This window comes from Centroberyx affinis, unplaced genomic scaffold, assembly GCF_046629955.1.
Source record: "Centroberyx affinis isolate AG114_WGS23_722 - 3 ecotype Tasmania unplaced genomic scaffold, CSIRO-AGI_Caff_v1 ptg000335l_1, whole genome shotgun sequence".
NCBI classification, from domain to species: Eukaryota; Metazoa; Chordata; class Actinopteri; order Beryciformes; family Berycidae; genus Centroberyx; species Centroberyx affinis.
The window spans coordinates 390-53023 of record NW_027279010.1 but is presented as its reverse complement, the minus strand read 5'-3'; the positions used below and the strand labels follow the sequence as shown (position 1 = coordinate 53023).

The 52634-nt window shown below is 45.1% G+C and overlaps 2 protein-coding genes across 2 annotated transcripts; one reads left to right on the top strand and one right to left on the bottom strand.

The window, feature by feature from the left end:
• Positions 1 to 2592: 2592 nt before the first annotated feature.
• Positions 2593 to 4554, top strand: LOC139641061 (RING finger protein 227). The gene is made up of 2 exons (XM_071515295.1): positions 2593 to 3075; positions 3939 to 4554. Exons 1-2 carry the CDS (start codon positions 2634 to 2636, stop codon positions 3995 to 3997), a joined length of 501 nt encoding a protein of 166 aa, XP_071371396.1. The 5' UTR covers positions 2593 to 2633; the 3' UTR covers positions 3998 to 4554.
• Positions 4555 to 15311: 10757 nt separating this feature from the next.
• On the bottom strand, positions 15312 to 49457 carry LOC139641054 (insulin receptor substrate 1-B-like). Its single transcript, XM_071515284.1, is given in 5 exon segments — positions 15312 to 18316; positions 44010 to 45827; positions 45830 to 47198; positions 47613 to 47914; positions 49448 to 49457. Coding segments are annotated over 5 exon segments (3507 nt in total). The 3' UTR covers positions 15312 to 18308.
• Positions 49458 to 52634: the final 3177 nt, after the last annotated feature.

The following is a 52634-nucleotide window of genomic DNA, read 5'->3' as shown; positions in this document are numbered from 1 at the left end:
CCTGGTAACATGCAGGTAACCAGGACACACCAGACACAAAATGATGGACTAGACTCTTTTGATCCCAGCAATTCTTACTGTACTCATATATTATTTTCTCATGCTTCCTTTGCAGTCAGCATGTCAGATAGCAAGTCCAAAATAGCAGGAAACCAAGATGTGGATCAGGATATGACCATTTCTCAGTCTAATTATGAATATCCTTAGAGTTTTCTGTGTTGAAAGTAATATTTCTTTCCCTGGAAATCATTAGTGTTGCATCTCAAGTTCTGGTAGGTGCCAGTTGCAAAAGTATAGCATGAGAGGCCCAAGTGTCAAGGACAGTTAATGTGTGTGTTTCTTCTAAAGTGTTAACATGTGGGTGGTTCACAGATAAACAAAGCCACATGAGTCATAACATATAACAGTAGATGCACTCTGACAAAATGATTTCCTTGTGTGTCCACCTTGTCCTGTCCCTGCTTGCCATTAGACAACTTCCCCATTATTCATTTGGCAGTCTCTTGAATCCGGTATCCACATGTGTGAACATGTTTTTTAGGCTTTACCATTCCTTACACCACGCTACCAATTCAATGAACATAATAACAAACACAGAGTTGGGAAGGTTACTTTGATTATGTTATGCGTTACAGGTGACTGGAATACTCAAAATCGCTAAAGGTAATGTGATTACTTTGAGTTTCATCACTGAATATTGTCGTTGTCGGGTGAAAACCTTGAAACCTCTTATAATTGTCATGTTTTAACTTAAATTGAAGGATTATATGTTCCTGTATAGGCTGAGAAAGTTATATTATGAATGGGTTTATGAAAACCTTTAAAACCCATTGGATACACTCTAAAATGCATGGTGGTCAATCTGAAAACACTGTGGACTGTTTTCACCTGACAACAGCAATATTCAGTTACATACAATCTATTTCAATTCACAGACTGCATTTCACTATATTCAAACAGTATTATCATCATCACTTACATCTGACATTATTGTACGTGTGTAAAATTATGTTAGTGTACATAATCTGACAATTGAAATACCCTTTTCCCCCTCAAAACAGGTTTCTGAGTAATCCAGATTACCGTAATTTCATTACATGTAATTTGTTACAACCCAACTCTGATAACTAGTATTATAATGACTTAAAGTGACATAACAAGTCTCTTGTTAAAATGATAGAAAACACAAATTAGTTTCAAACTCTATCAGAAATTCTCAGTTTGGGATTTTATCTGGTTAAAGAGAAGGCCTTAGCATATGACAGGCAACACTGTTCTGCTTTTTAAACCATTAGGTGTCATTTGGTCCCTAGTTGTTTGGGGAACAACACTCATGTTGATCTTATTTAATCCATGTGAGGAAATGAAGCCAAACTACAAAAGTACCGAACCCTTTCATTGTGGAGGGACTTTTACGCCGGGATTTTCTGTATTTTTACCGGATCTTGCTGTATCACAAGTTATCCTATAAGCAAATATACTGCTATAAATACTGACACACATTTAATGAAACACCAGAGACACAGGCCTGACCTTTCTTAAGATTTAGGTCAGGTTAATAAATTGTCTTTCAAGCGTCACCAGAATGAGTTCATGTCCCATTAAATATTCTCCTGTCTTTGTACTTTGCATTTTCTTTATCACACAGCAGGTTGGAAATTACTTTGGCTGTCACATAACCAAACACTCTTACAGTAAGTACAGCACTGGGGGAGGGAGAATGGGGGAAATTAATCTACAAATAACAACAAGAGACAATAGAACAAACACACACACACACACAGATCTGTTGCTTCTTGGCTGAGACTGAGATCATAGGAGGCGGAAGTCACCATGAAAGGAGCCTGGGCTGGGACATCTGATAGGCAGAGGACTTTGTTTGGGGATTACTATGGAGTCGAAAGTGGTAACGTCACGTCACCGATACGACACACACCCTGCAGAGTGTCAGTAACAAGGGAGGGGAAACCTGCTGAGATTTCTGGGAAAGCCTGGAAGAAGATTAAGATAGATTGTGCTGAGGAAGAAAAAAAAAAGAAAAGCAGAGATTCTAGTAGCTCAAATAAATACTCACCTCAAGATTAAACTTTTTTGGACAAGTCAGCTGAAACCCAGTGACAGATCAATACATTATCTCATTTATTTACCCAACTTCTACCTGGCTGTAACTTTGTCCTGTGTGGCCAGGAGCACGTATTGTGGGACAGTGTGTGTGTTGAATTACAGAGTGGAAGAATGATTCACAAATCAAGTCAACAGTGAGTAAATCCATGTCCTGTTGAGGGGTGAATAGATACACTTGTGCCATATACAGTATGGTGTGTGTGTGTGGGGGGGGGGTCTGTGTGTGTGTGTGTGTGTGTGTGTGTGTGTGTGTGTGTGTCATGGGCCCCTGAGTTTCATTGCATCAGACTTGTTTTTTTTTTGTTTTTTTTTTGGCGCTTAGTCATTCATATGTTTAGCCAAGAACTAGAATACTAGCTAAGTCTTTGGCAAACTGTCAAACTCTGAGTCCCTCCCCCTCCCACGCACTTCCTCGTGCAACGCTGTATAAGCCCGGGCAGCTCACCTCTCCATTCAAACCTCGAGTAAATTACTGGGAACAGCTCACGCCAGACTTATCAGACACCAGCATGTATTCAGAGCTTGAGTGCGGAATTTGTTACCAATCCTACAACGCGGGCCGGCGCTGTCCCAGAGAGCTCCACTGCAAACACAGCTTCTGTGAGAGCTGCCTGCTGGCCCTCTGTCGGCCCCAGGGACCCGAGGCCGGTCCGGGACAGGAGAAATTAATCGTCTGCCCGCTGTGCCGACACATCACATCTATCTCCGGTGAGGGGAAGATGAGAGCGGCCCTCAGGGTTGACGAGTGCGTCCTTGAGCGCCTGGTGGCCGCCGGTGTCCTTGAGGAGGAGGAGGACGAGGGTGAGGACGTTAAAGATTGTGACTGTGAGCGGACGCTGCCCGAGAGCCAGGCCGAGGAGAGCGAGTCGTCCCCGGGTTCTAGAGGTGGGAGGCTCCGCCGGTCGTGGAAGCGAGTTTGGGGGAAAATGAGCCGGCCGAGGGGCGGAGTGCGTAAGTAGGCAGCAGACTGTGGTTCATAAATCGCCGGGTTTACATGTCGTCATGTCTTCTGTGTTGGCAGAGCCATTCATGTGGGTAGAGGGAGTTTTCAACCAAATTGTAGGGAGTTACTAAAAGGAACAGACAGCACAGTGTATAACAAGTGATGTGGTAATAAAAAGTTGGGTAAATCTCCAGTCAGAGACCACATCGACCACCAAACAACAATATGAACAGTAGCTTAGGAGCTATTCGTTTAGGTTTTGATTTTTTTTTTTTTTTACTATTTAGGAAACTATAGCCTACTATAACGTAATTCAAGGGATTACACCAAACAACAATATAGACAACAACAAGACCTAGCCTATACTATCTATGTCAGGGTTTGGTAGGTTACTTTAAAAATGTATTCTATTACAGTTAGGCCTACTAGTTACCTAAAAAAATAAATAAATAAATAAATAAATAATAATAATCGGTGACTCATCGGGGTTTCCCCGATTCAGTGATGTTTCTCTCAGGTCACTGTGCCATATTTGAGGTATAAAAGAAGCCTACAGATATGGAAAAAGTCAGATATTGGAAAGTTTAGGACTTTTTCCACTTTTACAACTTTCCTTTTCACTAGGCTATTTAATAGCCTTCTGAGTTTCTCGCTTTCACTTTAAAAGTTTTCTCAGAAGTAGGCTAAACCTCTACTTTTCCACGTGTGTCTGACATAAGCATAGACTACTTTAGTCTTATAGGTAACATAACAGAATACAGTTAATAGCCTACATGACTACCAACCCAGATGTGAATTTAGATGATAAAGATCACTTTAGCTTTAAAAAGTAAAGTCTTTTTTCTCATGCATCCTTTTTTTCCTTCAACAGACTGTATGACCGATGGTGATCTGAGGGACATCGCCATGATGTCATGCTACATGTTTTGAGGAGTCTGCAGCCTCAGACATCCTGGACAATGTGATGCCTAATTATTCTCAATGGGCCAAACATCTTTCTCAACATGGACTGATGGTGATTTCTTGCTGGCAAGACCGATGGACAAGGAGTGGAATGAACAAGATGATTCATATTAACCTTGTAGCTTTCTGAGTAAAGCTTGTATTCATAGTATTCCCATGATATCACATACATTTCCTACCAATATGATGCTCTACCATATACACAGCTCATTGGCTGTGGCTGTCATTTGATTATAATCACCTGTTATTTGTGATGTAACAGACTACTATGCATAGGTTAGCCCACTAATAGGATGAACCAATATAGGCTAACCATTAGACTCAATGGAAACTAAAAAAAAATAATATATATATACGTATATATTTATATTCCACTGTGCATTATGAATGACTAAAGATGTCTTATTTTTATAGTTGGTGCTAACGCTGAAAGTCTTATTAATGCAATAATAATATTTATTCTTTACATGAATGTATTTATTTTTGAAGAGTTTGTTACATATTTAAGGAAAAATAAATGAGTAAACCACTGCTTCTCGTTTCATCTCACTTTTCAGCTCTATGGAGACCAAGACTACATGCAGCACAACAATATTATGAATAAATAAAATTGGGTGGGGAGTTGGGCCAGTCAACATGTGCACCCTAATAATTAATCTGCACTTGCAGATAACATGGTCAGCATAGCCTGGCCTACTTTAAAACATATAAAATCAAATTCAGAAAACATTTAAAAAATAAAAGATGAAATATTCTGTATGACCCAACTATGATAATAGCTAAGACAGTCTAGGAATAGGAAAACTAACCTACTTTGCCAGCTTGAGGAAGTGATTTAGCTCCTCCAGGTGAACAGAATTGCCCCAATCAGACTCACGGCCAGCAGCAGCAGCAGCAGCAGAGCATCAAGAATTGACAACAGGATTACATCTCTCTTTAATGTTTTCATCTGACAGTCATATTATATACAAACTCAGGGTGGCAGCTGTCAATCATGCCAGGCAGCTTTCTTCTCTGTTCAAGGTAAATATCCAGTCGTTTTGCAGACACTTTGCAGAAATGTTTGACTCTGAAACATAAAAGGGGAAGAAGGTTGGTGATCATTTGATTTGCAACCTTTTGATTTCTGTGAATTGCACCAACTCCTTTGAGATTTTTTCTCTGCAGACTGTTTGTCTGTGTGCTGGTCTGTGCAGCTGCTGCAAGAGGTAAGAGCAAATATATCACAGTATGTGCAAATAACCTAATGCTTATCTTACTGAACCTTTAAAAAAATGTCATGCGGCATGTTTTGGTTGAAGGTGTCAGATGTAGGCTGACCTACTTATGCTACAGCTGACCGTTTAACAATAACATTGGTATTGGTTTATTTGGCATGTGTTTAACAAGGCAAGTCAACTGTATGCTGGTATATTTTGTAAAACTATTTTAGGGAATAAGGATTTTATTTAGAGAGCAGGAGAGATATGACAACAAGGCATGTATCCTACATTTGGAAGTGTACTTACTTGATCTTGTGGCATGGTGACATTGTAATTTCACATTATATTTAACCAGTTAGGGTATGAAATGAGGCTATAATATGAGGTTTACCACTAAATATATTACCATTTCATTAAGCAACACAACTTTAAAGAATTAAACCTGGACTTCAACCAGAAGGATTTACATATTGTTTATATATTGTCTCTACGTCTGCATTTCTTCAGATATCTCTCTACCACACCATGTGAATGAGTTGTCAAGATAAGTTATGACATTAGAAAGATAAAAACATTTATTTTTCTTATTTTGCCCTTGTTTTCACCTTTCAGCCAGTGCCATAACAACCCAGGATGAAAGCAGAGTAAAGCACAATATCTTGAGACCTTTGTATGATCCTTACAGCCATCCTCATCCCTTCACTGCTGGTCTGCTGTCAGTCCAGACTGGACTCAAAACTGGAACTAAAGGTGATATTGAGTCTATCAAAGAACCTCCTGATAGAGACTATTCCTTCACTGACCATCAATCAAACACTGTGCAGTCTACGAAAGGCAGCGTCAGTTACGATCGAGACAGCCAAGATGACAGACGCATTAATTCCCAACCAAGAATCATCAGGATGCAGAGCGGCTACAGCTCACGTGGGGTGAAACCGGCTAGCAGCGTTTACACTGCTTCCTCTCAGCTCAGAGGACAAACCTTTGAGAGGCAGCAAGCCAGAGTGAACCAGCATCTTCTGTCTCACACACAGGCACCAAGCGACCAAAACAGTAAACCTGGTGGATTTGTGATCATTCAAAATGGTGGCGCCTTTGACAGACAGTACAGCACACCCAGTAGGCCTAGCTCATTCCACAAAGCCAGATCTGGAAGTCTTTTTAGCACATTGGCACCGATCATCCGAAAAGCATCTCATACAAAAGACTTTGCTGCTGTCAGTCCTTTTTATCAGAGCTCCAGTGTTTGGTCAGCTGGGAATCCCAGTGACGCTCAAGAATCCGATAACCAAGGCACAGTTCCTAAAAGTAACTTTCCAACAGCGACTGAAAGCAGAAGTGATCATCATTCTGGACATAAAACAGTTTTGCAACCCCCTAATCCTTCTCCCTTTTCATCCCAGAGTGGTAGATATTGGAGTAGCTCACTTCCAAGTTCAGGAATGCATTATGGTGGCTATAAAGAGACGAATGAACTTGCTGTGCCCAGAACGTGGAGTACATCTAGCGGGGCTCAATCAGGCAAATTTCCAGTATTCAAAAGCCAAACTGCCCGTTATGCACCATCCATCAGCAATAGCTTAGTCTCCACCGTTACTAAACACAACATTAGCCCAGAGAAACCGGTGCCATCAATCACAAATTTCTCCCCGGGTTTACACTCAGTGAGTAGCAGTGAGAAACCAACACATAAAAAGGTCCAGTCCTATCTCTTCAAGGACCCTGAAACCTCATTTTTCAAACATGAGACACTTAATAAAGTCCTAGGTAACGGACAAAAAACCTTAAGTGGTGTGAAAACTTTTCCTGCAACGCCAAGTAAGCAAAGCCCCCCTGCCCCAAGAGCTTACAGCAGGCTTTCATCAAGTTTTGAACAATTACAACAATCAAATCAAAAAGATCCAAGCAGTGAAGTGCAACGTCCCTCTAATAATGCCAACCTACTCTATCATAATGTCAAAGTGGTCCAGTACGGTGGTCAGACCTACTCTAATAAAAAGACAGATGGTTTCAGCAAATACCAACCTGTCTTCAGCATATATGGTTCCCCCCTACTCACCACAACACATACTCCCTCTCAACCCTCCTTAAGTCCCTCTTCAGAGAAAGGCAAGGCCATGAAAAGTTTTGTCCCTATAGTGCTTGTGAATTCCCATGCTGTTGATGACAAACCTATAGTAAAAAGCCCAGTCACCACTACTCAACCTGGGGGATCCACGCGTGGTTCCAAACCTGGCAGCATCTACGGCTTCAAAGGGTTTAAATATCATCCTCAGGGGCCGGCTGTAGAGGAAAATAGAGAACCGTCTATTCTCTCCTCCAGAAGCTCTAATGGAAGGATCAACTCTCAGAGATACAGCTTTGATAAAACCATGGACTATGGAATTAAAAGTGCCAATGTATATCCCTCTTTGTTGCCAAAGTATGGTTTTGGGCAGAGTAGAGCCGCCCCCACTACTGCTTCACCTCCTCTAAATGAAACGGATGATTCGGGGCCTCATGTTGTTGGAGATGCCGGTGCGAATGATGCTATTGAACCTGTTTCTGTGAGTTCAGTCTTTTATCACCATAGAGGTTCTTCCCAGGAATACAAATTCAAGAAATCAGGTAATTTCTTTGACTTCTCTGGACTTAAAGTTAAATCTAACACCTCACCCTTTCCTGACGCTCTGTTAGATGATGTCCAAACCACGTCTGATTCCGCACCAAGGGCATTCAAATCAGGATTTAAGGATGTCCAGCCCATACTGACTGAGCATGATGGCAATAAGGACAACGACCCAGATCAGAGACAATTCAGAAGCTACAAAACAACAAATGCTTTCAAAGGGTTCAACACTCAACCTCTTCGCACTGCCATCTCTGAGCAGATAGAGGGTGCCAAAACTTCAGCCATTGGAACTGACAAGTCTGGCATGGTCCAGCAGGGTCCTGAAAGGTTTAGATCCAGCAGCTCACAGGTCTGGCAACCCAAAAGCAGTATAATCCACAGACGGTACAAGCCTTTCTCTTTCAAATCTACGCATGGACAGCATCCAACAAGAAACAATCCAAGTGGACTTATGGGAGAAGCAGATATCTACACGGTTAATGGTAGAAACATCAAGACTGAAGAAATGTTGAGGCCTGATATGATCCGGTCCAGCACACCATTAGAAAATGAAGTCACATTTGATAGATCCTCCAGTTACCATGAGAGTTTTACCACAGGAAATTCAGATCTTGGCCCCGCAAGCTCAAACACTGATCCAGAAGGAGACGCCTCAGAATTGAATGGCTACATTCCTTCAAGTTACAAAATGTTCAGAAGTTCTAGTTTACCCAATGAGACATTCTTCCCTACTCTCTTGTGGGATGAGGGGGTTCAGGGGTCAAAGTTCTCAAACGTCCATCTTGGATCCGATCAGAATCAAACGGCCCCCACTGAAACTGAGCCAACTACCATCAATCCAACATCCACACAGAGCCTAAAGGACCCAAGCAGTAAAAACCTTAAACCAAAGACAGCAGGGAGCATAGAATCAGTCAAGCACCCCAGCTATGAGCTCGACAAATACAAAAAGTATCGTAAAACCTACGCTTTTCTGGGATTTAAGTCACCTCGATACAAAGTTGGAAGTGCACAGAGCAAAATACACTGGAATTATGAGGAACAAAACCCAACTACAGCCTCACCAACTGCCAGAGACTCTTCAGCAGGTCACTTCGAAGTAGAATCCACATCAGTCCCTAAGCCAAGAATGCCCGGCAACACCAAACCATTTCCAATGACGGCTGAACTTCTCAAACAGCAAAATGCCACTAGCAGCATGGTGAAAGGCAAACGTGTGAAGGCCAAAAATGATCAAAATCCTATTAAATCTACTAATAGGACTGAAAATGCACCCATAGTCAGGCTGCCCAAGCACCCTGTCAGGGTTGGAGCTATTAGGTATGCTGATATCCTGGGAAGTGCTTCGTTTAGTGGTGTTGGAGCTACAACTCAGACACCGGATGATGCTCAGTCGGGTTCCTACGCTACAGCTACAACCGAACTAAAAGCAGGGGTGTTAAGTAACGGCCAGACAAGACCTTGGGAGGTTGACACATCTGTGGTTGAAAACGCTCCTGCGACCTCAGCTGTAAACTCTGAAGAGGACGACAGAAGTACAGAAGCACATGCTGAAGGTGAGACAGAGGATTTCAGTAGTGTCGAGGGGAACAAACAGGAGAGTGAAGATGTGGACAGTGAAATGAATACATCTGATGCACTCCTGGAAAAAGAGGGAAGCGGAGGTTTGAATCCATCTGATGTTTTGCCGGCCTTGTCATCCGCTTCCTCAGAAAGCCTCGGAGCGCTTGGTGAAGAACTGTTGGAACTAGATTACCTACGGAAAGCAGCTGGTAACATCTCCTTCAAGTCAATGAAACTGTCCCATTCAGATAGATGACACAAAGTTGTTTTTTTGGGCAGAGTTTTTGTATGCTTGGAGAAACTCTAATAAATGTTGAAAAAAAAGTCCTTGTGATTATGATCTTGGTCAAACAGGGCTTTTAATATGACTTTTCTAGACATTAGTCAAAGGCCTGAATTTTGAGGTATTTACTGTTAATACTTTTTATACAGTACTGTGCAAAAGTCTTAGGCACCTTTTAGATTTTTTTTTATATAATTTTTGTCTTAGATGTTTATTTATTTGTTTTGCATTAATGTGTCAGTAGACTGCTCTTTGTAGTATTCTTTTTATATTTAGAAACTTTTAATTTAATTATTTTTGAAAGCATCTTTGCTTTACAGATTTTTTTTTTTTTTTTTTACATGTGTCTAAGACTTTTACACAGTACTATATTTTTGATTCATCCACTGTTTTAATCTAGTTAGAGTACCAGATGGGTAATGTGTACCTCATCAGAACAATTCACATAGTGTAAGATGACTTGTCCCGAAAGTAAACTGAATTGGGTTTCAAATGCTTTCCTGAGAGTCTCAACTTTCTGACATTCTCACTGTATTCTCCTATGTGGCAAACATGACTCATCTGGAATTGCAAGCAGATTATAAGAAATGCTGAGAATTATTTGCAAATACTACTTAAACTGTGTCTGGTATTATCACATTTTTACTGAGTGACATCTTCCAACTCTGACCTCAGCTGAAATACAGAAAGTCCAAACGATGGCTTTAGCTCCTCTGTGTTTCCAGCTTAGTTTAATATCTTCTCTCCTGGGAGCAATTATGAAACCGAGTATTATGCTCAGTGGGAAAGCTGCAGAGGTCAAACATGGTTTTCTGAGCATAACTTTCGTCTTTGGAAAATATTTTTGCATAATGTCATGCAGAGTATTAGTTGAGAGGAAAGTGAAGGAAGGACATACTTGAAACTCTTTTATTTTTTGTAATAAAATGATGGTTTTCCCATTCCTAGTGTCTCCATTGCCAGACAGTGGCTACTCAATATGCTGACACAGACTTTCCATCCCCTCTACAAGCTTAAAAGGAGGTTTCGGCATGCTGGTCTCCGGGTTGACACGCTATGAAATGGAAAATTTGATCATCTCCTTTGTGAAAAGTTCTTTTCATGATGTTGCCAAGCCATTAATAAGCATACAAAGTGTATTTGAGTAGAACAAGTCATTATGTGGGTTGTGCCCATTGATCTCAACAATTAAGGAATAAAAGGGTTTGTAATGGAAATAAATTTGTTAGCTGGGATCAAAATAATGAGTTTAGCATTATCTTGCCATAATCTTATCTATATTGTCAGCATTTAGTAAATTGGCGTGAGGTTATTGAATTAGCATACCTATAGTATAGTGACCTGATTGTGCATTTACAGTAAGTGCAGATGTTATATATTCCACTAGATGGCATTAGGCATCCATTTCATTACTCCAAGTGTGTTCTAAAGTATATTGTAGTTCTCATGATAGATCTGCTACTACAGAAATATAACACTGATGCAGCAGTGAATCCAAAGCAAGTTGCAGCAGAGAAGAACAACTGCAGAATTATTTTATGTTTGTCTGGAGCTTGTCCCAAGTTTACAGCCGGGTTGCCAGAGTTGCTGTTCAAAAACCCAGTAACCCACAACAAAATGGATGTTGGCGCATGCACCCACATCAAGCAACCCAACAACCAAGCATTCTGTTTCAGGGGCACTGGGTCCATGCTAAGCCCAGATCACAGCTCCCCTCAGGTCCATTCACGACACGCGACCCTTCACCTTTTCCCAGCCGGCCTGCCTCACCAAAATACCAGTTCTCCACTTGTCCTCAATTGCCGTTCCACAGCTAGAAGGGGCCCCAAGGCGAGGGGGGGGGGGGGGGGTCAGCTTGAAGCATCTGCCAATCAAAGTTAAGCACATTGTACATTGGATTAGCGTGCCTCTCCCCACACCCCCTCCTCGCCCCCCCCCAATACCCGTGGAAAGTGGAACCGTCTACTTTCCCATAGAAGTGTCCCTTGGAGTTGAGAGGCGCTACAAGGTGATGTGATGTGTGGTTTATGTTTTCAGGTCCCATGTGCTGGCATGCCTGTCTGACGGGGAACAGTACAAAGCGAAGGTGTTGGCCTGCCGGCTCCTTCAAAGTCCTCTCTGTGGAGTCTTTTGTGTTTTGGAGTGTTTTGTGTATCTGATTCACACACTCGCTCCTTCCAAGTGTGTGTATTTGCTTCTAATATTCCCTCTGAGTGTGTGTGCGTGTGTGTGTGTGTGTGTGTGTTTATCACAGACAGTGCGGTGTTCTCTTGCAAACTGGCCCTCCCCCTCTCCTACTGTGAGGGGAATTCTGTACCATGTGTCTGCGGTTTTCAGGGAGCTTTCAAGGAAAATAAAGCACAGAGGCCTCACAGTCCCCCTCCTCTTCCCCCTCCTCCTCCCCCTCCTCCTCCTCCTCCTTCTCGTTTTCTCACTCCCTCACTCACTCCATGTGGCACTTTTTTACATTTTCAACCTACCCTTCCTCAGACTAGCCCAAAAAAGAGCTAATTTTGCATGCACCCTGTAATAAAGACAAATCCATAATCATGGCAAACATTCTCTCATGAAGCAAAATGGGAGGTGAGAGAGAGCGCGAGGGAGAAAGGGGGAGGGAGGGAAAGACAGAGAAAGGCTTTTTGTTTGGCTAAGTACACTATGTGAAAGAGGGGGTGGTGAGGAAAGAGGGCTGGAAATACATTAGAAAATGGTTGCGTCGGCTGTGGCATTCGTGGATCAAATTACCTTGCATGCCATGCAGCGGATCAACCATTGGATCCACTGAGTTTGATCATGACTGTGTGTGTAAACCAACTTTATTGAGGCTACAGCGATTAACTTTGAGCTCAAAGTTATGTGGAAGGACTGAAAACCAATAGAAAACAGATTTGCGCCACATTATCTTAAAGAAAATGGAGCGGCGGAGAAAGTTGGGAGGATTAGCAGAAGCTGCTTGCAGTGTACCTTCTGTAATCCACTGCGATTCAAAGGGCTTTATTGGCTTGGTTCAGCATAGGGTTACTTACAGGAGCAGTTAGGTTAAAAACAAGCTGTAAGGTTACTCATGTGGCTTATTATGGTTACTTGTGAGGGGAAAAGATGATGTGTGCAAATGTACAGACTTCCCTCACAGATCTCAACCACTTTTCATATCATCACTCAAAACACCACCATATACTTGAAGTGTGAATAACGGGAAGGAAGTCATTTACAGCGTGGAATACATCCACATTCCCACATCTGCTTCGGGAGCCAGAGCTATTTCCGTGTCCTACATACAGCCAGCTTCCTGTGGTCTGCGCCGGGGAGGAAGTCATAAAGACAGGAAGACTTCCCGTATTTTTGCCAACATGCGGCAGCGCGGACTGAACATGCTCCGCAGGGCTGGGCCCGATGATGTAAACACCATAAAAATAATCCTCCCGCCCTTTCACACAGGCCAAGACGTATATTTGACTGGAGAGTTATACAATTCACAAAGCCCTTAAGAGACCTTCTCATTTGATATATATGATAGTCACATAAAGTCACATAAAGGTTCTTATTAGCATGCTTTGAAGGGTCTAAAGTGGATTTGAAAGGAACACATCCCTTGTGTGTTTTGTGTGTTTTTTTATTTCACCTTCATAGATTGATTGAATCTTTTTCCCATTGTGGTATCTTGTGCAATGTGGGTTAAATACCTTTGCTTTTGTGTTTTATCAGTGCAAAATTAAAACTTAACTTCAACTTAGGTCACATACTAGAGAGACAGGTGTGGTCTGGGTCTGGTTTGCCACTGTGCGCTCATGTATGCATGAAGGTGTGTTCAGGGGACTGTGATAGTGTTTGGGTCAGGGCCACATAATGCTTTACCACAGTGGGCACCTTTGTTTCCACACACACACACAGTGAGGAGACGGTGCTCTTGCCCAGGCAGACACAACAGTCCCACCTGTTGGCTTCTGGCCAGCGCATCTCTGTCATTTGAACTCGGTGTCCTCTTGCATTGGCTCCCACCCAGTATCCCCCCCCCCCCCCTCCCTCTGTCTCTCCCATCTTGACCGGAGATGTTGCCACCACAGCAGAGGCAGGCATTGTCACTGCCTGTCGCCACGACAACCAGATGGCAGCTGTGCCCAAACTCATTCACCCGCCTCCACTGCTCCTTCTCTCCTTCTCAAAGAGCAGCGCTGGCATATATCATCTCTACCTTTCCTCCTTCTTCTTCTGTTCTTCCATGGAGCTGTCACATACTTGGCCATAACCAGGGTCAAATGTGGGTTTCCTAATTCTGTGTGGCCACCTGCTCACACTAACCAAGGAATGAAGGTTTAGTCTTAACAGCGAGAGTGTGAAGAGCGAGTGTATAAGAGCCTTGCCCCACCTCAGGGTGAATCTAAATGCTGGAGGGTTTCCTTTTCCAGGTTCACTTTACTCATTCATGAATCCTGGCTTTCGTGAGGAAAAAAACTGCATCATTTTCTTGAGCTCTTCCTTGGGTAATGTATCTCTACTGAAACTACAGGAGACTAACAAATCTGCAGTTGTGCTTCAAATCCCCCTTGGGACGCACTTTAAGGTGTGAGAGAACAAGAGTTAGCTGCATATATATAGAGGTCAGTGTGGGTTTCAGTACCTTCAGGTGTGGGTGTGGGGGCTTCTACTTCTCACCACTACAGGTGCTGACAGGGGCTTTTTTTTGTCCACATCGACCTCATTTTTCACAGTAAGGAAAGTGAGAGAGCGTCTGTATGGCTCTCAGGCAGGTGCAGGCCAGGTCTCTGTGTGTGTGTGTGTGTGTGTGTGTGTGTGTGTGTGTGTGTGTGTTCTCATTCCTATTCATTCCTATGGTGCCTTGGCGCACAATCGCACCCAGGTGGGATTGAGTTACCTGGCCATCTGCAGCGACAGTGAGGAGGACGATACAAGATCCCATACATGATAGCAATATGGACTCAATTCAAAAGAGAGAGACAGAGAGAGAGAGAGAGAGAGAGAGAGAGAGAGAGAGAGAGAGAGGAGAAGCAGCTCAGATTTATCATACCAATAATGCTTATCTAATTAAATTGAACTGTGTGGCGAGGAGGAGTGCAGTGTCAAAGAAATCAGAGAGAGGGAAGAGTGGGGGTTGTGTGTGTGTGTGTGTGTGAGTGTGTGTGAGTGATGGCGGTGGCTTACAGCTCACCCAGCGGGCAGCAGTTGGTCAAATTACCAGTAAGACGAGTGATTAACTCAGCTGGCTACCCGCCACCGTCGAGTGGAAATGATCTTATCAATGGGAGTGGTGAATGTGACAAACACCATTAAAAAGGCTTTGTGGATAACAATCAAGCTGTTTTCTTTTCCACATTACGACATCTGCGCTGTGGTCGCAGCCTGTATGAGCGAGTGTGTGTGCTCAGTGTGTGAAAGACAGAGAGAGAGTGTGAAATGGCAAGAGGCGGCCCATATCTGTCGCGTCTCATGCAGATGGTCACACTTGTCTCAGCCTATAAAACGTAGCGTCTTTTTAACACATCCATCCCCGAGTCCCCATTACGTCACTTAAAAGGAAACTTTGTTCTCCGTCTGGGAAATAAAAGAATAAAAGAAACCACGACTCCTTTTGTTGTTTGACTTTTTTTTTTTTTTTTAGTCGGATGTTTTTTTTTTTTTCTCAAGCAACAAAAGTGAAATTGTCTACATCAACGGCAAATATCACAATATTCCCATTCAGTACCAACCCTTTGGGGGGGCCAGGAGGGAAAGGAGAGATTAAAACAATGTAGAACAGCAGCACTTTCCCGCCTGTTTTATGAACATCTCTAAACTCACTAGCATCACAAATGAATGAAAACATACAGCCACTTAAAAACTCTGGGACCCCCCTTCGCCTGAGCTCTCCCTAAGGAACTTTATTCATGATACACGGCTACGACCATCAAGTCTCAAATCAAAACACAAGAACTTGCCCTTTCTGAACAGGCCAGCCAGTGGAAACGTGACTCTATCCCAGGCTGCAGGTAGTGTGACAAAGTAAAAGCACGGTTCATTCAAAAAGCCAAAAGTTCACGAGATGCTCAGAGCTGGAAGGGGGTTTTAAATGGCAGGATTAAAAAAAAAAAATCTTCTTGTCAGGTTTGAAAGCATCTGAAAACCATCCAAGTCTGTTTGTGCGCTTTCTTCCAAACTACTGGTACCTTCAAGCCTTTGTGGTTTGGCTGAGGACTGCTGAGTCATAATCAAAGACCACTTCCAAAAGATGTTGGAAAATTTGCAACTACTCATCATGTGCTTGCCTGCGAGTCTGCGTGAATGTCTCGGTTTATGTGTCGTATCGCTCAATGAGCCCCGGTTCGAACGGCCGGGCAGGGTGAAGTCCAATCTGTTTTCCACTTCTGCATTAGGAACCATTAGGGGCAATTCAAACCACAGATCCCAATCTGCTCGTAATAAAGCTGCATTGTTATGCTCCAGGCCCCCGACAGTCACATGACCAGGGTGAGAAAGTTCATGAAAGACCAAAGGCAGACAAACACATGAATACACTTTGGGACTGCGTAGATGCGTGGGTGTTATAAGAAATAATGTTTTCTTTTTTCTTTTTTGTGGTGGCCTTTTCATTCTGTTCATGCATTTCTTTTAAACATAATCCATTGGTCAAAGTCAGAGGCAAATTCATGGTAAACTAAAGCAAACGTGAGTCCTCACAATAACCTTTATCTCAAAAGTGTCACATAAGCAGATTGCGAGGCAAGATATGTCACAGTTTTTACCCCGCTGCAAAAAGAAAACATCAGCAAGGTTACATTTTTTAAAACAACAAAACAAAGCGATACGTCCGGACTTGAGAACTGAAGGTTGCTTCATGAGGTGCCGTCGGAGAGGAGAACAGCATAGTTTCTTTTGTTGTGTTTTGGCACTGATGGCCCTGCAGGGTCCTCCGTCACAAGCACAGCAAAACAGTCCGAACCTCCTCCAATTAGGGCCGTGGTTGTCGGTCAAGTCTTCTCATAGATCATTGTCACATCAACAAACATAAACAGATTACTTTAAGAGAACTGTACAGAGACAAAAATAGACACAAAAATAGACTTGATATATTCTGCTAGAACAGCCCTAATAGTGCTAGCTGCTAAGAGGGGGTGGAGAGAACAGACAGACAGACAAATAAGACAGACAGGCACTTAAGTGCTGATGCATAGCGGAGAAGATTAAAGTAAGAGCCAAGCGAGAGACAGAAAGTTGGGATGGAGGAGGAGATAGAAATGGTTAGTTGCCCTGTAACCACAATGACAGTTAACACTAGCCAGGGTGGGACCCAATTCACTTTCAATTCAACCAATGGACTGTGTTTAAAATTCAAAAATGTAAAAACTCTCTTCTTAAAAAGTTTGCTATCCTATCCTATAAAATAACTGAGACAACTGACAGGTGCTATCATTAAGCAGTGGATAGCAGTTTCACTTTACGTTTTGTACTGATTGAATTGAAAAGCGAACCGACCCACCGTCGCTGATAGCAGCACGCTGACCGCCGCAGAGACCGGCGTTGTCAATGCTGGCCTTTGCAAAGCTAGCATTAGCATGGCTATTGATAGGGTCTCTATCCTCTGCTGCATGTACTGTACATTATTTAGCATCCTGAGACGACGGGGATTAAGTGAGACACAACTGTCTGGAGCTAATAGCACTAATGGGATTGCTTGGCTGTATTTCAGGGGTCTCGCCCTGAGCTGTAGTCAGCAGGACGCTGAATTTACCTCCTGGCACGAAGCTAATATGTTAATCTGACATACTGTAGCTGGCCTTAGTTAGCTATCCCCTGCTACAAGTGCCTTTTGTTTCAATGCTTAATACTGGTGGTTTATGGCTATATTAACGGTGCTGTGAATGTAAGATATGAAAAAAGAGTATAAGATAGAAATAGAAAGAGAAAAGCAGAAAGAGGGAAAGGGTAAAAGCAACGTCAGTGAAGCGATGAGCAGGAAGCTAACAGCAGCTATGCTAATGTTATTTCTCACAGTAGACAGTAAGGCCAGCAGATTGCTAGTACCATTATCATCATTATTGTTAGCGACATCTCACACCAGTGCTATCCACTTTATCGGTTTCTTCTGCTGCGTCATTCGTTACTACTTCAAAACAAGCACAAAAAAAACCCAAAGCTTCAGTTAGTCGAGGCTAAGTTGAAGCTCTTTGTAAAATGGCTACAATCTGAAAATGAGGCACTTTTTGAGCAGATATATAATTCTATATATTTTCTTTTATCATACTCTAAATATTCAGCCATCATTGTACTCTTGATGATTTGAGTTTTTCTCTTGGAAAAAAAAAAGAAAAGAAAATCAGTCTCCGGTTGCTTTTCGTACCCTTCGCTGATTGGCTTTCACTCAAGGAATGAGAGCAACTAATAGCTTTTCAAGGATTTCATTTGGCACACATCCCCATTGGTTTCCACAACCAACAAGCTGAAAGCAAAAAAAAAACAAAAAAAAAACAAGAACATTTTCCATCAGTCAAAGTGCTTCAGGGGGCGTGTCCAGTCCAACTCCTCTTGCAATGTGATCGGTGGTCACACAAGGAAGAGGAGGAGCTATGGAGCTCTCTGAGTGGTACCAGATTTTTTCCCAACAGTTACAAGGAGAGGGCAGTGACATCAGCACTCTGGAAAAAAAACAGAGGGAGAGAGAGAGAGAGAGAGAGAGGAAATGGTTCAGTTACATACCCAATAAACAATAACCCAGATATGAGGAAGAAATAAATATTATGACATTTATTTACCGTCTCCCTCGCATATCAGGTTAATTATAATATCTGATGTAGGATATATCAGTGTCTGGTTATCGGCTTGGGAACGCTCTGACCATAAAATGAACAACAGAAATACAGGATACACAGCCAAACGGGGTGGAAAGAGTCGACACACAGATTCAGACAGGAGGAAAGCGATAAAGAGAACAGGGGGGAGGGAGAGGAGAAAGTGAGGACACCTACTGCTGCAGGCATCGAGTCAAACGTATGTGTGTATGTGTGTGAAACAGAGAGAGAGAGAGAGAGCGAGAGAGAGAGAGAATGTATGTGTGTGTGTGTGTGTGTGTGTGAGCAACACAGGGGAACAGAGAGATCCAGAAAACATGTCAGGTTTTTCTGGCAATTTCAGCGCTTCGCATCATATTGCGCAACTGAGTATCATTGGGAAAATGTCATTACTGCAATAATGCAAAATGCTGTGAGTCTCACCAGCTAGCCCAAACACTAATGATGGATCCTGTGCTGTTGCTCAGATCAGGGTCTTATTGAGTGTTTTTGCTGTATATTATCACTTTCTCATGCCTGTAAAAGTCACATCATATGCTATAGGTGTATTTTATGATCAATGAATGAGAGAGGGAATGGAAAGTGCAGAGTTTAGAGTTAGAAATGAAATCAGTGTCATGATGACCATGCATCTATTCTTCCAATGCCCTTCAACAGTTACTGTCTGTAATCTCTAATCTGATGACTTGCAAAAGCCACTGAAGCCGCCGTCAGACAGACAAACAAATGCACAGAGCGAGTACGGCGAGCAGGCTGAGGGAGAGAGTTCCCCCTGTCGCCTTCCCTAAAAATCTCCCAGCCCTGCTTGACTCTCTAATTGTACGGGGGGGTACTCTATATTTACGCCCCTCCCTCTCTCCATTTTTTTCGTCTTCTTCCTGGTGCAGTGTGCTATATTTAGTCCCCCTCAGCACAGACGGTGCCTGCCAGCCGGCCAAGCCATGACGGCCTAAAGCAGAGCAGAGCAGAGCAGAGCAGAGCAACCCCTCGCTCAGCCAGCCAGCCTGAAAACACCAACACAAACAATCAGGCCAACCAACCAAAGAGACTGGAGGAGACAGGCTGGACACGCACTGGTGCACCGCCATGAACACACACACACACACACACACACACATAAACACACACGCACCAAACCAGACAGAGGCACGCACACAAAAGAACACAGGGGAAGATACTATAATTATGCGGATGACATTTGCCTAATGATGATCTTCTCCAAAACACAGGCATGCAGGAAATAAACAGAAACATAAACGATTTGGGTAAGTTCAATGAGGGCATCTACGTCCATTGCCCGATCTTAATACTCTCAATCTCACTCACTCACACACACAAGACCCAGTTATATGCAACCAGACAGGAAACGTTTCCTCTCCTAACCACTCTAATCAGATATCCTTGTTTTTTTCCCCACCAGCTTCTCCATCCCTCGCTCCTTCCCTCTCCCCGGGGCGGCTTGTCTATTGATCTCATTCATTTCCTTGCATCGTTTCTCCATCCGTGACCAAATCGATGTCATAATGACTGTGGGAGCGACTCTGTGTGTGTGTGCTGGTGTGAGTTTCTTCCCCTTTCTCTCCCAAGACTCTTTAACTCAAGAGGTAAGGCGAGGCTATCTGCCTCCGCAGCCGGTGTCTAGCCAATAAACTGTTCTCCAGCCACCCGTGTGTGTGGGTGTGTGTGTATGTGTGTGCGTCTGTGTGTATATGTGTGTAATGGGAGAGTCTGGGTCTATGTGATGTCTCAATCGAGAGCCGCATAAAAGTGAAAACCACCCTGTTCTCTGGTCGTAAATCGAGTGTGTCAGTCTGTCATTTTCGGGCCGCTCGGTTCCAAGGAGACACAAAGCTGCTCTCAGCAACGTGATGTGAGTCACCAAGTCCACTGGTCACTCAGTCAATTAGGGTTAAGTCATTTTTTTATTTTTAAGGAAAGTGGGCAGACCTACCCTGGTCCTATTAGACAGTAACAGTAGATGAAAAAGGAAGAAAACCAAAAAGACAAAGGAGGAGTAAACAATATTAGCAGTGGCCGCTGCTGGAGGCCAGACCTGGGGCTAAAATACACATTCATCCATCTTCAATATGGGAAAAAAATTAATGAGAATCGCTGAAAATTCCCACGGTGCGCATCGCTGTATCTCATCTTCTTAAATGGGTCTCATAGGCCCTAGGGCCGTAAAACCTATTATGCCTCGGACACGTGAATCTGTGCCTTGCGCTCAAGTAAAAAAAACAAAAAAAAACTGGGTGGCCTAGTGGTTCGAGGAATTATTCTTCAACCGTGCGATGCGGGTTCGAGCTCCACGTCGGCAAGCCTCCGCCCTGCTGAAGTGACCCTGACCTCCCCTGCGGAAGAGGGCAAGGAAAAAAAATCAAATTTCCCTACGGAGATCATTAAAGTGTTACGTTATTAGAAAAACATGGACATTCTAAAGAAGTTGCAGTCAAAGGGTTTTTCCCCCACAATGCACCCTCAAATCAGGCTCTTGTGATTATACCGTTCACTACATTAAATCACTTTATCCTTGAAGGGGGCGAGTGGGCAGAGGGAGGTACAACACCGCAACATGAGCCGGGATTCAGCGTCACACAGCTGCAAATACGTGGAATGAGCCCTGGCGGACTGAAGCCAGCAGAATGCCGCCCGTGTCAGACCGGTTCATTTCTTCCAGTGACGCCAGAAGGTCTGTGGGTCATGAAGATATAACATTCTCAATCTGACCACAGAGTGTGCGTCTGTTTTGACAGTGCGATTTGTTAGCAATGAAGTCAGCAAGTCTGTGGATGTGTGCTCGGTTAATAGAACTGCTTTGAGTCTGTCAAGGTTTTGATAAGATGCACTGGACCAGCTTGGTTGGACGGAATTCAAATAATGTTTATAATAGGTCGGAAAACAGATATAGAAAAGACAAACAAACGAAAAAAAACAATGCAGGAAATTGTTTTACGAAAATAGTCTGTGAATGAGGCCCATTATCCTTGAAGACAGACTTATCCTGTATAGGAGATTTCATATTCAATCTCCTTTAGGAGCCAAAATAGCTCAGCTGGGAGACAAGGCTGGTATTTGTCTATAATGATTGTTGATTATTAGCATTTAGTTAACTCCGCAATTTCTGTGTGTTCCTGTGTAGCACTAATATTGCCTCGGTTAGGAGGTTGATTCCCATTGGGCCCACCCACACTGAGAATGTATGACTGTAAAGGTGCTTTGGATAGAAGCATCCTCCAAACAGCTGTTATATACATCCAGTCTGTGCACGGCTTTATGGCCATTTTCTCTCCGTCTCTGTCTTCTTGTCTTCAAATAAAGTAAATGTCTGTTTAACCTATCTAAAGTAATAATCTGTGACATTTTTATACAAGCAAATTTCCGTTTTGCGACTCTCCACATTGATTGATATAACACAATAGTGATTTAACCTCGCCTATACCCAGTAAAACAAAGTGCATAAAAGCTTTTACATTTTGCTACATGTGCTGCGCTGTACAGCCGGTAGCAGCTAGGTCTTTCCAGGGAAAAAAAAGCTCTGGCACACAAGAAGTCGTGTTTTGTTTTTTTTAAGATTTATTTTAGGCATTTTATGCTTTATTACAGTGGTTCTCAACGTGGGGTCCGGGGACTACCAGGGGTCCTTGAGGGGGTTCGAGGGGGTCCCCAGCAAATTGATGAATTGTTAAACTTCACCATTATTTAATTTACAAGAAGTTAACACAATTATAGAATGTAGGAGAATGACTGTTTTGATCATAGTTTGACTGTTATCTCTCTACCTACAATACAGATAGTCATGGAATTCTGGACAAAATCATATCTAGCAATAAAAATATTCTCAGATTTGGGTCAGAGAGACAAAATCTCATCAAATGGGGGTCCATGGCCCCAATGTGGACTAAATTAGGGGTCCTTGATATAAAAAAGTTTGAGAATCACTGCTTTATTAGATAGAGACAGTGTGAGAGAAAGACAGGAAGGTATGGGAGAAAGAGAGGGGAGGACATGCAGCAAATGACTGCAGGCCGGATTCGAACCCGAGTCGCTGCGGGAAGGACTGAGCCTTATGGTTCTCTCGCGCTACTTGGTGAGCCACCGGGACGCCCCCGAAAAATGATGCGTATGTTGTGAGAAGCAGCAACAGCGGTTTGTTTGGAATAAATAGAAGAAGAACCGGGTAGTGAACAGGCGAAGAAAAGAGCGCCACCTACAGAAACTCAAACTTCATCGACATTGAATCCAAAGAAAAAAACGTCACAGCAACATCAGAAGTCAGCGTCTGAATGGCTGCATTTTTTTGGTTTAAATCACCCTCACTGGGAATACACAGACTTTACACATGAACTCGGCGTGTTTTCCCTTCATGTTTAGCTGTAAGTTTCCATATTTCCTTCTGTCTGGTTGGCTGTGGAGCGCAGACTGTGTGGGACTGAAAGAGGAGTGCTGTGCACAGTTGCTGTGTTGCACACATGCTTATTGCAGCACTCCCAATCTCACATACACTCCCTCTTCGCCTTTGACCCCACCGCTGTCAATCACCGCCGTGGCCCCAAACACACCACTGCAGCAGTTATGTAACAAGCTGTTTATCCAGGTGTGTGTGTGTGTGTGTGTGTGCATGTGTGCGTGTGTGTGTAATGTATATGAATGTGTACATACCAGTATGTGCTTAGGGCTTTGACCGGGGTATATTGTTGCACAGTGACATGGAAAGAACACTGTTGGACTGTGGACATGAACGCACACGCACACACACACACACACACACACACACACACACACACACGCATGCAGAAACGCATCTTAGTGAGGACAGGCCTTGCTGCAGAGTAGAGACAAGGTGTTATGAAATCTCTTGACAGAGAGAGAGAGAGAGAGAGAGAGAGAAAGAGAGAGAGAGACAGAGAGAGAGAGAGAGATATGAATACATATGTCGAAAAGGAGATATTTGGGCTTTAACTCAGATGTGCTTACCTAAAGGTGAATTTATGACATCCTAAATGTTGATTCTGACGCCAAAATCAGCAAGTTGCACAAATGTTCTATAAATTTTCTATCAAAATGCTAAACTCATTTTGATCATTATGCAAGGTCTGACTGCTGTAATTTCAGTTAGTGGTTTGTCATATTCTTTTAAATGATTGTATAATGGATTCAAGGATGAAGTAAAAAAAAAAAAAAAAGACTTTTTGACAAGTGGCTCCAGGCTAGCTAGTTTCATTATACAGCCGACACAGTGGGAGACTGAGTGGGTGTGTTGTGCCACATAGAGGAGAAGGAATGTGTGGAGAGAGAGAGAGACAGAGAGAGAGAGACAGACAGAGAGAGAAGCAGTGCTGAGTGGAGAAAAAAACCACACACACACACTTGCTCCCCCGCTCACACATTCACATCCAAACCAAGTATTTATAGATCGTCTGTGAACAAAATCTGAACATCTATTTTGCATTCGTTATCCTGTCATGACATTATGCATGTCGACCTGTCTGCGCTGTCAGCACACTGTAAACGGCGGGAGGCTTTAACTTTGCAATGCTAAAAAGGTATAAAGAGAGATCGGCAGCATTGCTAGAGAGCGAGCCAAACCCCGCTGTGTGTGTGTGTGTGTGTGTGTGTGTGTGTGTGTGTTTATCAGATGATGGTCCTGATACCTAAACCTACAAACTTGCTGTCGCAGGTTTACAGAGTGCAGGTCAGTTCGAAACAGGACAAAACACAAAGCAAACCTCTGCAGGTATAGGAGACCAACACTTCTTCTGTCCTTGTATGTCCTTACGGGAATAGTTCACCCCAAAATTAAGTCATTATCACCCCAAAAAGTCATTTTCTACGCACCTCCATGTCAGTTGAAACCCCATTGAAGCCAGTACGATGTCCATCAAATTTCTCCAAACAGCTCATGCAGCATAATCCAAGTGTTTTGTTTTGTTGTGGGTCCAAAAGTCCAATATGTTCCTCATGGGAGTGAGCAGATAATGACTGAATTTTCATTTTGCGGTGAACTATTCCTTAAAAACATGTGTAAAATTTGAACCCTGTTTGAATTTAAATTATATTCCGTGGATGTAAATATAGCATTTAAAGTGTGCGTGCATGTGTGCGTGTGTGTGTATCTGTGTGTTTGTGTCCTTGTGTAACAGATGCTGGCTAGAGTACTGAAATGTGCCATGGGACGTTCTGTCCCCGACTACAGAATAGGACAGAGAGAGCTAAAGCCAACAAGACCAAAGGGTTTTGGGCAATGTTATCTCCCTCTCTCTCCCTCTCTCTCTCTCTCTCTCTCTCTCTCTCTCTCACACACACACACACACACACCCCTCCAAAATTGGATCTCCATGATGAGTATTTTGCAACCCCCAATGATATATACACCCAACCAACCCACGCTTCATGTGCGCGCCCACACACACACACACACACACACACACTTGCTGACTCAGACCCCCAATTTCTCTCTGCCTGTCTCTCTCTGTGTTGTGTTGCTCCACCAGTTCTGCCACTTTCTGCCAAAGCATGTGGATGGCCCTACAGAATAAACACACACACACACACACACACACACACACACACACTCACACACGTCTTGAGTGAAGTGATTTACTATAGTGAAAGCCTAAACAGGCAGGGTCCTCAGTTCAGAGTAATGCTTTTCCCAGAATGCCAGAAGCCAGCTAGCTTCAGTCTGACATGGAGGGACAAACAGAGTGAAACACAAGACGCCGTTCACCGTCACCTTCTTTAAGAGTTGAGCCACAGTGCAGGATGAACAGATAATAGACCAGAATTCAAATTATAGTTAATAGGATAAATCTGTTTTTCATATCACTGCTCTGAGACCAGGAATTTTCCAGGAATTTTCTCATTGAAAACTGAAACTTGCTAAACCACGCAGACTTTCAGTTCAATTAAGAAAAAAATAAGTCACACAGGTGGTTTTTCTAAAGTTTTCTAAGAACCAGATGAAAAAGTTCTCTGAAAATCTTATCTTAAAAAAATTCTTGGTCAAATCACTTCCAACAGTGCCTCTTTTTATTCTAAGTCAAGATAATTTTGCCCCAAACCTGAAACTGTTGCACTTACTATAACTTCCCATTCATTTGGAAGCAACTGTGGATAAATTATGCTCATAGTTTGCATTGCTATTACAAGAGAACCAAACCACGCATGTCAGTTTGGATGTGATAAAAACTACAACACAAGATAATCGGATGTCAGATCTGCAACTAACGGGACAGGTGAGTTTTCCATTTGAACATACAGGATAGAAAAAGGGGAAAGTGCTCCATGTATCTGTTACTGGTCCTGTAGCTCCTGCTATTGTGTCTGTACGTCATTCCACTGTTGTTACTAATTCAAAAATCCATTTCAAACCAATGATTGATGCCGTCACACACAACAGCCTGAGTCGGATGTGCTTCATGCTTTCATGTGGTCCACTGTGGGAGTTCCCCTCCTCCTCCTCCTCCACTTCCGGTCGGCTGTTTAGTCAAGCAAGAACAGCAGCGGGGAGAGGACATGATAAAAATGAGGAAGAACAAGTTTGCACAGAAACTCCTGGACAGAGCCGACGGTCGTTAGCACAATTCATCTTGAGAAAACCCAGGTATCTTTTAATTCAAAGCCCTTGTTCCTCTGTCTGTCAGGCCGAGGCTGTAAATAAGAAATGTGTTCCTCACTACTCGACCTGCTTATATAAACTCAACTCACTTGTAACTGTTTCACCGACTCAATTGTTTTTTGCAGAGTCAGAAGATCTGATGCAGAACAGCACAGAGAGGGACGATTGACAAACTTTGGGGTAGTTGCAATAACGGGGGAGGGGGGAGGGGGGGCTGACAATGTGGAATTTGGATTGCATTTGGAAATCTTGTCCCGAGGGTTTAGAAACCAATGCCAATCACAGTTTCAATGTGTGTGTGTTTGTGTGTGTGTGTGTGTGTCCACATGCCAGCTCCTGGCCTCTGCTCCAGTCTGATGAATTGTGTAATTATTAATAGAGACACCCCTGCCCCCTCACACCGCAACAGCGCAAACACAAACACAAACACACACTCATACACACACACACACACACACACACCACAGGGGCCGCCCCCTTTGGATTAAGTTACTATGTGTAACCTTAGTTTCTTGATTCAGCACGGTGCAGTTCTGCGAATACGGGGCGTAACTAGGGAAGTGAGCGCGCGCGTGTGTGTGTGTGTGTGGACGTGTGTGTACGTGCACAAGCTATAACTGAGTGGGCTTGACTGTGTAGGCATGCAAACGTGTGTCTAGGTGTGGGTGAGTGTCTGTGCATGTGTGTGTGTGTGTGTGTGTGTGTGTATGCATGAATGTGTATGACTGTGGGTAGACAGCCAGACTCGGCCATCATGGCACCGCAAATATTTATCTACGAGCCTTCTGGAGGCTCCGCTAGAGACGCTTCTCGCCTTCTCCTCGTCTCCACAGGGGAGAAAAAAAGGAGAAGACGAGGTAAAAAAAAAAAAAAAAAAAAGTGAAAGAATCCTCTCGTTCTACTCTTGCCTCTGTCCGTTTTTAGCTTCGTAACCCGCTCTATCGCTTCTCTGTCCACAACTCTGCGAGGTTTTGCCCTGCGCTTTCTAATACAGGACTTTTGTGTGTGTGTGTGTGTGTGTGTGTGTGTGTGTGTGTGTGCACTTTCATGCAAAAATCGGCAGCAATTTAATGGAAATGTGGATGCAAGTATCAGATGGCACAATAACAGTATTGCTGGTTGTGTATAGTTGTGTGTGTGTGAGTCAATGTACTGCATGTTGTTGGAGAATAAGTGTGGCACGTGTGTGTGTGTGTGTGTGTGTGTGTGTGTGTGTGCACATGGGCTCCTGTAGTAGTGCTGGGCAGCAAGGCAACAGCGGTGGTTGGATTGGGTCAAGGCTGCACAAGCATGTTTGTACAGTGTTTCTGTTTTTAACTGGACGACACACACACACACACACACACACACACACACATAGCCAGCAGCACTTGTAGTCAGTAATACATACATGTCTACGCTGCAGGCAAACAGGCACACACACACCATGCAACACCATACAAGGAGACAGTGAAGTGGTATTTTTCTTCCACACTGTAAACTACTATGCCTCTCTCTCTCTCTCTCTCTCTCTCTCTCTCTGTCACTCTCTCACACACACACACTCACACATGCATAAAGCAAGAAAGAATGCAGTGGACATGCAGTCCCTACGTCATGCAAATGAGTGCCGTTATGACGCATGCCCGACCAGTAGCTGTGTGTGTGTGTGTGTGTGTGTGTGTGTGTGTGTGTGTGAGGCCATGTGTTGTTTTGGTTTAGTGGTGATGATTCATATTCAGATTCTGCTGGACTCTAAAAAGCCCTCAACCCTCCATTTACACATCACCTCATCACGGAAAGGAACACACTGTCACCACTTTGCTTGTACATGCGAACACACACATATATACACACATATATACACACACACACACACACACACACGCGCCCAATACCTGCAATGACGCACGCACTCACAAACCCACAAATACAATCAAACAGTCATGTATATATTCACACATGCAAGCAAAACACACACACACACACACACACATATATACACACACACACACACACACACACACACACTCACACTCATGTCACGTTCCATTCAGCTCCTCCAGCTGAGCAGTGAGAATCTGGCCATGAATACAAACAAAGTCATCAATGGCAAATGAAATGCGGCAGGAACATAAACAGTAAACAAGGACGAGAGAGAGTGTGTGTGTGTGTGTGTGTGTGCATATGGGATGGGAGCGCACGTGCCACTTCTCTCTCTCCATCATCTCTCTCTCATCCACTCTTGTGCCCCCTCCCTCCCTCCCCCCCTCCCTCCATCTCTTCAACGTGCAGTTTCTACTTGTTTGTTCTCAACCAGGTAGGAACTAATGAGTAGGCTGGAGAGTTGCACGCTTCCCATTTCCTTCCCTCTGGTGATTCAAGGCTTTTAATGCTCTGATTAGGTGCTGTGACGCCTGCAGCCGAAGAGAACATTGTGTTATGAGGGGAGGGGCTAATTGCCGACCGCAGGGAGGGCAGCGGCGGGAGGAGAGGAGCGCGTTTTCCGACGGAGGGAGAGAAATGTATCATTCAAGTTTCCACAAAGCATATGGAGACACGCGCAAAGAAAACGCGTTGGAGATGCACGTGCACACGCATGAACAACCAGCCCACCCACACATCACACAGCCAGCAGCTCATTCAGTCAGCGGCACATACATGTCCTGAGTCCACACTGCGGGCAAACACACACACACACACACACACACACAAACACACACACACAGACAGGCAAACACACGGAACACAAGGCCACACATGGACGACATGCATGCTGCACAAACACATGCACACGTGCGTAAACACACAGACTCTCACACGCACACGATTCATCACGTGAACAAAGATTGGGCCGTAATTTTGGTTCAATCCTGGGTCCAGTCCAGGATCAATTCCTGTAGGTGTTGCAGTTGAAAATGGGCTCTTATATGGATATATGCATTATGACGAATGGACGCTTGTGCTGTAATTGCAGTTTTAATTGTTATTACCTCCACCAAGGAGGTTATGTTTTCTCCCCTTATTTTGTCTGTGCATCTGAACGTATGAAAACATATGGATATATTTCCATGACATTTGGTGGATAGATTGGACCTTTGGCCAAAGATCAATTGATTAGATTCTGGGTGTGATAAAGAAGTGGGTTTTCCGCCATTAGATGATTATTGTTTTCACTATGAAACTAACAGAGACAGAAACTTGGGTCAAGAAATCAATTTAACTTAAATTTTAAGTCATAGGAAGGACGTCTCTAAGTGTACAAGCAATTGTTCACTGTTCAGCGTTGGTAAAGTCTTATTTATTCGATTTTTTTGGGTGGGCTGAGCAAAATTTTCCAGCAGGTACATGTGCTAACATGTACCCCCCCCCCCCCCCCTGTGCAATGTAACACAGTCCCAGCAAACACAGGAAGCTGCTGGTTCTAACACTGAGTCCAGTGACGCTGCTGACGCTGCGGTGACGCTGCGTCGAAGCGGCCCTCTGAAGGTTAACGACCATTTTCAGGCCAATAATGGCAGCGGTGAGTAAACATCCCTCCTCGTTCATTCAATCTGCACTGACAAGTTACATAAGGCGGGCTGAGGGACTGTTTGTTCTTCTCTCTCTCTCTCTCTTAGTCGCCATATACAAGATTGAACCAGTCTTGCCTAAGGGAAGTGTTGGACGGGGGGGGGCGGGTGGGCTACATACTCAATTTTGTTCATGTTTGTATGCAGATGGGTGCTCTGGTGTTTGATTGACAGAGGCAGTGTGTGTGTGTGTGAGAGTGTGAGGCACAGTCAAGGGTAAATCTAAAATGTGTTTCTCTGTCCACGTGTCCAGATTTGAACAGCAGTTGTTTCTTTGAGATGAAATCAGATTCTTGATTCTTTGTCAATTTGGCTTCCAGATTGTATTGAAAACGTCTGGCTGCTTCCAGATCAGCGCTGCTGCTCGGGAAGCCTGCAGAGAACATGGACCCTGGTAGACGTGTCAGCATTGGGTAAGTGAAAAACTAGGCCATGTGTGAGTGTGGTAACTTGCTCAGCTAAATGTCTAGCCTGTAGTTTCCCTATAGACAGCCAGAGTTGAGCAATCGGCATGAAGTTGAAAGCTGGCCGTTTCCCCTGGTCCCGTGCTCCCCCTGTTCTTTGTTTCTTCTTTCTTCTTTCTTTCTTCTTTCTTCGTCCCACCCAGTTTTCAAACCTGGTTTCCACTTTGCAGAAAGCCCTTAAGGTTTTACTGGCTGGATGGCTGGATTGGCTGGCTGAAGCTACTGATGAAAATACCTCTGCTGTAATATTTGTGTTTCCTCCCCTTGCTTTACACCATGTTTTAAACTTTCAAACATCCAGCCTTCTGTGTTTCTAGAAGAACTGCATGATGGTTACTGGTTACTGTCCGCCTAAACCCAAACACCTTGGTCTGTCTGACCTCCAGCCGTCATGACAGACAATCGTTTTGACATATGATCGTGTGCAAGCAAACTACAGCTGAATTCACTTAAGAATGAATCAAACTTACAACAGATCCTTCCTCTGTAAGGATTGTAAGGAGGGACCAATGTGTTGAGGGCAACAATATGGAAGGTATTATTGTAGCAAAAACCTGAGAACTTGCATGTTGGAATTTACACTCAGAAAATATTCACACACTTTCATACATTCAATTTTAATTCACAGAAAAGATTTACAAATGCAAGTCAGTATTTGAATAAATGACATACTTTTGCAGCAAATGCCCTGCAACACTTGTAGCGAAAGTGAGAGCGCACAGTTTTGCCATTTGAATTGAGTTGAACTAAAAAAAAATTAATTAATTAATTTGCGCAAATATATTACAAGTTTGCAGCTTGAATTCCATTCATTCATATACTGATTCCTTTCTGTGAATTCAAATTTAGGACACAGGAGTGTAAATTCCAACATGCAAGTTCTCAGGTGTTTTGCTACAATAACACTTTCATAGTACAAAGGTATGTTGAGGGGCGTGGCTTGGACACATTCCCTGTTATACCTCCCTTTGGGTTTCCTAGTCATGGCAACTAAAGGCTAGATCATTACACACATTATCCAGTAGTGTGAACAGTTTCAAGACTGGAGACTCTTGCCCTCCTGACGACTCAGGATGAAGATTTTTTCAAACATCATCATGTAGCGTGAAGCAGTGCAAGACTTATCAAGACTGAAATCTGAGAGTGACACCGTTAACTGCCAATGGGAGTTTAGCTCAAGGGGAAAAAAAAGAAGATGAACTGGAAAAAATTTGCTTTTAATAACACCCACTCAGTTGGAGTAGATAGTTTGCATCAGTGGAGATTTCCAACTCCTGCTCCACTCTTGTTAAGTTGCTATATATATATATAGTTGTTATTTGGAGGAATATACCTAATATAATGGAGGTATAAAATGGAAATGTGCCTGGATCAATCCACATATGCACTACAAATTAAGTTAAAAGATTTCTCCTTTTAATGATGTCACTTCAAAATACATTTGTAATATATGGAGCAAGAAACGATAGAACATCTATTTTGTAACTGCATTTACAGTGAACTGTTCCAGACGAATGGGGGAAACGTTTTCATGTATGTGCCGCCTCGTCTTTGTCCCGCCATGTAGGGCAAAACAGCTTCCAGACGGGACGGCCAGCATTAACTGAACACCAGTCGGTTAGTGTGAGCTGGCCTCGTCGGACACAGTTCTTGTAGTCTGACCTCGGCTTTAGTGTCAAAGCCAAAGTGGGAAAAAACATAGGGTTTTGTATTGGCCGGTCTGAGAATAACTTGACCCCATCTGCATGAGTCTTAAATGGATTCTCGGCCTGTTCTCGCCGTCAGCACTTCGGCCGACCCCGAGATCAACTCTGACCTCCACTCATCCCCTCCAGGCCGACCCTCTCTGCATTAACCCTCCACCTGATCCGTCCGGCCTGACACACACACACACACACATATATATATATATATATAAGTACACGTACTGACACCCCATGCAGCCACGTAAACAAACACCATCATAGCCAGACAGAAGTACACACACACACACACACACAAACACACACGTTCTCCATGTGAGAAGTGGCTCATTAGTAGACGGTAATCAGCTTAGTGCTCTCCAACGCCCACCGGCGCTAAGCTCTTTACAGACAAACCCAGTTAGAGAAGCAGCAGCTGAGCGATGCCATGGCCCCGAATCCAATGAGACATAACCCTAACCACACACACACACACACACACACACACACACACACACACACAGATCATGCTGGAGACATGGGGAGCAGCGTTGGTGTAGTGTTGACATAGGCCGCCCAAGATCGAGACACCCAACTGAGCCAGAACAGAGATGTGTGTGCGTGCGAAAAGAGAAAAAAAAAAAGCCAAAACCAACAGTGTAAGAGAAATTAATGTGGGGAGAGAGACAGACAGAGAAGAGAGGGAGAGATTGACGGAGAAACAAACACAAGGAGTGCGAAGAACACAGAAGACAAAATAAAAGAACAAATCAGAGACAGACAGAAAAAGCAAAGCTGGAGAAAAGGAGAGAGAGCAGCTCAAACATTCTCCTGGAAGAGGGAGAGTGTGAGGAGAGAGGAGGGAGAGAGAGAGAAGACAAATAAGTAAGGAGTGCGGGTTTGAAAGGAGGGAAGCAGTCCCTCCTCCCAACTGTGCACTCAGTAACCCCGTCGGGCCGGTGGGTGGCTGCTCGGTGCTTTCGGCTGGGCGCTGCGCTCTCTGGGCCGGCATACATCCCATACCACAGCACACAATCAGCGCTCTGTAGCCAGGACCACGCTCACACAGGGTGCTGGCACGCACACACACACACACACACACTCATGCAGGCACGCACATAACCACACACACACACACAGAAGAATGCACAAGTTGATATAGAAATACACCAAGAAGCATGACTCAGAGTGGCACACGCATGCACACACACACACACACACATAATAGAATGTCCAAGTTGATGTTGCAATAAACCAATGCATTCAAACTGACACATGCACACAGACATGTACACACATTATGCACAGTATAGTAATATCAGTTACATTGAGACACATTCACACACACACACAGAGACATAATCTGATACAGCAGGTGCCCAAACCTAACTTGGGCGGTGAAGCCCGTTGGCTAAAAACAACACACACTATGGGACGTTAGCATGTAGACAAGTGTAGACAAGCCCTGTGAGTTATCTCGAAACCCCTTCTGAGGTTTAATTACATTAAATCAAAGCAGAGCGTGTTTATGATATCTGATGGGCTGCCACAGCCCACAGTGACCCCACAAGAGGCGCATTCATTCATTCATTCACACACACACACACACACACACACACACACACACACAAGCACAAACACCTTGAACACAAACACCGCTCGCACACCAAGTTGAAAAGCTCCTTAATCCGTGGAACATGATTATGAGAAGGGAAAAAAAAAGAAAGTCTAGAGAGGGAAAAAGGGAGAGCAAACAAAAAGGCCACTGGGGGAAACCAAGAAAAAAGAAAAGACAGGAAGAGGAGGGGAAGAAGGAGAGATTGGGAGAGTGGAGGGGAGGTCGCATTGTGGGCCAGCCGAGCTTTGTTCGAAAGAGAATGAGCAAAACAGTATTGACAAAAGAGACGGGAAGTGTGTGTGTGTCTGTCTGTGTGTGTGTGTGTGTGTGTGTGTGTGTGTGTGTGTGTGTGTGTGTGTGTGTGTGTGTGTGTTGTAGTAGTAGTAGTAGTCTAGGTAGGCCAGTGCCAGAACAGTCAAGGTTACTTTGACCATTAGGTAGGTGAGCAGCTTTTGGCTGATCCCTGCTTCCTGCAATGTGATTGGCTTAGAGATCTGTCTCAGCCTTTCCTAAGGAGAGCAACCCAATCCCAAGACTTATGTGTGTGTGTGTGTGTGTGTGTGTGTGTGTGTGTATTTGTGTGTGTATTTGTGTGTGTGTGTAAACAAAACAACATGAGACCTTTAATGCAACTCAAGAGCTCTGAATTGAAAGCAAGCGGGCACAGGTACGGTAATTAAATGCTTTTCTGTCATATCCAATGACAAGTTGAATGGTCCAGTAGGCACAGACTAGCCACACACACACACACACACACACACACACACACACACACACACACACACACAGAGCCATAGTCTGTCCAGCGGCGCCTCTTTGACTGACCAAGCTGCCAATACAATTCATTCCCCTGCCGCTCTGTGTGTGTGTGTGTAGTGTGCCAAATGCATCTGAATAAGGCACTAGTCAGTCAAAACATGACTAGAGTACTGAGCCATTAGCTGAGGTTTTACTACCTAATTACCATGCGCTTGGCCAGCCAGCTCGCCAGAAACACACACACACACACACACACACACACAAAAGAAGGGCCGCGCTTCAACTCCCGTCGAGGTGCCCTTGAGCAAGCCACTTCACCCCCTAAACGCTGCAGCGGACAGCCGGCTCCCTGGTGTGTGTGTGTGTGTGTGTGTGTAACCCAATGAAGGTGAAGCAAGGCGTTGCTGAAAAAGAGCGGTTCTTCCCTGAGTAAATAACAAATAAAACTGCGATAGCTTGTGGATTGTGGTGGCTGCATTCCTCCCAAATAATTCCCCTTTCCTCTATTTTCAGCCCAGTGATTTCCCGCATGCCTTATCATCAAACACTTCCCTTATTAGATCAACCTATATTTGCTTAATAGGTTGAGTTGTGATATCATTAGAAGTGTGCATCTGTGTGTATGTTTAGCTTTTTGTTTAAATACGACAAGCAATAAAGAATTAGATAAGGTAGCTGTGTGTGTGTGTGTGTGTGTGTGTGCGTGTGTGTGTAGGTGATACCTGTTCAGTACCGGATGGGTGTGTCTATTACATTAGGGGCCGGAAACAAGAGCTGACCCCCATTGGGCGTCTGGAATTACTGGAATTACTTACACACACACACACACACACACACACACACACACACACACACACCCTTATCTCTGTGTTGTTTTTGAACACGCAGAAACACATGTTCACTTCCTCGTCCTATCAGCCGATCTCTCCCTCCTCGGGCTTGCAGTTCATGTGATGAGAGCAAGAATGAAGCCACTCAGGTCTGTCGCTCTCACCCTGACCCCATGGATACACCCGCAAAGTCACACACCACACACACACACACACACACACTTTTCGTTCATTCACTTTCCCACCACTATCGGCAAGATCACGCCAAACAGGAAGGCCAAGTGCTTGTGTAGACCTGCAAAATGGCATGTGGTGGGAGATGGATAGTGCAGCCTGGCCAAGGTCTAGGGAGGATGAGTAAAAAGAAACAAACTGCGGACGATAACGTGGTGGGAGCGAAACGAAGAGAGGGAGAGAGAGAGGGGAGCCAAAAAGTGAGCGAAAAAGGGAGAGATGAGAGAGACAGGAGTAGCGAATGAAGGAGCGAGGAGAGTGCGAGAGAAAGGAGGGAGAATGAGCGGAGGCTGACAGAGACAGGACTGGTGCGTCTTCACTGGCATCGCCAAGGCAACAAAACACCAGACTCACTTCCCTCCCTTTCGCCGACGTCAAAGCCCTTCAACCACCTCTTGTATCCGAAGACGCCCCTTCCCTCTCTCCCACTTCACCGTCACTCTTCTCTTTCTCAGACACCCACGTTCTCCCGTCCATTCTCTCCCTCCCTCTCTCTCACTCGTCCTTCGCTCAGCATCTCTCCCTCTATACTGTAACCATGACGAGCGTTTCTCCTCCATTCTCCTTGCTAGCCGGCGTGTCCAGTCTCAGTGTTTGACTGTCAACAACACTCAATGAAAGGGCCTTTTGAAGTCTGTCAAAATGAGACAAATAGTAATAGTATAATAGCAAATATGTAAGAGTGATGGTAAATATTGCGCATGAACTCATGCAAACACCGAAGCGAGAAAAGTTTCCTTTCAACGGCAAACTGCGATATTGCAGAGGAGAGTGGAACAAAGAGGGAAAACGGAATAGTTCAACTGACCAGCATTATATCTTAATGGAGAATGAAGGAGAATGGGGTTGCAAACAAAAGGTATATAAAGGTATAATAAAGGTTCAACAAGTGCGAGAGAGAGAGAGACTGTATTGTGTGAGGTAGCAAAGGCAGCGCGCTCTTTCCCTGAAGTACAAACACACACACGCACAAACACAGCCCAAAAAACCAAGCACACACACACACACACACACACACGCACAAACACAGCCCAAAAAACCAAGCACACACACACACACACAGTAGAGATTAGGTCTCTATTCATCTTACAGAACCAAATCCTTCCATTTCCTCTTTTCTCTCACACTGTAGTCAATGGGAGATTAGTCGGCGGCAGAGTCGACCTGAGGCAACACACATACACACACACACACACACACACACACACACACACACACACACACACACATACACAGACGCTCACGTGAATGCAAATCCTAACAGTAATGCTCTGCAAAGGCAAAAAGCAGTAACTACTTTTTTTGTGTGTCGTAATGCATAACGCACCCTCTGGCGGCCATGTTGGAGGTCCTCAGTGCTTGGGCAACAATAGTGACAAGCAGCCAGTCGCAGGACTGCAGTCCTGCCCAAAAATATTTTTTCCACTTCATTTTAAATGGTGGGGATGGATATATAACAAACTGTCATGTATCATACTGACTTTCCAAAATGTCTTTGCCACACACAGACTCCCACACCAGAGATATTACCTGATACTCGTCCACCTGTGCTGTTGTTGAACATTACCGGCACATGATGGCGCTAAAGCAAATGCATCTAATGATGTGGAAACCGATCTTAGTAAAGTCACTTACTGTCCAGATGAGGTGACGTCACTTGTGCATCCATTCACTGTGTCCATTCATTTTTACGCTATACGATCTGGTTAGCTAACCGTCACTGTCTTATTGTAAACACATCTGATTTGTGCACTAGCTAGCGCATCTAGCAGAAGCAAACATTAGTGTTAGTAGTGGCATGTTTGCTATATTAGCCTGCTCGCTAGTTAGCTAGCTAACGAAGCCAAAAACCAACTCTCTTTTTTTCAGGTTAACTGAACTGATTCTTCTCAAGCTGTTTTGGAGTAGAGACTAGGCTAAAGACACAACGGTTTACTGCGTCACAGCAACTCAACTTTGGAAACAAATCCACCTTATCAGACTATTCACTTTTACTTATAACGTCACTGAATTGACCTTCACCCTCACAGCAACAATGTTTTTCAGGTATGTCTCCTTGTCTAGCCTGGTTGTTATATATTTAGCCTTTATTTGCACACAGACAATTGTTCAATGGACGACCATGATGGCGACAGACACGGTTGCTAGGAGATTTGTGATGCAACTGCAAAGCCTCTATTGGCTGTTACTGTCCCCTGCTCTCACACTACAGACTTTTTACCGGCTCTGGATCATACTCATACACCCGCGCGCACACACACACACACACACCCCTGTAGAAAGCTCCACAGTGTTGATAGCACAATGGAGCAGAAAAATCCTGTGTGCAGAGCAGAGTTCACCATTATTTCTTTATAGGTAAGAGCTGCTCCGGACTTCTAGAGATTTGTAAAAGGTATTGTTGCCTTCGTGTTGAAAGCCTGGCAAAGTTCTGCTGACTGTTGCTGCCGTCGGCCATGTCACGCTCAATTCTGCATGGTGAGCAGCGGTGTGTGTGTTTTTGCGGCGGATGGTTTGATCATCCATCACAAAGCTGTATATGTGGAGCTGTGTGTGTGTGTGTGTGTGTGTGTGTGAGTGGAGGTATTCAACATGGATTACTCCATTCGCCAAATTGGACCGAGGCGAGGGCCTGTAGTGAGACAATCCACAACTGGCGGTTGCCGCGGCGCACGGAGATGACCTCATCAAATGGTATGTGCTTGAAGTCAGTGGGGGGAAAAACTACCCAACCTTCAAGTCCATAAACACATGTGCATGGGGATGGACACACACACACACAAACACAGCCTTCAGCACTCCCCCAAAACCCAAACAGCGGAGAGTTGTTGCTATGCACGGAGCGAGTTTGGTGACTCCCAGAACAGACCACCCAAACAAAGCAAACCGGACTTCAGAAAATCAAACGGCCTTGACTGTAACAAAAACAAACCGTCTAAAAAATCCTTGGTTGCCGTGCCTACTGACCTCCACTTCTATGTGATGGTATTCAAAGAAGCGTATCAAATGTCTGGGGGAAAGTACAAGATAAACACAGAAATATGACTTTTTATTTACTTAAACTAGATAGGAACAGGGTTTTAGGCTTATCTGCTGTCCAAACTCTGCAGGTTGTTCTGCGTCTTCCCATGGGGGCAAATCAGTTGTGTAATGCTATAATTAGGCTAATGTATCCCAGGCGAGTTTGTAATATGGACAAATACAATCTAATTTCCACCTTGATACGGATTATGTAATCATAACATGCGGCGCTGCACCTCCCACCTTGCAGAGTTGAATATGTATATTCATACTGTTATTACACAACTGTGGAATACAACCAGATGGAAAGCGTTTGCATAGTGTCCCGAGTTTGGAAAAGTGGGTTTGGAAGTCAGGGAGGCCAACTTCAAGTTAAAATCACATATTATGAAATGTTCTTATTCATAAAATAGTAAAAAAGCAGCTCTCCTGGTTTCAATTGCAGCACCGAAACCGCTTAAATTAGAGGCAACAACTGGAAAGATGGCTAATACCACCTGTATTGTGACCATGGCTGCTGAAGTGCCCCTGAGCAAGACACCGAATCCAAGTGAGATACACGATTCTGAAAATCAAAACTTAAATAAGATTCAGCTGTCGGGAGTTTCTATTTTCTTTCTTTGCCCACAATGACAAGTCAGTACGCAGCACTAATTATACGAGGAGAGAGCCAGGATATTCAAGAGTCCAACAGCGTCCTGGGAATTGGCCTCGGACGCTCAGTCCTGGTATTTTGGATCTACATCTGTGTGTATTTACACTCGGTATAAATGTCAGCCGCTTCACTCAGAGGCTAACTCGACTCAGCGGGCCGCCGCCGCATCCGCCTCCAGCTCAAACAACACGGATGAGGGTAAAAAAGCAAAACAGATAAACAAATGAGTGTGCAGACACTTGCATGCAGACACGCTCTCTCTCTCTCTCTCTCTCTCTCTCTCTCTCTCACACACACACACACAGCGTTCCTTTCGGGGATTAGAGACAGCCTTGTCTTGCTTGGTGTGGCCAACGCCAGGTTAGAGTAACAGCGCTAGTGTTACGTAAAACACAACCACGTGGATGGGACATGACCCCCAAAAGAGGGTGACGCTTAGGGCAAAGTGTGTGTGTGTGTGTGTGTGTGTGTGTGTGTAGGAAAGAATGCATGTGTTGTTCGTTGCAACACGGAATGTATAGTACATTGTGCATAAGACAAAAGCGGGACTGTGTCCAACTAAATAAATACTCGGGTGACTACAGCAGTCTGGTCATTTTACGCAACAGTCTGATTAACTAATCAGAAATACTTAATTTAATAAAAAGAAATCTATACAATTGCTGCCCCCAATACTATTGTGCTCTGCAAATACTGTCAATACCCCTTCAGATAGGTTATGTCTCCCATTTCTGACACCCAGCCTCCATTCAAGGAGAAGCGTTCAGTCAGACAGACAGACGGGGAGGTGGGGGGGGGGGGGGTGGATTACACATCACTTCAAATGTCTTGACTGCACTTGACTGCTAACTAACAGAGCCACAGACAGCAGCCTGCGTGTTTGTGTGTTTAAGTGTGTGTGTGTGTATGTGCGTGCGTGCGTGTTCCAGGTTGCTCCAATGACTGACTTTAAGTATGTTTACCTCCTCCTGGCCGACATGACATGGGACTTTGAGGAAGTGAGAACGTGCCAACTGGCTCTCGTGTGCCAGGAGCACAGGTAGCGTTACCGCTAAACTCCATGCTACTGGCAGATTTGAGTCAACGCTATATTATAGTTTAGGATTTTTCATTAGTTTTATTTTTTTTTATATACTGTAGTTTTCTTTCTTTTTTTCAAATTTCAGTTTAGTTTTACTTAGTTTTCACTGTGGGTTTGGTAGTTTTAGTTTAGCTTTTACTTGGTTTCAGTATTTCTGGTAGGGGTGCAATTTGTTTCTAGAGGTACTATAATGATAGAAGCAATAAATCCTACATTATTTTTAAAATGTATTTACATTAATTTTTCAGTTGGTGTTCAGTAAAAATAGCCAAAAATTCTCTACCCCAAATTCATTCATCTTTTCAACCCTGCACATATACAAAAACACAAAAGCTAAAGACATTTTATACATATTTTTGTATTTTATTTTATTTCATTTTACATGTAGACAAGATAGTTTTAGTTCAGTTTTAGTTTTTTCACAAAGTCTCTTAGTTTATTTTAGTTTACAACACTGATTTCATCTTGGTTTTAGTTTGCATGTTTGTCACATGGGACAATACACTGAGTGCCAGAAAGAATAATAGAAAGTCAACTTGTTACACTTTTATGTGTAACAACTTAACTAACTCAATTGTCCTGCTGAGTAAACCCCACCCATCTGTTATTCTAAGTAGGATAAAAGAAACGCTAGGATTAATTTGCTCCTAGAAATTGTGTGTGGGGCTGCTCTAGCAGACAGTGCACAGAAAACACACAATCAGAGATACTGATCCAATTGGTCAGTCATGCATGAGTTTTGTACAATTAGCCTACAGTAAACATATGTAAACATCCCCGACTGTTTCTCTGTGCCGTCCACAATGACAACAACAATGCTCGAGTGATTGAGATTTCTAGGACAAACGGTATTTACAATACTTCACTTGTGTCTTTCATCCAAATCTGGGTCTTTGTCAGGTTCTGAAATAACGGCTTTAGTTTTTTATGCTGCATCTGGGATAAATTTTACATTAGGGCTGTGCATGGGCTATTTTCTGCGTCACAACAAAATACAGGCCTATCTCCGTTTTGAAACTCCATCCTCCAAAGAAAGTGTCCCGCGGAAGGAATGTAAAGGGCTACGGGTTATTTTGAGATTGGCGTACACATCCTTCTCCAGATGGCAAAGAAATAAAATAATTGGGTGGTAAGGGACAGCTGGAAACACATATAATAGAATTCTCTCACATGCTTTTCCTGGAGGAGACTGTGGGAGTGGTGGCTGATTTAATTTGAGTTAACATTTTCTCCTGAAACCCTCTCTAGTTCATAAACTAATGCACTCTGTTCTGGTGAAGGTCAAGACACTCCTCCATTATGTGGGAAGCAGCAACACATACACACATACACACACACACACACACACACACACACACCCCTCACATGCACATCACGATCTAAACCACTGTGACCTATCTAAACTGCCATAAATATCAGATACATTAGCATGCAGACATACACAAATACAGTAAACACACACACATTTCCTGCATAAAGAGACTCAGCCTTGCAGCAAGGTAGAAATACTATATACTACTTACATCATTTTTTTGTATTTGACTGATGTTGATTTTGTTTAATTTCAAGACATTTCACGAAAAATAGCTCACCCTTCATAATGTAAAAGCTGACAAGCTATTTTTACACATTACATATTACATAATCATCGCCCAATAGGATTATTTTTGGCCCCCCGCCCACTGCTGTTAAGTTTTAGCCTTTAGCCCTCTGTGCCAAAAAAGTTTGGGCAAGACTGAGACTCTGGTGCCTGCCAGGGAAAAGTCCCTATAATTACGGCACATCAGATCTTTTAAAAAGCAGGCTTCAGATCCACACAGACAAGATAATTAATTGCTTCTAAACTGTTTTTTTGTTTATAGTAACCCATGGACTGGTTGTCATGTACCATCAGGGCACTTTGGCTGTTCGTGTCCGTCTCTGTCTCTCTTTCTCTCTCTCTCTGGTTGCTGTCTGCTCCACTGCACAGTGCAAACGGGAGACTTCTCAATGCATTACCAAAATCTATTTTTAAAGGTCTCTGCAATCATTTTAAGATGGAGTGAGACACAATGTGAAAAGAGAGTGGGAAGAAAGGCATACAGGCAAGAAGGATTTTGAAAAAAACAAAAATGTGTGGAACAATAGTAAGAGGAGTGAGCAAAAGGGAGGGTAGGAATTTAGAAAATCCATCAGCCTAGATGTTGGATGAAAAAGGAGATGAAAAATTGATGAGCATGAAAACAAGTAATCAAATGGGAAGAAAGCAAGAAAGATTCAAAGACAGCAGTAAAGAAAGAAAGGAAGCAAGAAAGGAAGTAGGACAGAAAGACAGGCATGAAGTGTGGACTGTAAGAGGGAACAGTTTCAGGAGTCCACTAGTGTTGGCTTGGCCCTGCTGAGGCCCGCCAGCCCACCGCGGCACAAACACTCGAACAAAAGGATCATTTATTGGAGGAGGAAAGAGGGGGAGGCGGAATGGGGGGATGAAAGGAGGGGGAACACTGTACAGAGGCATTTGGGAGCCGTGTGAGTGAAACACTGGCCCCATCTCAACATTCACAGCCAATGTGTAACATTCTCCCCCACGCTGCCCCGCTGACGTACTCATGCTAGCAGGCAGGGCCAGAGCCCATATGGTCCCACTGTGGCAGCTAGCTAGCATTTCCACTTAAAATACACACAGCTAGTTGACAATGCCTAAGTCCAGCATCACAGCCCATATTTCCCAATAAAACCAACGTATGGATGCAAGCTGATGGTGCATTTCCATCTGTGGAAATGAAATGAAAACCAACTGTGGAGCACAGTTACGCTACACTCACCACAAGATCCCATGATGAATTTTAGCTAATGCTACTATAAATTCTTCATTAAATGCAACTGTGGGGGCGAACTATGAAACATTTACCACAAAAGCCCCGGAGGTTTAAGGCTAAAACAGCCTCCAGTACAAATCATAAAGAGTAGCTGTGGAAGCTAGCGGTGCTACATAAACAAGCAGGCTTGCCAGGCTGCATTCATCACAAGAGCCCCACTGTGGAAGGTAAGCAAGGCTACTCAGCGTTTTACTGCTGCATATAAATCCACACCTCCATTTAAATGCTGCTCTATCTACTAAAACTGCAGGCGTCTATTTCTTAACGAGCCAATTTAGCGCAGACAGGGGCTCAAAGAGAATGTTTTTCGATGAGGAAATGTCTCACGCTGACCCAGTTGAAGCATTGTTTACATTCATATAGCTGTGGTGGTCCCCCACAGCTAGAAAACTGTAAATGCAATGAAAATGCATCATCTGGCCTTATTGTCCCCTACCACACACACACACACACACACACACACACACACACCTCAAACAGTTACAGCATTGCAGTTACTGTCCATATATCATGATATAAATATGCAAATAACACCTACTACAACTGACCCCCCTGAAATCTACAGGAGGGCAAGGGCATTTTGAGCTCGATCAACTCTTCATATATAGTCAGTGAGCCTGAGTCTGTGGATGCTTGCACAATATTCAAGACGCCTCAAGAGGATCAATACTCATTTCCAAGGTATATTGACATTCATTGATATTCCACTAGGTTGTCTAGACTTTAACGCCTTACAAAATCAAATCTGCTGAAAACTCTGCATAGGTTTTTAGAGCCAAGCCAAGCCCCAGATAAGGAAATTTGCTTATGAATTTTGAGAACAGCTGATCTATATCTCATGCTGTGGATTATGCAGACAGTCATACAAATCAGATTGGTGTCTGCATTCTAATCCGGCGCCAGGTGGGTTTGAATAAATGCAGAGATGGAAAGGGCTGCTCGGCTCCATTGGATTATCTTAAAGGCTATACTTTTCCATTTTAATGATGTGACGGAGTGCATGTAGGGCAGAGAGGGAGCGAGAGAGAGAGACGACAGAGAGACAGAACAGAAGATGGGGGGTTCATAGGAGCTGAGGAGTATTGTAAAAGTATTGTAAAAAAGCTGAGGACAAATGATTACTGAATACAGTAAGACAAATATACCTAAAGGAGAGAGGCAACTCTTACCTGTTCCCTCCTTGCTTCCGTTCTGATGCGTCCGCAGCTCCTCTGATTTGTAGAAGTCGATGCTGGCGTATGTGTTGAGGCTGGAGCTGCTGCTGCTGCTGACTGCGGCGCCCACTCCCCCAACCCCAGAGCCCCCACCCAACACAGAGAAGAGGCGAGAGGGGGTCTGGCTACCTGAGGGCCCCTCCATGCCTGAATGGGGGCTCTCTTTGTTGACCAAGTCCAAGTCTATGTAGTTGAGGCCTTGCTCTGTGGACAAAGCCTGGGCAGCGGGTAGGGACTGCTGCCCAGGGAGGTTGAACTGAGAGGAGGGGTCAGTCACAGCACCGTTCCCCCACAGCATGCCGTCAAAGCCCAGTCGGCGGGCCATGGCTTGGGCATGCTCGGGGAAGAGGGAGGCAGTAGAAGTGGAGGAGGAAGAGGTGGAGGTAAGGATGGAGGGAGACGCCAGGAAAGTTTCTGAGCAGTGTCGCCTGCGTCCCTGCGGGTCGGCCCGGATGACTTTAGCCCCGTGGTCAGGGTTGGGCCCCGGTTTGGCTAGGGGGAAGTCCAGACCCAGAGACAGTCCTGGAACAGGGGGATCTGTCCTGGTGGGGGAAGGGGCTTTGGGCGAGACATTGGATGATGACCTGGGGACGGTGTTGCTATTCAAGCTAAAGGCCATCTCTGTGTAGTCTCCACAGGACGTAGGGGACTCAGCCACTGATGGGACGCTCTCTCTGCTCTCCCTAAGGGCCGCCTCAGCCACCTCGGCGCCCTCTTCACGAGTGCTGGCCATGCTCTCGTCACAGGCTTTGGGGGCATGAGCCAGGGTTGGAGGGGTGGGAGGGGTGTGGAAGGAGGGGAAACCAAGCGGGGTGAGGGAGAGGGGCGATGGGGACGGAGAAGGGCCCAGGTCCATGTTGACATACTCGGAGGCAGCTGGAGGGGTGATGGGGGCAGATGGGCTACGGGAGAGGGGCATGAAGCTCCCTAGGCAGGAGGTTGGCCTGTGTAGGGGTTGCTGGCTGCTAGAGCCATGAGGCAGTGACATGCCATGCCTGAGCCCCCTGCCACGGCCTCCTCCAACCCCAGCCTGGCTGCACTTCTCCCCCTTAAACTCAATGCTCACGTACTCCCCGGGGCTCTTAGGTTCTGGAGGGAGGGGGTTCTCACGGACCCTCGGGAGGGTGTTAGCCTTGGACACGTCCACAAACAGGCTCACTGGTCTATTTCTGGTGTGGCTACCCTGCTTGGACAACCCACCAGAGCCCCGTCTCTGCTGAAGCGCACTCCCGTCTTTGGACTGAGCTCCCCCAGCTGTGGTGCTCACTCCCTGGGCAGCCCGGTCATCGCTTTCCCCCAGGCTCTCGCTGCTGGCTGAGCTGGATGAGTAAGAGGAAGAGGAGAGTGACAGGTGGCGTCCAACCACTGAACTGCCTGCTGCTGGTGGCTCCTGACGCCCTCCCATAGTCCTCCCTCCACCCATTCCCCTATTGCAACCCCCATTGGGCCTTCTGCCTCGGCCGGGCCCCTCTTCAAAGTGTCCCGTGGAGGGGTTATGTTTATAGGACCGGGGCAGGGAGTAGTAAGAGTACACCATCTTGGGGGCTTGCTGTTGAGCATTGGGGTCCAACTGACCGGTTTGCTCAGGAGGCGGAGGGCTGCCGTTTACAGAACGAGCACTGATTGGAGACATGTTCATATAGTCACTGCCTGCCCTGCTATCTGCACTGCCGCTGCCCTCCCAAGCCCCTCCAGAGAGACCTCCACGCTGGTCGGGGGAGCAGCTGCTATTTGGGGACATCATCATGTAGCCGTCGGAGGCCGGTGGGGGCGGATCTGCTGTGGAGGGGACACGCTGTTGTTGGGGGTCATGGCCATGTAATCATCAGTAGGTTTGGACTCTGAGTCGGGGACGGAGACCGCCAGCGAGTGGGAGAGGGAGACTGGCGGCTGAGTGACTCCAGGCAACATGGACATGTAGCCATTATCCACGCCTAAATCTACGCCACCTCCTCCACCCCCGCCCCCTTCACCTTTGAACTCCCCCGCCACGTCCAGGTACCCTCCTCCTCCTCCTCCTGCTGACCCGGCAGCCATGCCAGAGTCTCTCCGTGTGGAGGAGGAAGTGGAGGAAGTGAAGGACTCGCGGCTGGTGCTTCGCGACATGATGGCATAGTCGGCTGAGTCTTCCTCTGTTGGTTCCTCACCTCTGCGCTGCCGCGGGGCGAGTCTCTCCAGGGCCATAGGAGGTAGGGAAGCCCGCTTACTCAGCAGCCTGCGCTCAGCTTCACATTCCCGGCTGGAGGAGCGGCGCAGCACTCTCCTGGTCTGGGGCTGGGAGCCACAGGCAGTTGTTCCCTGTGCTGGTAGGGAGCTGGATGGGGAGCTTCCTTCACTACAGCCTCCACCACCACCGCCACCACGTTGGCCCATTAGGATATAGTTGGCTGCCTCCTCACCAAGGGATTGGCTGCCCATGCTGCCTACAGAGCCTCCAGGCAGGCTGGGTGAAGGGAGGAGCGAGTGCTCTCCAGGACTAGAGCCATACTCGTCCGAAGAGCCGTAGTCGCTGGGTGAGCCCGAGACAGATGCGCGATGGGAGGGGACACGACTGTAGGAGCCAGACCCAGGCACAGCACCAGCAGAAGCCGCCACCCCTCCAAACTCAGAGCCGTGCCCAGAGCTGGAGGAGAGGCTCGGGGCCGGGGAGGGGGCCGGGGTGGAGATGGAGCGCATCAGTCCCAGGGGGGTTTTAGCAGCTGGGGTGGAAGCCGAGCGGGCCGACTTTGACCTGAGGATTGGGGTGGTGGAGCAGGAGCCGTTGGTGGAGGGGCTGGAGCCTGGGCCTGGGAGTGGCGTGGTCCCCCCTACTCCTTCATCTCCCTTCCCCCCGTCGCTGGCAGTGCGAGACCTGGGGAAGCTGTGGCGAGGGGTGGGCGAAGCATTGGCACTGTTGCCCCCTCCTCCGTTGTTCACCCCTCCAGGGGGCTCGGTTCGGGGTCGGCGGGTGAAGCCCACCTGGCTGGGGGGCGGGTTGGGGTGGTGGCGGCGTGAGGGAACACTGATGGGGTTGGAGGCAGTGGCGCCTCCTCCTGGGCCGGAGTTGGACTGGGACTTGCTGCGCTGGCGGAACTCTTCACTCAGTGCCTTCATGGCTTCCAGCAGGGTTTCATGCATGTTCTGGGCCACCACCGAATCATCCACCTGGGGAACGACACAAACACCCTCTCAAACAGTAAGCTCAAATCATGGTTGTGGTCAGTGCAAAATACAGTTGTGAAAAAATCAAAAATTCCAAATCATTTGAGAGAATTTGAAGTGAATTTGAATTTAGAATTGAAATTTTAATTCAAAATTCTCATAGGAAACAAAATTTCAATTGAATTTTAATTTCATTCAGGGAAGCTCAAATACTACTTCCTATTTGATTTTCAATTTATGCTCGATCCCTTTTTGGACGTCATTTAACTACAATTGAAAATCCTGAATTGACCACATTACACATTCTTTCACTTTGTTGGTTATAAACTCTCAAGCTTGGTGGAACCCTCCCATTTACTATTCATTACCCAGTCAACATACTTCCACCCTAAAAGGGACCAAAAATTAGAGACTTACCTGCATCCAGAACTCGCCTGGGCCTGTCACGGCAGAGCGGCCCACCTCCACGAAGAAGAAGTTCTCCGAGTGGCCGCAGCGCCGCACATTCATCAGCTGCAGCACCACAGCAGCAGCGTCTGAGTTGAGCTTGACAAAATTGACCGTCTTGTCGGTCAGGCAAAGGCGGTAGATGCCCACCAGGTTCTTGGCCTGGCCCAGGCCCTTGGGCCACACTTTCACCTGCCACACCTCTTTGAAGGCTGGTCCGGGATTGGGCACCCCATAGTCCCCCGCCGCCCCGCTGTCTGTGGGGGTCTTGCCTTGAGGGTGGGGGTGGGTGGGGATAGATGAATACAGGAGAGGTACAGGAGGGAGACAGATGGAGATTGAAGAGTTGTTTAAAAGAATAAAGGGAGAAGGGGGAAACAGGTGGGAAGGAAAAAAATGAAAGATATAATTAGAGTGGGTAGAGAGGAAAATTTATGAAGAACATTGGGCAGTACAACCGTTGCAACTAAGCACTAACATGACCTTCATGCATCTGTGACCAAAGGGAACGGCAGGTGAAAGCACCACTATTTACCTGTTAGAAGAGGGCAAGGTACCTTTATTATGTAAGCTCTGCTGATATTGGGCTTTTCAGAGATTTTTGAACCAGATCTGAGTTCAAGCTGAGCATGCAGCAGCTTGTGAGACCGGCTCACTACACCTGCATGTTCCACCTCGGGGTCTCACTCGTCAGCCACACACACACACACACACACACACACACACACACACACACACACACACACACACACACACACACACACACACACACACACACACACACACACACACACACACACACACACACACACACACACACACACACACACACACACACACACACACACACACACACACACACACACACACACCTACCTGTGTGGAAAAACTAAACTGTTGAGAACCGAAGCACCGCAAAAGAATGATGACTATGAAAGAAAATGGAGAGCCCGTGGTGGAAAAACTAAAGAGTGAAACAACTTGCAAAATGCTTAAAGAGTAAATCTTCCCGAAACCAAAGTGACAACATGCAATCCCAATGTACTTAAATGGGCCAACATTTTTGAACTTATTACACCCATAACTATGGAAACCAAAGAGCCAGAACTCTAATCCTCAAGAGCCATTTTCTGGAGCTGCATGCTCTACTGACATTTAAGGACTGGCTGACTTTGTAAACTAATAGGTGTCTTATGGTAGGAGTATGGGCAGTCCACTCACCTTTTGTATTAGCTATTTATTCTTTATTCAGACAGTAGGAAAAAGTACTGAGGCGAAGAGACAGGAGAGAAAGCTTTGAAAAAGATTTGATTCTAGGCTAGTGGGTGCTTACAAAGGCAGGGGACTTAACTACCCGACAGTCTCTGGGCATTTGTTTGGTGTTTTAATTGATAGTATTGTTAACTGATCTGAACCAGGAAATGTGCCCATTACCCCAGAAAATTACCCTAATACCATCATGGTGTCTAATTCATTGTCAGCAGCTCCTGAAATTGTCTCTGAATATCACCAATTAAAGTCTAAGCGCTCTTATTGAGAGCCACAAGAGACCTCTTCACTGCACAGCCCAACATCATAGGAATACCATGACTTGAATCATGTCTTAGGGTGGATTTTTGCTTTTAAGAACCACCCTAAAATTCCCCCTGGCCATGGCCCCTTTTCTCCCAAGCAGCCTACCATTTTCCTCAGCTTTCACCATACAATTGCTAGGTTGGATAGGTCTGTGCATGACAACTCTCAATTCACACATCAGTCAACTTGATGACAAGACACAAGAGACAAGCCTCTATGACTAAGCTCACCTGGTCCCATCATGGGAACAATGATGTTCTTTGTATAATAACGGTGAACTTGAGCACCTGCTTAATAAACCACTGCATCAGCCATATTGGAATATTGATGGGTCCGATGACTTTTCGACAAGTTACTGAGAGATCCCCAATCAAGGTAATAGGTCAAATTTTCATGAAGCATGTGTAGTTTTCTACTATAAGCAATATTTTCGATCCTATCGGGCTTTGAATCAAATTCTCTTTAATCACAGTGCACACTGACCACTGCATTACAAATATATGATTGTATGCCTGCCTGCGATCCTTCTACTCCTGTGCCGCCGCTGCAAATCCTACAATGACAACCATATGCAGACGAGAAGCCTCAGCACACACAATGGACGCCATACTAGCCGAGCTTCGGTTATGACAAACATTTCCCCAAACCCTTTTCCCAAAACCTTTAGGCTAGTCATAGTTGCAAAAGTGGGAGAAGTCTCGTGTGTCTGTCTGTGTTCTTCTAGATATAGTTCCCCAAACCGGAGGATCATCCGCTGCTTAAAGGAGAACTAGAATAGATGTTCTGTTGAAAGGCATGAAGCCTGTGGCTTAGTGGCTGTGTGTGAGGAGGCACTCCCCCTACATTAGATGACTCATTCAAGGCCACGCATGACTATTTCATGTACTGCTTTGTGTGTGTGCGAGAAGCTGTGCCCAAGAGGTCCCAGTTGCTGACTCGATTTAGATTTACAACAGGAAGAGATGGTTTTGAGATTTTACAGTGGGGACCAAGGGAATGAGGGACTACACGAGATTGCAGAGAGATATCAGAGAGAGAAAGAAAGGAGAGAGAGAGAAGGGCCTGGTGAAAGGAAAAACATAAAGGAAAAGATTATTTTAAGAGTGCTGGTATTGAACAACGGGCCAGATTAGATGCTATATTTATTTTTAAACTTCTTCATCAAGCCACTGCTTCTTACCAGACAAAAACCCCTAAATCATATCTCACAAACTGAGATTGCCACACTGCATCCCTATTCCTTCAAGTGTGTCTTTCCGTTTGAAGAGCCCATTAACTTGTCTTGAAGAGAGCACAAGTGTGTTGTTTGTTTGGAGTACAGTGCATCCTTAAACCTCAGCTATGCCCTCAACAGCACTTACACACAAACACCTTTGATCTCAGGGCCACCAGGGCTGCACACACTTAACAGCAACTCTCAGAAGCACTGAAAACCTTTAAGAGGTTTTCCCGGCATCATAATCCTATCCGAGGACGGAGTGATTTCCACCTATCGAAGCTTTTCCGTGGTTACATAAGGCTAGGCTTGATATTGCACGGAGCGGCATGAATTATAGATTGTCACTGGCTTTCCTCCTCGAGACCTTCATGGCAGTGTGGGGCTGTGAGAGAGCAGCGCATTTTCACTTTAGGTGATCATCCGGTCAGCTTCCACGCACCAAAATACACCAGCATGATGCCACCCGAATGCAACATAATGAACCCTCAGGAAGACACACACACAAAATGGCAATGTAAGAGGCCCTTAGCAGGAGATGAATATGAGGACTGAGCCGGACGTACATGAAAGCAAAACACACCTGGAGGCAATGAAGCGTCTACGGTAAGCTTGAATAAGGGTGATATGTGTGGAACAACCTTGCTTCAACCTTCAATGAGGGAAATGTGCATAACCGGTCAAGGGCTGCATACAGGGCAACTGTATTTATTTCAATGTTACAGTACAGTATTTCCTTTTAGAGCAACCCGAAAACAACTTACACTGCCTTATTCACGCTCCAGTTGTTTACTTCACTTTCATAACCACACATGAACCGACGGTAACTTGCAGTTTTACATGTGGCTGGTGGATGGCGACGGCCCCGGCCAACACTACTGTCTATTCATGCAGTTTTATTTGCTGTGCTCGAACTACCTCCCTCGAGACGAATATTAAGCCTTAGTCTAACCCCATGCCTTTCTCTACTGGGATATTAAATTGGACTTGAGCTATTGACGTTGAGGCGGCGCAGTCTTCCCCCGGCCTTCTTAATGCTGTCACTCTGTAAGGGTGTGTGTGTGTGTGTGTAGAGGGGGGAAGGGAGGGGGGCATAGCGGTGTGATATTTACCCCTGGGGCCCCCAGCTGCCTGCTGGGATACTGACAAGCTCTTCCTTCAGTGACCTACTGATTATTGTTATGTTGTTATCGCACAAAGTAGGTCTTCCATAGGGGGTTTTGGGGTATAGCATGGATGTTACAGGCTGTTACCCTCGCAACGACGCAGGATAGGGGGAATTGTTATTGAAGCCCTGCGCCTACGGGATGGGGGTGCAGTCCTCGTGTGATGATTCTAGTTGAATTAAGACTGAGCTTTAGGATGTAAAGCCACTAATGTTGTTTTAGCGCTGAAACGGCACCAGCCAGGCGTTTCCTACCTTCTTTGCATAGCAATCTTTAAGTTACGGTCAAGCAACAACCACAACGTGATAAATTTCCATGCAAAATATCTGGCATGGTTTTTAGATTTTCTCTGCATCAGCGGGGAAAAGAAATGATCAGAAACTTGAATGATCTGAATTTATAGCAAGTTCCATAATAAAATCCCTCCTCTTAGTTAGCTAATGCAGCCTGTAAATCAGGGAAAGCTACTCTGGCAATGAAACGTCTGGCTCGCACGAGGTTCTGTTTCAAGTTTCTGACCTCATTGCCCTAGCATGCCGCGCTGCTCCATAATACGCCTCTACGCTGCAGAGAACGGCTCGATTTCTGAGGGCTAAAACCCACTTTTTTACCCCCTATCTCAGCTATCTTACCCCCTATACCACCCCCACTGCCATACCAGGTTACCAGGGTGGATAGATGTGAGACAGCTGTGTACTCTTTGTGTGTGTGTGTTTGTGAGAGAGAGAGTAAGCCGCCCAGTGCCAATAAAACAGTTGGTCTAATCTCTGTCTGCCATGTGTACCAGTTTTTGGCTTTTTCTGCTCCATATCTACTCCCTATCTCTGCATCCATCTCCACCTTCTGTAATCCCCGTTTGGGCCCACAGTGAGAGACACAACACTTCCCCAACACCAGCATCTGCCTGAGGTTAATTCCACATGTGTTTCTTGTTATCCAGAAGTGCGCGCACACACACTTACGCACACACACAAAATGATCAGCGACTTGTCCAAGTTTCACTGTCCCTTGACAAGACACATGAAAGTGGCCGTG

Coding starts and splice junctions, on each gene's coding strand:
- LOC139641061 (XM_071515295.1), top strand. CDS start 2,634: ATGTATTCAGAGCTTGAGTGCGGAATTTGTTACCAATCCTACAACGCG. Junction 3,076..3,938: donor CCGGCCGAGGGGCGGAGTGC/GTAAGTAGGCAG, acceptor TTCCTTCAACAG/ACTGTATGACCGATGGTGAT.